We start from the raw sequence: 72089 nt of genomic DNA, 5'->3' as shown, positions 1-72089 counted from the left end.
TAAAGGAATTTATTCCAACTAGCCAATAAACATAAAGAAAAAACTTTGGCTCGATATACATTAAACTTTGACCCACAAATAATAAATTGAAAAAGCATTATATAGGGAAGGTTTCATCTATATATCTAAATAAATGTTTACATATTATATGGGGAATAAGGCATCTGATCATCATCAAGTTATGCGACGCCATGTTTGGTGCAGGCCCTTGGCCTAGTATATCACGTGAAACCATTCCAAAATGATAATACCTTTAGAGAAAAGACATAATATTCTCTAACTTCATCATCATTTTATATAATGAAATGAACGAATATGATCGTTATGAATATAGCAAATTAAGAATTAACGTATATGATTTTGTTTCGAGGGATATAAATTTGAATTTATAAAGACCATTTTAATGGTTGAATTATATTTATGTCTAATCAACAAGTTGGAGTGAGTGATATGTATATATAACTTATTTTAGTCTACATGAACTCTTGAGTTTAATTATTTTTATTTTACATCATTTTAGTTATTGTTGTAATTTAATTTTATTTAATACAAAAGATATCTTTGAAAAGGTTAAAATTAAGAGGGAGAGAGAGATTGGAGAGATTAAAGAATAAGGCATGGTTCATGGAAATGGAAATATTATATACTTAACAATTAGGGTATAAAGAAGAGTGCATGCAACCTTTGCAAAATATTAATAATATAATAAATAAATATAAATAAAACATGCAATGGACTAGTATGCTAGTTTCTCATGCATATTTTATATTTACATGCATTAATAATTCTGACTTTAGAGTTCTAAACAATATATAAAAACAATACTTGTTACATCCTCTTCATCTCATTCAATTGTTCGATGAATCATAGTTTGTCATATAAAAATTTTATCAAATATTTTTTTTTTACTATTATTATTATTATTATTATTATTATGTGTGCGCATATAATTAGAATGGGATGCACAAAATTTAGTACATTTTTTAACGATTTACACCCACTAATCATCTGTAAGTAGGAAAAAAGCCTAAAGCAAACGATATTTTGCAGTGGAATGGGTTTCATTTAACAAAATTTAGTAGGTTAATATGTCAAAGTTATAAAACCATAAATGTACCAAATTTAAAATTGACACGAATAATTCATTTTTGTTGTTTTGCTTGATTATTACTCAATAAGAAATGAATCATGGCTTTGGTTAGAAAGTTTTATCATTTTGTACTATACTAATAAAAAAGGAAATTAAAGGGAGAAAAAAAAAACAAAAGCAAACCATTTAATATTTGAGTGAGATTGCTTCTAGTTTCATGTAAAATGTGTAATTACCATAAAAAGAGTTTACTCGGAACTTTAAAAAGTATCGGATACTAAATACTAAAGAGGTCCTTGGACCTATTGGAAGGTTTTTAAAGATTCATAGATCTATTAGATAAAATAATTGAAGTTTACGAATGTTTTTCTTGACAAAAAAATTAATTGTGATGTATATATTTAACACTCTATTTGGTAATTATGTAGGTCTCGTTTGGTAATCATTTTATTTTTTATTTTTCTTTTTAAAAATTAAGTCTATGGATACTATTTTCACGTCCAAATTTCTTTATTTATTATCTACTTTTCACCAATGGTTTAGTCAAATTTGAGAACTACAAAAAATAGCTTTCAAAGTTGTTTTTATTTTTAGAATTTAGCTAAAAATTCAATCATTGTACTTAAGAAAATATTGTAAAAAATGTAAATGAAATAGACTTAATTTTAAAAAACAAATGGTTACCAAATGGGGTCTTAGTTTTTTGTTTATGAAAGTTAAGCTTATTTTTCCTTTCATTGTTTACATATATTTCTTAAGTAAATAGGTTGAATTCTTTATTAAATTCAAAAAACAAAAAAACAAGGTTTTAAAGGTGCGGTCATATCAGCACTAATGCATCAGATCCCATCAAAACTCCACAATTGAACATGCTTGGGTGAGAGTAGTACCAAGTTGAGTGGTCACTTAGGAAGTTCTCATGTTGCACCCTTTAAAAAAAAGTTTTAAAAAGTATATATATATTAACTTTCAAAACTTGAAGATGGTATTTTAAAAAATATTGATAAAAAATAGATAATAAAACAAAAAATTTAGAAGTCGTCGAAGGAGTATTTAACCAAATGAGGCCTAAGAGGTAAAAGATCTATTAGATTTGAAATTAAAAGTTCAAAGACGACATATTAGATATTTTTAAAATTCAACCATTTATTAGATCCAAAATTTAAAATATGTAGTTCAACCATCATCATAGATAAAAGGGTCACTCTCATTTGACTTAAAAAAAAAGAAAGGGAGAAAGAAAAAAAAGAAAAATGGCCCACTTGCAAGACTTTTTGGGAACTATAAAAACCCTCCAAAGGGTAAGCCTCCAAAAACTTGCATCATTTCCAAATTCAAACTTGAACCAAATTAGCAAACAACCCTTAGTCTCTTAAAACAACTTCTTGAAGGTGAGATGTTTAGTTAAATTTTACTTAATAATAATATAATGTATCCTTTGTTATTGTTTTAGTTTGCATATCTATATTAATTTGTAACTAAAATGGTTTTGTTTTTGATATTTTAGGAAGAAGAAGAAGAGAAGAGAGGATGAATATGAATTGGTCAGGGGGTGATTGGATGTGTGGTGTTTGTGAACATGTAAACTTCAAGAAAAGAGAAGCTTGTCAAAGATGTGGATACCCAAAATATGGTGGCCCTGACCCATCAGCATATGATCAATACATTCATTCTAAAACAGATGAAGTTTTGGCTGGTGATTGGTATTGCAATTGTGGAGCTCATAATTATGCTAGTAGATCAACTTGTTATAGATGTAATGCTTATAAGACTCTTGATGTTGGTGCTTTGCCTGGTTGGAAATCTGGGGATTGGATTTGCACTAGGTATCCACTCTTTCTTTCGACTACGTTTCAATTTTCGTTTTAGACTTTAAACTATCTCACTTTTATCGTTTACTACATCTCTCGACTATTTTTTCCAACACATATAAATTCGTTGAAAAAAACATCTCTTCCATTGGTTGTTCAACCACATCAGGAGATCTAGACATTCCTAACGCCATTTTTGAAAGGCGGCGGGAAGGTACTTTATCCTAACATTGGTTTCATTTGAGATTGAGCTAAGTTTTAGGGAAAAAAAAAAATGTCAGGGTTTTTTTGAAAAGTTATTGCAAAAATTATTTGTCTCTCTAGCCTTTTTTTAAGAAAAATTTTGAATTGGGGTTTGTCAATGCTAGTCTAACCTAATGTTGGGGAAGAGACCCTCTTCCAACACCAACATGCAAGCATCGGGAAAAATTGTTTGCAAAAAAGTTGTTTCGAAAAGTTCTGTTTTTCGTTAAAATTGTTGTGACAAGCTAAATGTGTAAAAATTAATTAGATAGTGTGATACGTGCAAGTTATTAAACAATTTATTATTAAAAAAATAACAAAAAAAACTTTTTGAGGGTATATTTGTATTTGGAACAAGTTTTGAAGTTCAATGAATAAAAGTTTCTTATGAGATATTTTGTATAATTTAACTGACTTGGTCTGAGATGAGAATATGTTGAAATTTGTGCAGAATAGGATGTGAAACTCACAATTATGCTAGCAGAATGGAATGCTATAAATGCAAAGCTCCAAGGGATTTTGGTAATTAAGAACATAATATTCATAAATTTCTAATTTTTGCTTCAACAGAGAGAGGGATTTCTTTGATATCTTGATCGAAATCATATAGATTAACTAGTTGACATATGCACGTTGAGATAAAATTTTGGTAATTAAGAACATAATATTCTTAAATTTCTAATTTTTGTTTCAACCAAAAGTGGAATATAATAGAGAGGAATTTCTTTGATATCTTAATCGAAGACATATAGATTAACTAGTTGAGATAAAATTTTGGAGCCTTCGCAATACCTCAATGGTAAATAATATATTTTATCGTTTAGTTAAGTAATTGAGCTCTGTTTAAACAAATTGTAAATTTTTTTTGTTTTCAGGAGGAGCTGTTTGAAATAACTAAGGAAGCTGATTTTGGAAGAATTGTTTGGTGATGCAAAATATTTGGCCAACTTACAAGCTTCTAGCATCTGATGCCCTCCAATTTGCTTCTTTGCTTTTTTTTGTTTTTTCTTTTCTTTAGATTGGGACTTAATGCATGAAAAGCTCAAGAATTCCCATTCTTAATTAATATCACTTTTAAACTAATTAATTAGAATTATACACTTTAATTTGTTGTCACTCTCTCTTTACTAAACTTCAAGAGGTCTTATTCTTGATTCTTGGGCCACCAACCAAGGGCTTTGAATTATGCCAAAGAGATAGAAGTGTAATAAGATAGAATAATATTATAGCTTTGAGATTCAAGAATCAACTTTCCAATAATGCACTCAAAAAGAATAGACCCACTTTCCCAATTCATCAATCATTTCTGTCTTATTTTGGCATCATAAATCTTCAATCAAACAAGAGAATTTCATTCACATGTTTCTTAATTTAAAAGACTTATAAAACTTAACGTAAAATGCATATAGTATTCTAAAATTTAGATATAGAAATTTGAATCTCTAAACTCAAAAAGGAAATACGTGTCAATTATTTATTATTATTATTATTTTTTACGTACTCTAAAGAATTAACTACTTTTAATGACAACAAAAATATGATTGACACATTTTTTTCATACTAATTAAGAATATAACCAAAATAGTTTTTCGATACATCCCAGCCTAGGCTCGATACCGAGACCAACATAAAAGGTTTACTTCTTTTTAATAACACATTCGAACCACCAACATTTTGGACTTTTGGTGGAATCCCAATCAGGATGACTACTAGGATTGAACACATCTAAGAAAAAAAGAAACGAGAGTTTTGACCAATTGTTGCATTTCTGTATGGTAGAAGAATAAGGAGGAGATAGTGGTGCACTCCTCCTCCTCCAAATTCGGTTTCTAATAGTTCACATTAGGTTCCTTAAATTTGGGGAAAAAAATTCACATGTTTACCTTTTGGCCAAAAAAAAACTTTCAAGTTTCACTAAGAAAATCAAAATGATAAAATCTCAAAAACTTCTATTCTATAAGACCTCATGCTAGTCCTTATCTTGGTCCTAATCGATTGGGATTTTCACCAAGCATAGATTGGTGGTTCAAATATGGCACGTTAAAAAGTTATGTTTCGGTCTCAGTATCGATCCTGGTCGAGATAACACCAAAATGAGTCATTAAAATAATTGGCCAAAAAGGTATTATTTGTGATGGAAAGTTTGAGTGCTTGTCTAATCATTACTCATCCAAATGGTAGTAGACGAAATCAAGGACATGAGACAAATATTCAATACTGGGGCAATTAAGTATAACTCAATAAATAAGATATTAATATGGTCTTTCTCAAAGATTGATGATTCGATCTCAGCTTGTTATTGTTGAAAAAAAATAAAATAAAATAAACTCACTCGCCAAAGCTATGAGGCAAGGTGAATTTTTCATTGTGTGTTGTGATGGATTGAAGAGTATCCCACTTTGGTTTGACAAGCAACTAAAAGAACAATAGAGGGTATTTGCTAATCTAAGCATATCTCAACTAGTTAGGTTATTATATTAGTAGAATAAAAGTACTAATAATAATTACAATCTCAAATGTTGATTGTTTGATCTCGTGTCTTTATAATTATAGAACTAAAAAAGATAAAGATATTATATCTTTGGCTAAAAGGTCCGTTGTTCGAATAAAAAAATATGTTTAAGGGCATTCTCGGAATTTAATTCAAAGGGTTAGAAAAGAAATTGGGTTGGGGGACTGTATGATCTGGCCATTTTCCGTTGGGCTAGGGTTGGCCCAAAGTGGTTGGGCTTATATGTAATAACAAAGTTTTCAATGGAGAGAAGGGGAATTTTGAGGAATAAAATGGTAAAACATGAAAAATGCCAAACAATAAAAAAACATATTACTTGCGGGAAAAAGAGGGGAAAAAAAAAATTTACCTTGAACTTGGTAAGCTGAACAAATTTATACTAAATTTAATTGCGTGAAATTGCATCTTAAATTCGATGAGTGTTGTAATATTTATTTTCGATTTGAAAATGTGTATTGCAATTTTTATCTTTCAATAAGTTTTTGTTCAAAAGAACATTAGTCAAAGTATTAGCACATGCATTCAATGAATTATAAATGATGTGGATCGCATAAAAGTATTGGAATTTCAAAAACAAATGATATTATCTTTCGTTGAAATCTATAAATTTCAGAAAAATGATTCAGTCACTTTTGCTAATCATTTCAATTTTTTTTAATTAAGTGTATTTCTTTCTCATTTCTTATATTGATTTACATATTTCTTAAATATAATCATTGAATTTTTAATCGAATTTCAAAAATAAAAATAAATTTTTAAAAGCTACATTTTTTTAGTTTTTAAAATTTGACTTGGTTTTTTAAATTATTGATAAAAAGTAGATAACGACTAAAGAAATTTGGATGTGAAAGTAGTGTCTATATACTTAATTTTTAAAAATTAGAAAAAAAACCAAATAATTAAAAATGGAGTCTCAGCCTTTAATTTTGTATAAAACTTGATTTCATTGAAAGTAATGATTTGTTTTTAGACTTTTACATTGTTTGTGAATTAGGGAAAATTGAACCAATGGTAACAAGTATGTTCTAAAAATGATTTTTTTTTTTTCTTGGTACAAAGAGTTATAAATATTCCAACTCCTCATTTTAAGAAAATAGATTAATTCATTTTTTAGAAATAATTTATTTTCTTGCTCGATAATTATTTCGTTTTTTGTTTTTTAAAACTTATTTTTTTATTTTCTATCTTTAGAAAATAAATGTCATTTTATGTTTGGTTACCATTTTGGTTTTCTATTTTTCAAAAACAAAAATACAACTAACATGTATGGTAATTATTTTTTGTTTTCTATTCTTTTAAAAAATTAAAACAAACAATATGTTTGAAAATCATTATTTTAAAAAAAAAATTAAGTTTAATGACATTTCTAGTTATATATTTATAAAAACGAAATCAAACTATTTTTACAATAATTTTTCATTTGATTATACATAATTATAAAATGGGTTATTTTCAAATATAGAAAAATATATCAAAATATTTACAAAATATAGCAAAATTTTAGAACTGTCAATGATAGAGCTAACTTCTATCAGTGACATTGATAAACACTGATCATTTATTATTGATAGTTCTAAAATTTTGTTATATCTTTTAAATATTTTCAACAGTTTTACCATTTGAAATAATTTTTCTTATAAAATTATATTTTTATTTTTAAGTTTTTTAGTTTTTTTTAAATCCATGTTGATGAAAAAAAAAGAAAAAAAAAACATCATCAATATTTTATATGCACAGATTAATCACAAGTCAAATGAAAAAAAGTAAATTAAAGTAATATATCGTAAAAAAAAAAAATTAATAGTTTTATTTTGAATTTGCAACATTGAAAACAATTAACCTAAATCTAGTGAATTTAGATTGTTTACTTAAGACAATTTTATTTGTCTATGATACTCACAACACGTCATGAACAATTGTCTCTCAAAAATAAGAGAAAATAAATAACATGTGATTGAACATTTTAATCACATGATTCGATAAACATATCGCCTGAAAATAATAAGTATATATATAGAAGATGAGAATTGCGTAACATTTATTTATGTTTTTATGTATTACTAAATTGATAAGAAATTTAAAAAAAAATAAAAATTATTAGGAGTAATTAAAATAATCACTTTTTTTTTTTAGAAAATACATATTCTTCCATTAAGATGGTGTCACTTACAACCAAAAAAACACACAGAGTTTCGGAATTATGGTTTCTAAATTTAATAATTATTATTATTATATAATAATTTAATTTATATTTTTCCCACCAAAATTTAAATTTTGAAATAGTTTTGAAAAAATATTTAAAATATTCTTGATAGAAAAACAAAATGAAAAATTGATGTGAGAAAATATGTTTTGATCGATATTTTTTTCTCATTTAAAGAATTGAATTACCTAAGATTTGAACCCAAAGTCTTAATAGACAAAAGGTTGTTGACTAACTACATGAGGTTTAAAATTTTGATCGAAATCTCGAAATTTCAAAATTTAAAGGCTTGAATTTTTTATTGTGAGAAATTTCACTTTTCCCCTAATTTTGACAAATTTTCGAAATAATTTCGAGAAAATTCCAATTCCCCCTTTTCAATGAAATTTAAAAATTTTAAGAAATTTTAACCTTTCGAGAAAACTTCGATTTTTTTTTATAATTAATTATGTTAGCTCAATTCAAGTTTTTCAATTTTATGGTCATGATTATACACAAATCTGTAATTTCATACAACAATTTCATTTTCAACAAAGGATTAAGTCTTTTTATATACTACTTTTTCTAATTTTCAACTTTTCTCAATTTTTAGCTTTATTTTTTATTTAAAATTTTATGAAGAAATTGAATTTGAAATAACCACAAAACATAACCTATATTTATTTTTCTTTTACCATCCAAAACTTTCATAATTTTCATATCATTTCACCTCAAAATATTCATATACTTTATATTATTTTGTAACTATTTATTCATTTCTTTTTTAAATTTCTATTCTCGTATGAATATTTACAAATACATTTACAATAGATATCTAAATGTTGTCATACTTTATAGAAATTGTGATTAAAATAGTCAATTATAGTCTAACTAAGTCACAATAAAAGTTTTATTAACTAATTATAACAATTTCTATCAATTTTCATAATTTTTTCTCAAAATTTTATCGATATTAATATTTTCATAAAATCAGGACTTCGATATTTATATAGATATTTCGAATTTTACTAAAAAAAAAAAATAGTAAAATGTACAAACAGCGTTATTAAATAGTAGTAAAAAAAATAAGTATATAAGTATTGCACAACCTAGGGATGCACTATTCGGAGGTGACAGAGCAGTTCACCACCAGTGTAGCAGCCCTTGTTTATAACTGGAAATTAAAACAAAATTTTAAAAACCTTTTTTAATTCCATTTCAAACGTGTTTTATAAATTGAACAAACAAGAAATTCAATTTGATACCAAATATACCCATTTTTCAAAAACTAAAAAAGAAAACGAAATGCCTTAAATTTTGGTGTTCGCCTATCCTTTGTCTTGAAATTTTACAATTTTTTTCTTATTCAAATACTTACGCATACATCATTTTTTTTTTTTTTTTTTTTTAAGTTTTCCAGAGAAAGGACGTCCTTTTGATTTTAATGGCATGAAGTATGCTTAAATTTTGTAATTAAGTACTTTTTATGGTTTTTTTTTTTTTTGGATTTTTTTTGTATGATGACCTCTTTTCAATGGTCACAATGGAAAATGGCCACCTATTGAAAATCAAATGAAAATTGGTCTTCTGCCATGTGAGTGTTTACCGTTTCGACCTTGAAATCTGCTCAATATCTTGCACGCTAAGAGGCCACTCGATGCACGACACATGATTACTCTCTCCATGATGCTCGATAAACGATAGCCTTAGCTTGATGTTTGCCACATCATCCTCGTTCCACCATACACGATCCTTGACACTCATGTACGATCCTCAATCCTCAATGCATGTGCAAGCACGCATTCACTCTGATTTGTAATTAATGCAACTATACGAATATATACAAATTGGGGAAAAAATCCTAACAATTTTCACAATCCTTTCCAATCAATTTAATGAAAAGTGAATTAATTTTTCTCTTAACAAAGAAGAAACACAAGAAATACAACACATCATTTGAAAATCACTCCCAAAGAATTGAAACACACTTTTATTCCTTCCAAAAAACCACACCTACAATATTGTGAAGAAATCAACAAATAGGAAGACATTTGGAAAATTGTAGACTATCAATCTTGCACCTCAAGTAAGCAAATGTTTCATGCAAGCTTCTTCTTCTTCTTCTTCTTCTTCTTTTTCGAAATTGTGTGAGACGTTTAAATGTAGTTAAATGAGCGAGTGTGTGCTTGTGTAGGGGTATTTTGATCATCAACAAGTAACTATTACACGTTTGAGAGTGGAAAGAAATAGTGTAAAGCCTCATAACATATTGAATAGCATGCAAATAGTATCCTACATCATGCATTGTGAATCGTGCATCGGGTATTGTGTAACGTGTAGCATGTGATGAATAGCAAGAATTTTGAGAAACCTATATTTTCTTCTAAACTGCTATCTTTCTGCATGCTTTTTTTTTTCTTAAAGCATGAACAAGAAGTATTTATTCCTACGATATGGTGGTACATGGGACAACGTGAAGCAATGCTAAGATGGAGGTTACTTGAAGGATATGCTAGTCTCGAGCATATTGACGTTCACAAAATTGAATAACATGGCACATAGACTTACGAAGGTTAGTTCGTCGGAGTTTAACATTATGATGAGGGTGAAATACAAGTTGGATGTTGACTTTCCTCCAGTATACATAATGGAGACCGATGTCCAATTTTTCCTTTTGGAGTATGGGCATATTAGACCTCAGATTTTCGTAAGTGTTAATAAGATCCATCAGAAAACAACTCTCGATAACACGAAGAGAGAACAACAACTCATGTGTGGAGTCGATGTTAATGAGTCGGACATTTTTCCATCAGCAATCTCACTGGAAAACAACAACAACAATGCATGGGAGAGATGTGTTGTCGATCATCTGTATGAGACAGTAGAATAAGTTGTGAATGACAGGTGTGTCGACACATGTATGGATGATAACATAGTGAACGTGTTGAGTTCAACCCCAGTTGTTCCTTCTATTGTAAATGAGTCATGTTCAACCTCGATTGTTGTAGAGAATGGACCTTCTGTTATGAATGAAGAACATACGACCCTGATTCTGTCAAATGATTTTGGTCATTTTGTTGGGAACTTTCCTTGCCAAAATCAGACAACGAATCAGACAGGCAATGTACCATTCAGTAGTAATGCTAGGATTGAGTACTTGATCATACAACCACAGTTAAGGACAGATTTGAATGTTGAGGTGGGTCAAATTTTCTTTTCAAAAAATGATGTGTAGATGAGGCTATCCATGTTGGCCATTAAGCATAATTTTGAGTACGGGTAAGAAAATCGAACAAGAAACTATACAGTGTGTTATGTATTCACCCGACATGTAAGTGGACAGTGCGTGCGATTAAAATGGATGGATGTGATATATTCAAGATCATAAATTGTACGGCAGAGCACACATGCTCAATTAAAGTTCTAAATCACAACGAAAGACAAGCCAATGCATTCATAATTGATCAGTTAATCAAAGGCAAGTTCGAAGTTAGTCGTGGTGAAAAACAACGGAACATCAGGCGGAGTATTGTCGGATGTGGTGGCGGAGTGATATGGGATGAGAAGGAGATTTGTGGGCTTTGTGCAATTATGTGTGTGATTCTTGGATTATTTAATTCATTGAATGCTTTGATTGTGATTATGATCGTTTTTTTTGTGTTTGTTCAAGCTGCATGTGGACGTACTTTTGGCGTTGTTCCTTTCGTCTCTCGAAGGCACACAATCCACGATCCTTTCTTCTTCTTTCTCATCGTCCCTCTCTTGAATGGTGAAAGTCGGTTCAATCTTGTCAGTTTTAAAGTCAATGAGAATCAGACCGAATCGATTGCCTTTTTTAAGGAGATCCAAATGAATGTCTAGAAGAAAAAAGAAATCAATGGAGTGCTTTCTATTCAATTCAGTTTATTATCGGTTTGGTGATTTTTTTTTTTTTCTTTTCTTCTTTTTCTTCCAAATGGGAAAAACAAGTTATCAAACTAGAAGCTATTGCAGTTGCCGACAGAGATTTCTTCATTGACGATATACTTCAAGAGTAGGGTGTTAATATCAGTTACGACAAGGCATAGCATGTGAGAGAAACCGCTTTTGCTCTTGCAAGAGGGACTCCAAAGGGATCATACGCCTTGTTGCATGCCTACGAAGAAACAACAAAGATCGAAAACCTTAGGTCTGTATTTGAGATTGAGTTTCAAGATGCCCAATACTTCAAATATATGCTTATGGCATTGGGACCGAGTTTAAGAGCTTTAAGATTTGTCATCCTGTGGTCATCGTAGATGGTACTCATTTGAAGATTAAGTACAAAGGAACATTATTGGTCGATGTTGCCAGGGACGGTAACAACCAATTATACCCACTGGCATATGCAATTGTTGATAATGAGAATGACCAGTCATGTAAGTGGTTCATGACAAATCTGAAGACTGCAATTGGTGAATGCCTCAACCTCACATTCGTTTCAGATTCACACCAATCTATAACTAATGCGACTAATGTTTTATTTCTGACATCGTATCTGTTGTAAATTGTGCCCTAAATCTTGTGGTTTGTAATGCATAAACGAAATTCATTTATTTAATAAAATAAGGAGTTATTTTACTCGACATTTATAATCGTGTAACTCAATCCAATAAACTAATATTTGAGGTCATTTTATGTTACTTAAACATATATGTGATTGACATACAGGTGGATCATGTTTAAGTAATAACCTAAATGGTCTATAATATATGGATAAGATTGAATGTCTTATCTTGGTGACATTACAGATATGGCCTACTTTATAATTGTTACAATAGTTGTAAATTGTTACCAATGATGTAATTCTAATCGTTCACGTGGAGACATGTGAGTGAAGCTATCCTATATAAAGAGTTTGTATAAGATCGAACCACGAAATGCTTAATCTCTCTTTATAACGCCGTTGCTTGAAGAGATTAACATTTCAATAGGATGACCATAGATGACTCGACCTTAATTCTGAGTGGGTTATGAACTTCTATCTATGAGGACAATCCTTTGACTTGTATGGGTAAGAGTGGCCAAATTCGTCGACTCAATATGCCTACTATTTTGGGGATTTGTCCGAGGAGGAAGCTAGAAACATAGCTACACAAGATGGAATTCGCTCCTTTCCAATTTTAGGGTAAGTAGATGAATTACTCTCTTAAGGGTTGATTCTGGGTCTTTAATTAAATGATTGATTAATTAATTAATCAAAATATTTATTAATTAATATCTATCATTGGAGCTTCTAATTTGTAGTTCCATTAAGTCCCCTCGCTAGCTCACCAAGGATAAACACAAGGGATAAATAGTTTTATAATAATTTGAATTATTCTAATTATCTGAGGAAAATTTTATATTAATGTGATTGATATAATGTATAATGTATATTGATACATTATAATATATAGTTAATTATAAATATGATTTGTAATTAATAATATGTATAAGGGAGATAAATTTTTGAATAAGATTCAAATAGAAATAATATATATTGATACATTATAGTTAATTATAAATATGATTTATAACTAATGAAAGGAGTAAATATTTGAATGAGATTCAAATTATTATGTACACTGATACGTTATCATACATTTAATCACATGCTAATTCCATCAACCTCTGCCCTATCGCAATCCTCATCACCGTAAGAACATCTGCAGTCAACTACTTCTACCACCAGCGAAGTCAGGCGACGAGACGAACAAGAAGTCTATAGGGACATTTTGAAAAATCTAAAACTGCGCGAATCCTTGGATGGAGTAGTAAAGCAACCAAGTAGTCAAAAGGGTGGGGCTAAAGTATCTTCATATGGCCCTGCCCATGCGATGAAAAAGGGGAAACAAGGGGGCATTGAGTTGACTGACGTCAAAGAGGAGCCCTGTCGAGGAAAAATATAAAAGAAGGAAGAAGAAAAAGCGATGTTATCGGTATCCTTGCCTCTTCTGCAGAGGTGATGGCAAAAGAATTCTAAAAGAAGGCCAAGAAGGTTAAGGAAGGCCTTGAGAAATAAGAAAAGAAGTTGAATACCTAATCGCAGCAACTGAGCTATTTCGTGAGATTCGCGATGAAGAACTTGAACGTACGAGAAGTACATCGCATCCTCAGCTTGAGAAATCTCTAGATAGTATGGAGCGCGCTACGCTGAAATTTGAAAAGGGGATGCACGAAGAAAGTGATGAAGAGAAGAGAGACAGACAGGAAAAGGTTAAGCGCATCAAGCTCAATTTGCAAAAGATTAGAAAGAAAAATGAGTGATTAGGGAAAAATATGCGAGAAAAAATAAAGGAGATAAGTTTGGGATGGAAGAGAAGAGAAGAGAAGGGGCATGGTTAGTGGCGTTTCAAAGAAGGAAAAAGCGCCAAAGCAAGCGGTAGTACAAAAAAAAAAAAAAAAAGGGGAAGGCGCCTGTAGCAGAAGAAGAAAAAGTTCCCAAAAAGAGGCCCCTTATTCTAATTGAGATGGGCTTCTTCCCGGAAAGTACACCTCTACCATATTTCATCACAAATACGATCTACACATTAGAGTGGAGAGAGTTCTACGAAGGGGCAAGAACGGTCAAACCATTTGTGGTGACCGTGTTCTACGAAGGAAAGCCTCATATTAGGCACTACCGAGAAAATGTTGGGGAAGTAACCATAGGATTCGACGTCAAGAAAATCAATCATTTGTACAATCTAGAAGACATTCCTGATGCTGAAGGAAATCACATAATTGAAAGCCGTTTGAGGAACAAAAAGAAGCGTTGAAGGTGGTAGTGTTGCCTGGGACCAAATGGAGTGTCTCAGCAAAAGGGGTCAAGACGTTGTCACGGCACAATCTAACTCTTGAAGCCAACGTGTGGTTATACTTCGTCAAAAGAAAAATACTCCCTACAATGCATGATTATTCGGTCTCGAGAGAGAGGGTAATGGCCATTTTCTGCTTCATGCGATTAATCCCTATAAATGTTGGTCGCTTGATCACAGACCAAATTTGTTCATTCTTCTCATGGCCAAGGGGGCAGCTATTCTTCCCATCGCTCATTACAAACCCTGTGTAGCGCAGGTTTGAAGAAGAGGAAGATGTGGCGGTAAGAAGCATGCTTACGAGCAATTCCCTTCGTTGCCTAATGAGATTGCCAGCTCAAGCCGAGAATCAACCAAAGCAGCAAATAAAGTAATAACCTCATACCAAATTTGGTCATTCTTCTCATGGTCAAGGGGGCAACTATTCTTCCCATCGCTCATTACAAACCCTGTGTAGCACAGGGATGGTTTGAAGAAGAGGAAGATGTGACGGTAAGAAGTATGCTCATGAGCAATTCCCTCCGTCGCCTAATGAGATTGCCAGCTCAAGTCGAGAATCAACCAAAGCAGCAAATAAGGCAGTAACCTCAGAGCCAAATGACCCAAAAACCTCACAGCAAAAGAAGAGGAAAGTAACCATCACATCTGAGGTTGAAGAAAGGGCGATGCCTTCACCCCAAGTAGAAAAGACATTTAGATATCATCTTTCTTCTTCTGTATCGTCGCTTCATTGATTTAATGTAAATTCCATAGAATTTTGTCTATCTTTCATTGCCTTTTCTTTTTGTTTGTATCGTGCCTATACTTTTGATCGTTTAATTTTTCTGTTGCTTTATTGCTTGCCAAAGATGACCTCAATAATGAAACCATGTGCTAACACTAAATGCCGAAACTAGCATCAATATTAAGTTTTAGGAATTGTGCTTTTGAAAATATTTTCAGGATTTAGCAAGTCTGCAAGCTTTACTTCAAACCTCTTTTACAATAATTTTCTAATTCCATCGCATAATTCATTTTCTCAACAATGAGGTTCTTGCTGCCCTCTAAATTTGGGGGTGAGAAAAGGGGGGTTTTGAACGTAAAGGCTTTCAAAAATTTTAAGCTCCTTAAATACATCATTATTCCCAAAAAAATAAAGAGAGAGAAAGCATTGAGATCGAAACTTGCTCGTTTGGATGTCCGCATGACACCCGTGGGGGCAAGCCAAAACAAAAGCAAGAATCGTGATCAATGCAAGAAATAATTGATCGTAACTCTACTGCCATAACAAGTCATAAGGCATGAGTTAAGACTGAAAAGAGTGTCTTGCTCGTAGTTGGATGTCTGCATGACACCCGTGGGGGCAAGCCAAAATGAAGGCTAGACATTTGGATCAACGCAAGATCACAGCAAAAATAACAAGGAGAAATTTTACTTTGTATTATACAAAACCCCATTTCTGAAAACGAAATATGAGATTGATTTGGAAATGAGTAAGGGATTTTTTAAGATTAAGCTTGTGGCTTCTCAAGTTTGGAAATAATTTCAAAAGGAAAAGGAATAAAACTCACGAAGATTCTAGTCTAGCAATTTGAGTAAAGCACTTTGAGGGGTCTAGGCGACTAAGCAAGGAGATCGAAACTTTAAGAAATCCTAAGTATATGCTTGAGGACAAGCATTGTTTTAAATTTGGGGGTGTAATAACTTGTAGAAATACAAGTTATTTTATCTTTCTCATCTAAAATAATAAGAAAAAAACTCTGAAAGTGCAAAATTTTTGCTAAATAATTTATAAAGTAATCACAGTATGCGATCATACATCTCCAACGCCTAATCTATCTGAATTTTGAGCTAATGTCGCTTAATGCAGAACGTCTACTGATGCGGTTAAACAAGAAATATCATAAACAAAACCATGATCGCATAACCAATTAATGCGACAACTTTAGGCGATGAAGCATATTGGAAGTCAAATCTCAGAATGAGTTGGTGGCTGATTAAAGAACTTCGTTGAAGATTCAATGAATTTCTGATGCATTGCAGGTGGCGCATCAGGGTATGAAATTTAAAGCACTTGTTAGCACAATCATGAGTGAGAGAAGAGAAGTCATCCTTAGACGCCTATAAATACCCATGCAATCTCCATGAAAAATATATGAGGGTTATAAAACTTCTGAGAAGAAAACTCTGTCAAGAATCCTTCTTGTTCAATCATAAAAATACCCTAGTGAGAGCTTAGGTCTCTTATGGAAGAAAAGAAGCTCCATTGTTCAATATTTGAGTGAAGCAGTCAGCATTAGAGCTTGAGGGAGCAAGACATTGCACACCATGACTTGATTCTCTATCCCTTCCTTTATCTTACAGTGTATTTGTGTTGTATCGTTAATATTGAAGAGTTCAAGTCTGCAATATGAATACATATTTATCTTATTCTTTGCTCATTTCCTCCATCATTATCATGAGTAGCTAAATTAATTTATGTGTTAAGAAGCATATAACCAACATGAACTAAGCAACAAAAGAATTGTGTGACCACTTGATTTATGTATGCCTACTCGCATCACTTGAATAAATCGAAAGATTATTCTAAGTAAATTCTAGGTGTGAAAGAACTCAGATTTAGAACTCATAAAACAAGAGGAGATGCTCTCTAGAAATAAGTACATCTTTTATATATTGCACTCACTGCATGCATCCTAGAGATAGGGTAGTGTGGCTAGATACACTGAAAGGTGTTGGTCGTATGTCGAGTGCACTGCTTGAATGCATAACTCATATAGTTGCTAAGGAAGTGTTGGTGAAAATTCTTCTCAACCCTATCATCGTATGCTAGTATCCAACAACCACCACTCACATTGTTTCACTTAAAGCACAACCCTCAACACATAAAATTTAGCTTTAGAATAATACCAAAAATCAACCATTTGTATGAACATTTCATTTGCATTATCTAAGTATTAGTTCATCGCACACTTGAAAGCAATCCCTGAGTTCGACCCTGTACTTACCAGGACCCTGGTTGGACTTACACTTGGGTTCTACCAGGAAAAACAAAAGCGTTATAACCTCATAATCATTATTTTTCTCATTGCATGGTAGGAATGCATCATATGCGATGGCAAATATTGTTTCGATCTTGACGCGAGTTGTTTACTAAATATGTGATTTACCCTATTCTATTATTAAAATAAAGTGATGAATGCAATGGAAATCACACTTGAGAGTGAAACAGTCTATGTGAGAAGTACAAGATTCAAAGGAATGAAGGTAGGGTTGAGAAAAATATTCACTAACATTTCTAAGTAAAAGCATAAATCATGTGTTCAAACAAACTACTAAAAAATTACAGCCTACACTTCTCAGTGTATTTGGCCATAATATCCTATCTCTAGAATGCATGCGATGAGTATTTGATGCAAAAGATATTTCTTTATTTCTAAAGATGATCTCTTCTTGTTTTATGAGGTATGAATCCTTGGTCCTTTCAAACCTAGAGTTAATCTACTTAGAATAATCTTTCGATTTATTCAAATAGTTTATAAAGCATGCATAAAACAAGTTGAACGCATAATTAAGCCTCACTTAGTTCATGTTGCAATGTTTCTCAACCCATAAAGAAATTAGTTGCTCATGGTAAAAGTTGGGGAGATGAATAAAAGATAAACTATAAATGCATTTATATTGAGAAAAAGAAGTCTTTCAACATTTACACAATACAAATAACAGTTGTAGAAGAAAAGAGATAGAGATAGAAAGTCAAGTTGTGGAATGCAATTCTTTGCTTCCTCTAACTCTGTGAATGACTGCTTCACAAAGAGTGTGTTGACAGTGAGGTCCCCTTCTTACTTCCATAGAGGAATCCTAAGCTTTCACTTTAGATTTCATGAGGGTTCGAAGGGAAAGTAAGAATTTGGGCTAAGTTTTTCTCCAATGCCTTGGGCTCTTGTTACATGGAAATCTCGTTGGGTATTTATAGGCATCAAAGAGCAATTTTTTCTTCTCTTACTAATGATTATGCTAATAAGGTACATTAAATTCCATACCTTCATGCGTTGTTTGCTCCACGTCAGAAGTTCATTGGCTCCGTCGTGAAGCTTTCTTGTCAGCTACCAACTTGGTCTCTGATTTTACTTCTACCACCCATGTGTCATGTCATCCTTTATCGCATACAGTTACCAACTTGTTCAACTATGCAATTCCAATGTTGGTGTTGAAAATTCCTTGTGATCGCATAAGTAAATTTCCTACACCCAAAAAGCACAATTTTTATAACTTTCATAGATAGAGAGACTTTGTGTGTGTATGATCTCATGAAATAATTATTTTTATAGATTCCTTATCAAGCTACCACATTTTCAGAGCTTTTTTCCTAATTTTTTAGATGAAATATGTAAAATAACTTATATTTCTACAAGTTATCAATAGGATACCCAGCTCACATGTCTCCACATAAATTATCATAATTAGATCACTTCTAACATTTTACAAAAATTGTAATAATTAGAAAGGTGGTCATATCCGTAGTCTCACAAGAATAAGGTACTCAACTTTATCCATCTATTACATGAAGGAACTCGATTTATAGAGAACCTTTGAGCAGAAGCGGATCGTCCAATTTCTATTGTGATTGAAAACAAACATTTACAGTAAACAATACAGATTATGCATAAAACATAAATTACAACATGCTTTTGAATAAGAAACAAGGGTTTAGAGATTATACCTTTTAAGAAATTTTCTTCAAGTAAATCCCTCGTACTTCCACGAACACTTCGTACAACACGAACACTCCAAACAACAGGAAGAACTCGAACCAAAAGGAGAGGACACTACCATTTAGTTACCTTGGTATTCTCGAGGTGAGAACCCAGGAGTGGTGGACTCTGGCAATTTTGGTTAGGAAGGTGTTTTGGAGTTTGGAGGAGGAAGATGATTAAAGGATGAAACTCTCTATCACATAGAAAAAGGCTTCGATCGTTTAGGCAATCAAGTCTATCGCATAGACGATCGTTTAGGCGATCAAGTCTATCGCATAGACTCTCTAAGTTGATCATATGGTCTCTCAATCGTGTAACACTAAGATTCTTTAAAATAATAATGTCAAATTTTATTTTATTCCATTTTGCCATAAAAATTTCTTAACTTCCCACTAACATGGTTAAAGAGAAAAAGGGAATTAATTATCAAATAATTAATAATTATAAATAAATATGATAATCAACTTATCATATTATATTTATAACATATAGTTTTAATATTACATCACATACAATATAAACTATAGTTCTTTTTCTCTATTTTATGACATTTAATATAAATCATATTTATATTAAATTTAACAACTATTTGAATCTCATTCAAATATTTATTCCTTCAATTAAACAATAATGTATATACATTATATCAATTATATCATATCATGTATAATTAAATTCCCTTTTATTAATTTAAACATTTCAAATTAACCCAAAAATTGATTCCCAACTAAATCATTTTGAGCTACTAAGGGGACCTTATGGACCTGTAGCTTGAAGTACAAACGGTACGTGAATAGTAATTAAACTTTTTAATTACTTTATCCACCATCCGTTAACTGTCAGGCACTCCATTAAAGACCGATAACTGCACTCTTTGCACTACAGATATATTTCTGTATCCATTGGATATAACCAATCAACAATACAATGATCCTGCACAAATTGTTCGTAAGTACAGTTGGGCCAAATTACCGTTTTGCCCCTGTAGTTACATCTAACTCCTTAAGTACCACTAATTCCTCTAATGAACAATAGATCATAGTCCCACTATGACTAAACTCCTCTCTAGCCAAGAGAAGGTGTGGCGCCACATTGTTTAATAACTGAAATCAGCTCTTAAGGGAACAATTTATTTACTTACCCCTGCTTTAGAGAATGAGTGAATTTCATCTCGTGTAACTGAGTTTCCAGCTCCTCATTCAGATGAATTCCAAAAATGGTAGGCTTGTTGAGTCGGCGATTTGGCCACTCTCACCCATGCAAATCAAAGGATCGCCCTCATAGGTAAGAGTTCACAACTTATTCAGGATTAGGGTCATGTTATCTATGGTCATCCTAGTGAAATGAAAGTCTCTATTATGAACGGTGTTATATAATGAGGCTAAATATTTCGTAGTCTGGTCTTATACAAACTTTTTTGTATAGAATATCCCCGCTCGCATGTCTAATACATGAATGATCAGAATCAGATCACTTATAGTACTTTACAACATTTGTAACACCTACAAAACGGGCCATACTCGTAGTGTCACTAGGATAAGGTATTCAGCCTTATCCATATACTACAGACCATTTAGGTTATCACTTAAACATGATCCACCTGTATGTCTCCACATACATGTTTAAGTTACAATGATAAACGTGGATGTTAGTTTATTGGTTTGTGGTTAATGCAACTAAAATATCATATATTTCATAGAAAAAGTGAATAAAATATAAAATATTATTAATCAATCAAATATTATTCATACAGGGTTTACAAACTATAAGACCCTACGAGATTTAGGGCATTAACCCTAACACTACAAACCTTTTAGGTTATCACTTAAATATGATCCACTTGTAAGTCATCACATACATGTTTAAGCTACATTAAATAACCTAAGATATTAGCTTATTGATTTTGGGTTAATGTAACTAAATGTCAAATGAAATAACACTTTATTTTATTAAATAAATAATCTGTTTGTACAAATAAATTACAAACTACGAAACCACAAGATTTAGGGCATCAACCCCAATAAGTTTATGTTATATATGATATAATATGAATTATATGTTATATTATATGAGATATAATATAAGGTTTTTTTAATTATATTATTTTAATATAATTAAAATGTAAAATGGAGTTATTTTACGTGATGAAGGGAGTTGTTTTTATAATTTCCCTCGTCTCTCTCATATACAGGATTACAAACGTAGTTAAAAAAGGATAGACGTGATACTCAATTGAACTCTCTCTACAAGAATTCTCGTTCTTGGTCTCTGTGAAGTTCTCTCAAAAGTTTTACTCTTATCCCTTACCAAAATTATCAAGACAAGCTCACAACTCTTTCTTGATTCTCACCTTAAGAATGTTGAGGAAGTATTTTGTGGTGGTGTCCAAGAGGTCCAGTATTCTTGTTGTGTTTATGAGAGAAGTGTTCGTGATGAAGAGGAAGTTCTATGTTTGTGATTCAAGGAGAGGAACTCGCGAAGAATATTTTCTTTAAAGTTAAGTTTTTTTTTTTTTTTTTAATCTTCCTTTCCTCTCAATAATTTAGTTAGAAAGCATGCTTAGACTATATGTTACTGTTTATCCTTTCTGTAATGTGCTTTTTCTATTTTAAGTTTTGTTCCAAAAATGAATTCATTGGCACAAAGACGACCAATCGCTTCTGCATATGCAATTCGATTCCTACAATGATCAAATGAGGCAGCGAGTTTTAAATGGGTACTTAAGAATTCAAAAAGTCAGAAGGATATCGAGGTAAAGGAAATTTTTGAAAAAAAAAATCCTTTTAGCGGAAGCAAAGATCGTTCCAAATTCCATTTTTATCGAATATAAAGTTTTACAGTAAAACAAACAAATAGATATGCATTTAAAATAAATTACAGCATGCTTTTACAAGAAATAAGTTTAAGAGATATCAACTTTGAAGAACCTTTCTTCGCGAATCCCTCAAACAGTCACGAACAAAACTCCTTCATTGTGGATCTCCTTCTTCACACACGGACACCACCACTCGAGAACCTTTTGTATGCTCTTTGAGATTAAAAGATTCAAGCAAGAGTTGTGGGCTTTGCTTGAATCCTTGGAATAGGGAAGGAAAATGAAAGGATGAGAATGATGTTTCTACAAAGTACTTTTCTCTTGGAGAGAACACTTCTTCTCTGTGAGAATTCTTAGAAAGAAGATGATTAATTCAACTTCTTTTATCACGTTAGTTTTTTTGAGAGAATATGGGGAGGAAGTTATAACTTCTTCCCCTTTTATTAATTTAAAATAAATTAATAAAGTAATTATATATATATATATATATATATAACTACTTTATTACATATNTACTTTATTACATATATACACTAGACTATATTATATGTTATATCAAATATAACATATAGACTATAGTTTTATATTGCATCAAATACAACATAAACTATAGATTTTATTCTCTCTCAACTATACATGGCATTTAATATAAATCATATTTATATTAAATCCACTTATATGAATCTCATCCATATGATATTTGGATCATATCCAACTATTTTATTCCTCTCAATATAAATCATATTTATATTTAATTACATGAATCTTATTCATGTAATTGGTATTTGAATCATATTCAAATTCATCTCATATATAATATATCAAATACACTATAATTAATGATATCATATATAATTAATTCCCTTAATTAATTTGAACACTTAAAATTAATCCAAAGATTAAATCCCTATTGAGTTACAGTGGGGGACCTTATGGACCTGTAAATTGAAGCTCCAACGGTGGGATAATTAATTAAACTCTTTAATTAAATTACTCAACATCTGTTAACTACCGGTCACTCCACTAAAGATCGACAGTTGCATTCTTCGCACTACAAATAAATTTCTGTGTCTATTGGGTATAATCAATCAACGATGACCCTTCATAAATTGCTCATAAATACAGTTGGGCCAAAATACCGCTTTGCCCCTATAGTTACATCTAACTCCTTAAGTACTACTGATTCCTCCAATGAACAATAAGTCATAGTCCCACTATGATCAAGTCCTCTCGGTCCAGGAGAAGGTGTGACTACTATGTTCAAGACTCGGAATTAACCCTTAAGAGAGCAATTTATCTACTTGCCCATGCATCAGGGAATGAGTGAATTTTGTCTTGTATAGCTGAGTTCCCATCTCTCCAGTCAAACGAATCCCCAAAATAGTAGGCTTGTTGAGTTAGCAATCTGGCCACTCTCACCCATACAAATCAAAGGACCACCTTCATGAGCAGGAGTTCACAACTAACTTAGGATTCAGGTTATGTCACCTATGATCATCCTAGTGAAATGCAAGTCTCTATTATTAACGACATTATATAAAGAGACTAATCATTTCATGGTCCGATCTTATACAAACTCTTTGTATAGGATACCCCCGCCCGCATGTCTCCACATGAATGATCAAGATCGGATCATTTGTAACACTTTACAATACTTGTAACACCTACAAAGTGGTCGTATCTGTAGTGTTACTAGGATAAGGTACCCAGTCTTATCCATCTACTACAAACTATTTAGTTTATTATTTAAACAATATCCACTTGTATTTCTCTATATACTTGTTTAAATTACATGAAATAACCTCGGATCTTAGTTTATTGGATTGAGTATATGTTGATAAAATAACACTTATTTTATTAATAATAATATATTTATATAGAGTTTACAAACTACAAGATTACAAGGAGATTTAGGACACCATTCCCAATAATCTCCCACTTGTCCTAAATCTTAGGGAGACTAATGTACAATACGAATAAAGTGCAAAAATACAATAAACTAAGGTATACACTATACCCTAGTAACATCTCTCACTTGCCCTAGACAATGTGTTGCATATCCCATAGACCCAGACTTTATAGATGACCCTCGAACACTTTAGCCGTGAGAGCCTTAGTAAACGGATTAGCAAGGTTGTGCTCCGAAGAAATTTTCATGACAATCACATCCTCGATGCACAATCTCCCGAATCAAATGATATTTTTGTTCTATGTGCTTTCCTCTTCGGTGACTCCTAGGTTCTTTAGAATTTGCCACAGCACCATTGTTACCACAATATAGTGTGATGGGCAAAGACATATTACGAACAACTTACAAATCAATAAGGAACTTCTTAAGCCAAACAGCCTCTGTAGTAGCTTAACAAGCAGCTACGTATTCGACTTCCATAGTGGAGTCCGCGATGCATCCTTACTTGATGCTTCGCCATACTATAGCTCCTCCATTCAGATTGAACATTGACCCTGATGTGGATTTTCGAGAATCCCGATCAGTCTGAAAGTCAGAGTTTGTGTATCTTGTAAGGATCAAATCCTTATCTCTATACACGAGCATATAGTTCCTCGTTCTCCAAAGATACTTGAGGATCTTTTTGTGTCGTTCAGTGATCTAATCCTGGATTTGACTGATATCGACTGACAATTTCTACTGCATTGCAAATGTCAGGTCTAGTACATAACGTTGCATACGTAAGGCTACCAATTGTCGATGCATAAGGAATCTATCTCATTTTCTCAACATCTTGAGGATTCTTAAGACACTGTTCCTTAGACAATACAATTTCATTCCTGTAAGATAATAAACCCTTATTGGAATTGTGCATCGAATATCTGACAAGCATCTTGTCAATATACGAGGCCTGAGACAAGACCAACCTTTTGTTCTTACGATCTCTTATAATTTGGATCCCTATGAAAAACTATGCCTCTCGCAAATCTTTCATTTGGAATTAGGTGGCTAGCCATTTCTTTACATCAGTCAGAAAACCTACATCATTCTTAATTAGTAGGATTTCATCTACATACAACACGAGGAAAGCTACTGAGTTGTTGATGATTTTCTTGTAAACACGAGGCTCGTCAGCATTCTGATCAAAGCCATAAGATTTGATCGCAGTATCAAATCTTATATTCTAAGATCGACATGCTTGTTTCAATCCATAAATGGACCGATTAAGCTTGCAAACCTTTTGCTTTTGATCTTGTTCAATGAATCTTCTAATTGAATCATGTAGATTGTCACTTCAAGAATACCATTCAAAAAGGCAGTCTCAACGTCCATTTGTCATATCTCATAGTCATAATATATGGCTATGGACAAGAAAATCCTGATAGAACATGACAACATGTGAGAAAGTTTCTTCATAGTCCACTCTCTCAATCTGGGTATAACCCTTTGCCACAAGTCTAGCTTTAAAGGTCTATACCTTTCCATTTGCACCTCTTTTCCCTTTTAGATCCATTTATAACCTATAGGTTTTACCCTCCATTAGGTTTATCTACAAGCTCCCAAACAGAATTGAAGTGCATGGACTTCATTTCTTGATTCATGAGTTTAATATATTCATCCTTGTTAACATCTTCCATTGTTTGCTTATAAGACAATGGATCCTCAATACCATTATCAGATATGATGTCTAGGGCTTCTGTTAAACCCATGTAGCGTACAGGTGGGTTCATAACCCTCCCACTACGTCAAGGCAATATCAACTCTTGAGATGAATGACTAGATGAACTGACATCAACAATCCTTGTTGATCTATCAGCCTGTTCAGCAACTTTTGTTGAAGTCTCAACAATCTTATTAGAAATCTCATTTAGAACAAGTTTACTTCGTGGTTTATGATCCCTCATATGGTCTTCTTCTAAGAAGGTAATGTTTGTCAATACAAACACTTTATTCTCACTTGGATTATAGAAGTATTCACTTCTCGTTTCCTTGGGGTAATCTACAAATAGACACACTTTTGAACGAGGTTCAAACTTTTTGGGGTATGCCATAAGCACATAGGCTGGACATCCCCAAATCCTGAAGTGGCATAAACTACCTTTACGACCTCTCCATAACTCAAAAGGTATTTCAGAAACACTCTTTGAAGGAATGTTGTTTAAATATAAACTGCAGTCTCTATTGCATATTCCCAAAATGAGTCTGGAAGATGAGCATAACTCATCGTAGACCGAACCATGTCCAACAGGGTTCTGTTTCTCCTTTTTGATACACCATTTTGCTGAGGTGTACCTGGGGCTGAGAGTTGGGACATGATTCCATATTTTATCATATAGTTGGAATCTTAAGTCCATAAACTCTCCACAATGATTAGATCGTAGTATTTTTATCTTCTTACCTAACAAGTTTTCAACTTCAATCTTATACTCCTTGAACTTTTCAAGAGCTTCAGACTTATATTGCATTAGTTATAGATATCCAAATCTAGAATAATCATCTATGATAGAGATGAAATATTCATACCCACCTTGTGCTTTTACATTCATTGGACCACAGAGGTTAGAATGTATAAGCTCCAAGGTTCGGCTCTATAACCTTTTCCAATAAAAGGTTGTTTGGTTATTTTGCCTTTAAGGTATGACTCACATACTGGTAAAGAGTTTTCTTCTAAACCATTTAGAAGTCCACTTTTCACCAACTTCTAAATCCTATTGAGATTGATGTGACCTAACCTTAGATGCCAAAGATTGACATTTTCTTTAGGAGAAATTCTTGGTCTTTTTACAATTGTTGTTGTTTTGAACATTTCAGTATTGAACACAACTTTTATAACTACGACCTTAGTGAATAAAAGTTATTTTCCTTTGAACCAAAATCTAACTCCATTCCATTCTTAAAAATAAAAACTTTATTCTCAGAGAATGATATTGAATAATTTTGTTCAATCAGGCAGGACATAGAAATTAGGTTCCTCTTGATATGAGAAACTACATATACGTTATCTAATAACATATATCGTTTCTTGTCCAAAACTAACTTAAGCCTACCTACAACAATAGCTGAAACGGCCTCACCAATACCGACTTTAAGAGTCATCTCTCTGGCTTCCAATTATTTCTAGGAACTAAACCCTTGATGGGAAGAATACACGTGGTTAGTAGCCCCTGAATCAATTATCCAAGAAGAATCATCATTCTCTACTAAGTACGTCTCCAAGACAAATAAATCACATTTATTATCTTTGGAGTTCTTCCTTTTCTAAAGAGTAGTAGGATCAGTATCATAACCCAAATTATAAACTCCAAGTTTCATTTCAGAGGACAATCCTCGTCGATGAACTTCATCAGAGTTAGCAACAATTGCTTTTTCTGTTAGTCTCTTGACATTCAATGTGGATTGGAGATTATCTTGGGAACTGACACCACTGGTTTCATTGTCATCAATCCTATTTTGCTTGAATAGTGAGAACTTATGTTCAAACAATTCTCGCATTGATTCCATGATCTCATATGCAATGATCATGTTCTCAAACCTTTTGGCCAACGCATCAGGTATGCTTGCCAAAATGTGAACTCAAGTTTTCAAATTAACCTTCATTCACACCTCATATGCATTGCGAACATTTTGTGGTGCATCAGAGGTTGGGACTTAAGGATAATCCTCATTCATGACAACTTCAAGGTTGTTTACCACAAAAAACATTTTAATGGATTCTTTCCACGTCATGTAAAAACCGATCAAACTAGAAAAGGCAACTAACTTAAAATCACTATTTGACATATTTGCTGAAAAAACAAACATATCGATCTACATTAGATTTTAGCATAACTCTTTAAAAAAAATCCAATCATTTTTAGTAAAATCTAAATGAACCCCATTTAACATCTAATTTTGCAATGATGCTTCAGTGATTTAGAACAAAAGCCACCGAAGGGTAGTCAATTTCTCCTTTCACTGAATTGAGACACTCTCAATTAATCATTACACCAGAATAACTCTTATTCCTATAATGATCGGTCATCATTTATTTGATCAATAAATTATTAATTTTCTTAATAATTTCCCATAAGTGTGATCATTCATTTTAGATCCTAGAGTTCCGCCCCAATGAGCCAACCAAAGGAAAAAATCGATTGGGGCAAAAACTAAAGCGACCCTATCCATTTCTTGAGTTCACCTTGATATTGACCAACTACACAAACCATCCGAAAGGGGATGCTCCCAGGGCGCCTCGAGGCCGTGCAAGAAGGTCTCACGATGCAAACCAATGAAAGAAACCGTAGGACATGTTGACACACATCCCTCTCCCACTTACTATAAATACTCTCTTCATTCACTTTGATATTGACCCATGCCAATACTATCCGAAGGAGGACGCTCTCAAGACGCCTTAAAGCCAAGCATGAGTCTCACGATGTGAATATTAAGGGAGAAACATGAGTGCAAAAATAACATATCATATACATCTTTTCCTCTCATTGAGTATTTTAACAACCTAGGGTTTAATTTACTTAAAAAAAATACGGCTAATTATTTTTACTAAGTGATAGTTTAAGTTTTTCCAAAAGTAATACTTACTTTAGAAAGTTAAATAACTTTGATTAACATTCATTAAACACTTTAACAAATATTAATCAACAATTACATACTTGTAGCAAATCTATCTAATCTTTCCAGGTAGGTTCCTAGGTAGGGGTGTTTCGTTTTCGTCAGCTTAAATAGCCCAACCTAGCCAGAACCCGCCTTAGACAAAAGGTCCCTTATAGATATATTTGCTACAAATTTAATCTTTTATTGAAATCAATTTAATCCTATTAAACCGATTTAAAAGATTAATCTAAATTCTAATCTCATTAGAAATTTTTGAACTTAGGTCTATCTCAATCATATTTTAAAAAATGATTTTACCTAAGTTTGCATGCAACTCTTGGTTATTGATTTTAATTTCTAATTTAATTTATTTATAACTCTTGTAAAGTAAATGAAATAAATTAAAACGGGCATTGCAAGCATTGACATACTTTATAAAATTATAACGTTTATAAGATTACCTAAAGTAATGTCATGCATCATGCAATGTTCATTCATTAACATTTATATAACTAAGTAATGAACCATGTTATAGCATACATTCCATACAACCATTTAATATTATATTATAATACTTATAATATAAATGATGCATGGATATGCTATAATGCATACATACATATATTATAACTCTTATATTATATGATGCATGAGCATGCTTTATGTAATTTAAATCATGTATACAAGTATATTATAACACTTATAATATAAAATGATGTATGCAAATAAATGCATAACCTATGGTGGGTTTAAAAACTATAAGACATACATTATGATATATAATAAAAACATACATCACATGTTTATTTATAATAAAAGTAGATGGACAAGGATAGAAACTCTCCATACAAGAAAATAAAAGGCTAACTGTTACAAAAATGAGTCCATCGGTTCGGAACAAGTGAACCAAGTCTTGAACCGCTCGACCCAAACCACTCCTCAAAGAACCCTTACAACTGATCGTATAGCAAACGCCTATGCGTCGAGCAGTCATGCGATGTGCGTGCAACACTATGCGATCACATAGTTAACGTCTATGCAATGAGCATGAAATTCTACGCGATCATGTAGTAACCATTCATGCGTCGAGTAAGCAACTCTATGTGATCGTGCAAGCAATACTATGTGATCGTGTAGCTAATGACTATGCAATGAGCAGGATAATCTACACGATAATATAGCTAGCAATCATGCGTCGAGTATCTAATACCACGCAATCGTCCAGCAAGCAAGTGCCTATGCGATCATGCAGCCAATGTAACTCGATCGTGTAGCAAACTCAACACGATCGCGTAGCATTAGCTATGCAATCGTTTAGCAAATGCTGCACGATCGTGTAGCAAACTCTACATGAACGCATAACAAAAGCTATCCGGTTGTTTAGCTCTAGCTACACGATGCAGTAGCCTCTGTTTCATCTTTTCCATCGAAACTCCGATCTGCAACCCTTCTTTGAAGCTTCACGAGCAACTTAAAATTAAACAAATTTACAAGCTCAATTGCAATGTTTAATGCCCAAAAATGCAAGGGCCCTTTACAAACCAACTTTATAAATTTAAAGAAAGCCTTAAAATGAAATTTCTATCCCGTAAACATCCATCAACAATTCATCCACAAACATTTACCACATAAACACAATGCAGATTATGAAACTCACCATTACTATAAATCAATTCAATAAAATGAATGGAATTTGGAATAAAAAACCTACAACCTGGCTCTGATACCAATTGAAGAAAATTTTTGAGAAAAAAAATCCTTTGAGCGAAAGCCAAGATCGTTCAAAATTCCATTTTTATTGAACATAAAGTTTTACAGTAAAACAAACAAATAGATATGCATTTAAAATAGATTATAGTATGCTTTTACAAGAGATAAGTTCAAAGATATCACCTTTGAAGAAAATTTCTTCACAAATCCCTTAAAGAGTCATGAACGGAACTCCTTCCTTACGGATCTACTTCTTCACGCATGGACACCACCACTTGAGAACTCTCTGTATTCTTTTTGGGATTAAAGGATTCAAGCAGGAATTGTGGGTTTTGCTTGAATCCTTCAAAGAAGGAAGGAGAAGGAGAGGATGAGAAAGATGTTTCTACAGAGAACTTTTCTCTTATAGAGAACATTTCCTCTCTGTGAGAATTCTTAGGAAGAAGATGATTCATTCAACTTCTTTTATCACATTAGTTTTCCTGAGAGAATATGGGGAGAGAGTTATAACTCTTTCCCCTTTTATTAATTTTAAATAAATTAATAAAATAAATAAATAAATAAATATATATATATAGTAACTCTTTATTACATATATACACATATGTTATATCAAATAACATATAGTCTATAATTTTATATTGCATCAAATATAACATAAACTATAGATTTTATTCTCTCTCAATTATACATGACATTTAATATAAATCATATTTATATTAAATCCACTTATATGAATCTCATCCATATGATATTTGGATCATATCCAAATATTTTATTCCTCTCAATATAAATCATATTTCTATTTAATTACATGAATCTCATTCATATAATTGATATTTGAATCATATTCAAATTCCTCTCATATATAATGTATCAAATACATTATAATTAATTCCCTCAATTAATTTGAATACTTCAAATTAATCCAAAGATTAAATCCCTATTGAGCTACAGTGAGGACCTTATAGACCTGTAAATTGAAGCTCCAACGGTACTCAGATAATTAATTAAACTCTTTAATTAAATTACTCAACATCCGTTAACTGTCGGTCACTCCACTAAAGACCGACAGCTGCACTCTTCGCACTACAGATAAATCTTGTGTCCATTGGATATAATCAATTAACAGTGCAATGACTCTTCAACAAATTGCTCGTAAGTACAATTGGGCCAAAATACCGTTTTGCCCCTGTAGTTACTTCTAACTCCTTAAGTATCACCGGTTCCTCTAATGAACAATAAGTCATGGTATCACTATGACCAAGTCCTCTCGGACCCGGAAAGGGTTGTAGTCACTATGTTCAAGACCCGAAATCAAACCCTTAATCGAGCAGTTTGTCTACTTGCCCTGCATCAGGGAAGGAGAGAATTCCCATCTTGTGGAGCTGAATTCCCAGCTCCCCAGTCAGATGAATCCCAAAAATGGTAGGCTTGTTGAGTTGATAATCTGGCCACTCTCACCCATACAAATCAAAGGACCGCCTTCATGAGCAGGAGTTCATAACTCACTCATGATTCAGGTCATGTTACTTATGGTCATCCTAGTGAAATGTAAGTCTATATTATTAACGGTGTTATATAAAGAGACTAATTATTTCGTGGTTCGGTCTTATACAAACTCTTTGTATAGGATACCCCGTACGCATGTCTCCACATGAATGATCAGAATCAGATCAATTGTAGCACTTTACAACACTTGTAACACCTACAAAGTGAGTCATATCCATAGTGTTACTAGGATAAGGTACCGGCCTTATCCATATACTATAGACCATTTAGGTTATGATTTAAACAAGATCCACTTGTATGTCTCTACATACTTGTAAATTACATGAAAATAACCTTGGATCTTAGTTTATTGGATTGAGCATATGCTAATAAATAACACTTTATTTATTACAAACAATATGTTATATAGAGTTTACAAACTACGAGATTACAAGGGATTTAGGACACCACTCACAACACGAGGAACGTGCTTGGGGATCAAGGATGATGTGTCGAACATCGAAAAAGCAAAAATGTGCGCCTACACATGCATCGAGGAGCGGGGATCGTACATCGAGTGATCGAGGATCGTGTATGGTAGATCAAGGATGATGAGGCGAACATCGAGTGAAGGCCATCGTTTATCGAGCATCGTGGAGCAAATAATTTGTGTGTCGTGCATCGAGTGACCTCTTAGCATGCAGGTTATCGAGTGGATTTAAGGTAAACTCACATGGTGCCGATGCAGGCAAAAGGCCAATTTTCGTTTGATTTCCAACGGGGCACCTGAAAAATGGGTAATCCATACAAAAAAAAAAAAAAAAAAACTTTTTTTTATTAGACTAGACCATATTTTCACTTTTTTTTTTTTTTTAAAAAAAATAGACTAGGCAAATCTCTTTTTCCTTCACTATTTTTTTTTTTTTTTTTCAACCAGTTTAGATGTAATGAAGAAAATCGTAAAATATCAGTTGTAAACATTTACTTAATAAATAAGTGTTAATGGAGAAAACCTTCCAAATAAAAAGATTAAAAAAAAGAAAAAGAAAAGAATAATTGACTGAGATTTTAATATGAAAAAATAGAATTAAAATTTTTTAAGTTTTAAACATAATAAGAAATAAACTTCTCTTTTTGCTTAAAAAAAAAAAAGCAAAGAAAATTCTCTTTAAAAAAATTAAATAAATAAGAAATATAAGTATATATTAAATTTAAGAAATGAGTGAACTCAAAAAAGAAAGGAGCGACACGTGTAAGAGACTTAAAAATGGGACCCACAGAAAATCCGGTGCCATGTCATCTCCAGTTAGTTCTTTTCTTTTTAACTTCCCTTAAAATTAGGTCTTTCTTAGCGCATTAGGGTTTAGGGCTTTAGGTTTTTATATTTTCCTTTTTGCTCTTTTGACCAACTCGCTTACAAAATTCCATTGTGGCGATTCAGAAGATTCCATGGTTTTGGCCTTCCTCAATCTCTGATTTCCATTAGGGTTTTTATTTCTCCTTGGCGGCTAGGGTTTTTGATTCTTCATTCACTTTGTTTTCCTTCAGTTTGTTTTTTTCTTTCTAACCTCATATTATATAAATATATGACTATAACTCCTTCACTTTCGCCATTGTTTTGATTCCTTCTTCCATTGATCTTGATTTCCGCTGTTTTGATTATTATTTCAAACACACCCTTTTGTTTCTTTAGCGAATTGAACTCAATTCGCTTCAGTATTCTCTATTCTGTTGCGGTTTTTGATATTGATTTCTCTACTTTTGTTGTTCTTCTGATTAAAATTTCTCACTATACGTTGTTGATTCATTGTTCTGATTGATTAAAGCGAACTGGGTTTTATTTTAGAAGATGAGTTTCAATGATATGAGAGCCTCTGTTTTATCGCCGCCTCTGCATTCTTATGGTGCTGCTAATGGCGATGTTTCTGGTTGCTGGTCTCAGTTTCCTAGGAATGATCCATTTGATCCACACTCACAATTTGAAGTACAACAGCCTCCATTTAAAAGAGCTAGAAATTCTGAAGAAAACCAATCTAGTCCTATTCCTTATTCAAGTCCATCCTTGAATTCCAGGGTGCACCCACCAAATGCTCCAGTGAATAAAGGAATAAGTAATATCTTTTTTAAGACAAGGATGTGTGCAAAATTTAAGCTTGGTTTGTGTAGGAATGGTGCTAGTTGTAACTTTGCTCATGGTGTTGAAGACATGAGACAACCACCACCAAATTGGCAAGAAATTGTTGGTATAAGGGAGGATGATCAATCGGTAAGCAATTGGAATGATGATCAAAAGATAATCCAGAAATTGAAGCTGTGTAGGAAGTTTTATAATGGGGAGGAATGTCCTTATGGAGATAGGTGTAATTTTCTTCATGAAGATCCTGCTAAGTTTAGAGATGATTTAGGTAGGTTTAGGGAGAGTTCAGCTATAAGTATTGGAACTACAGGAACTCCATTAATGAATGGAAGTGATTCTAGTTATCCTGAACCTAGCAGGGCAACTTCTTCTTCTGTTTCTGATGCTCTTCGAGCTAATGGAAATGCTAGGCCTTCATTCTGGAAGACGAAGTTATGCACCAAATGGGAGATTACAGGCCATTGCCCCTTTGGTGATAAGTGCCATTTTGCTCATGGACAATCTGGTATTGATAGCTCTCTTGCTTCTCTTTTTATCTGAATGGACCCAATAGTTGGTTATAACATGTGGAATAGAATTCTGATTAGCCATTTGATGAACTGAAAAAAATCATATGATATGCCTTGAATGATCTTCACTGTTAACCCAACAATGTTCAGTTTGGATCATTTGTTTAGTATTCATGTTTTGTGCTATGTGAAGCTTTTAATAACGTTGTGAATCTGTGATAAATGATTAATGCATACTACTTCGAGATATGCTGATTGTTATTATTGAATCAGAGTTACAACTATCTCTTGGACGTGAGGGGGAAGCATCTAGTGCTGCCCTCAATGTAAAGCCTCTAATTGTGACCATGGAAGCATCTTCGAGTTTGGCAACTAGTGTTCCATCCTCCGCCTTACTGGACGGCCAGGTGAAGCCGTGCTTGCTGAAATGGAAAGGACCCAAGAAGATAAATCGAATCTATGCTGATTGGCTCGATGATTTGCCTCTATCACCAAGCCCAACAAGCAAAATGGAGGGTTGAGTTTTTTGCAGTTGAAGTCGTTTATTCTAGTTAGTTTTTGAAGTTGGTTTGCTGAGATTCAATTGATTAGTTTCAATATGGGAGTTGGGTTGGGTCTGGTTTTCTGAATTAGATGAAAGGAGTGTAAAAAAAAAAAAAAAAAAAAAGAGAGTTAAAGCAAGAAAAAGCAAGAAAAAGATGAAAATTGAAAAATTAGATAAAGATCAATGATAGAATTAACCTAGTTAATAAAGATTTCCCAAAAATCTCTCTCTATCAATAAAAAAAAAAAAAAAAAAAGAGAGAGTTTTGCTGAGTATTCATTGGGAATATGGATAGAAGATAGAGTGAGATATATCATATTGTTTGTTTTATTTTGTTATTTCATATTTGTTCATATCCCATAGAAAACTAGTTTGGATTTTTAATGTAATTCAATATATTTCAGCATCTTTTTTCATACAAACTGTAGACTACGTTTTTTATTTATTTTCTTTACCCATGATAACTAGAAATTAAGAAGGGAGGAAGAGGAGAGTCATTCATAGTTACTGGCTGGCTACAAGCAAGGTTAAAATGTTGATTTTGAAGGAAGTATTAAAGTTCTACTTTTATGAAAATTTCGATAGAAACATCAATAAAATATTGAATATTACAATGGATATTTTTGAAAATTATAAAAACAGACAAGTTAATAAAATATTAATTAATAAATAAACATTTTATGATTTTTAAAAAGTAACCAGTTTATTATTTATATTATATTTATATTAATGAAATTTTGTTATTTATTTTTGCTAAATTATAAGAATTGCTCCACTTTCGTCCTTTGGATAAAAAAAATATTCTTGATCTTTCAAAAATTTCAAAAATATCTATAAACTTTCAAAACGAATTTTTCAGATGTTGTAAATAAGTTGATTATTTGTTAGTCACTTGTGTGTCATGTGATTTTAGTTCCACTTATATATATTTGTATTTGAAGAAAATTCTTTTGATGAATGAGAAATTATAGATAGTATTTTCTCTCTCTCTTCAATATGAACAAGTAGTCCATGAAGGTTCAAGCTCTTGCTGTGTTGCCTTCAACTAATTAATTTTCAATAATTAATTAATAATTTTCAATCGTTTGTTTTTCTTCATATTTCAAGCCCACAAGTGAGGGGAGTGTTAAATGATAGGATTCCTCTTTCAAGCCCATAAGTGAGGATAAGATTCTTTTATTTCAAGTCCACAAGTGAGAGGAGTATTAAATGATAGAAATAATTAGGTATATAACAAAATTACACTATCATTTGAAAAAATAGCAAAAAGCAAGATTCTTTTAAATTATAACAAAATGCAAGAACGTCAACATCTCTATTATCCCAAACTTTCAACGTCAACTAAGATCATCATTTCAAGTGGATAATTTTTCATAAATCTCGCCATTTAATAGTTGTTTTGAATTTTCGAATCAGATTTAGTAGTTGTTTTGAATTTACAAATCTTGTACATGAACTAATTTTAAAATCTTGTTTTGAAATTTAAAATATCATACTATATTAATTATTCTAACTAAGATTTGTTATTTTTATTATATTTTCTATAAATCTTAATCAAGATTCACGGGTTTTAAATTATTTTGAACGTTATATTTATTGTACTTTTGTTTCAAACATAAAATATTAGAATATAACACGTAGCCTTAGCTTTCAACAATTAAGAGTTTTGTTCAAGGGTGAGTGGGATGAAAATGACCACTATCATGACTTCCGATTTATTGAAATTTCTGTTACTTCGAACACATCTTTTTCAATTTTTATCTTTTTTTACTGATTTTATTTTTTGTTCTCAATCGATGATAAGTTTACTTTGGAAGATTGACTTAATCGATCAAATCCATGGGTGCATAGATTAAATACCCAAGTTAATCAATAATCGACCAAGAGTTCAAGTCGCAAAGTCTCTTTTTTCCAAAGTGATTCCTATCGTGTCATTGTGAAAAGGTAGGCCATATGGACGGTGTTGGTATTAACTAGTTTGTCTTGAGGTCTTAAACCCATCTTGACAAATTCGATCAAGGAAGGATGCACCATCGTCAAATATTGTTTGTTTCTCTTTTGTTCATGAGATCTCCACGATTGACATTACCACCATATCATAATTGGTTAGCAATTTCAATTGATGATTTTCATCAATTTTTAATTGGGATTTACATATTCGAATCTAAATCGTTTCTTTCTTCATGAATGCAATTATTTACATAAAGCTTTTATCAGTCCAACTTTCACTTTCTAAACTGATATTTTGGTTCTAGAACAAGAAAAAGTATTGTTACACAATTTTGAGTAAGTTCAAAAGCGATTTAGTTGGATTGGTTAATTGATTTTCAATTGTAGTGTATTTGTTTTTAAGTTAAATGTATTTGTTGGGCGTAGTTTGGAGATTAATTATAGTGGATTTGTAGGTCATGTAAAGATCTCATCGGAAGTATGGCTAAAAACTTTCAAAAAGACCTATTATGACTACATAACCCTCATTCAAATTAAAGTGCAACTAATTTTTTCCTTTGCAAGTTTTTTTTATCATACATCTTTATTTTCTCCTAAAATATCTCCCTTGTTTTAATTCATAAAATCATATTGTTTCTTTTTTTTCAAATATCAAAACTAAACTATTTTTTTCAAATCATTTTATTTATTTGTTTTGATTTTTTAATCTTTTTTCAACTTATTTTATGTTTTTGCATTTTGATTTTTTAATTAGTTTGAAAACTTTATACAATCAAATATCATGATTTTAAATTAATTTGAAAAATTCAAAACAAATAATGAAAACAGACCAATCGTATTTAAAATAGTAAGGTGGAGGAAATTATGACTATGATGATAGATTTAGAGACAGTGATTCTATTCGTGATAACACCATTGTTAGGAGTTGAGTTTAGCGATGGAACGTGTATGGAGGAGTTGAAATAAAAGAAGATGGAATTGGACTAGTCATTAATGGCTCCAAAGGAGCAATAAATGAAGCCGGTGGAGAAGGAGCCGAAGTCGAAGCTAAATGTGAAGTATTGGTGGAAGGAGAGGGAGCCACGCCCGACGGAGCATTGGATTGAGACAAAATTCAAGTCGGAGGTATCACTATTGTTGGTGGAGAAGCCGATTTCGGAGAGTAAAATGATGGCAACTTGGTTGAAGAAGGGGTCAGTGCTATGTTCAAACCGATAGTCTCTAGGTGTTACGAATATTTCTTAATAAGTCAATTACAATTTCATTTGTACGGTTAGGGGTAGTTTAGACTTTTATTAATTCGTTTATTTTTTTATTTTTAATTCATTTGATCATTTTTACAAATGAAATGTTAATTTTCTATTTTTATACCTGAAAAGTTAAAATTTATCATTCTTTTTGTAGTCCTAAATGATATATAATTAAATTTATCTTTACTCACTAGCTTAACTTTTGGACCAATAAGTGATTTAATAGAGTTAAAAAAAAATACCCTTACCATTAATTTTGTATGGAAATCATTAAAGTTTTATTTCAAAAATAGCCCTAAGCTTTTATCCATTTCGAAACTGCCTTTTAAACTTTAAAATGTTAAAAAATACCTTCACCAATAGTATATAAATAGAAATCATTGATACCTCATTGCATAAATAATTCTATATTAAAAAAAAGTTTAAAATGTTTGTACTTTGTAACATTAGTATGGTGATAAATTTGTTTAAAATTTTCTTAAATACAATTTTATTTAAATATTTAAGTCTTAAATCAAAATCGCACAAAATTCTAAAATCAAGATCTCCTTTTAACTACTAATCTACAACTTTGTTAAAGTATTTAAGTAATAAAGTTATTGATGCTTACTTTTGTGTGCAACTTTATTTATTTATTTTAGATAAACAAAATTTAAATGAGGGAATATGATGGTATTGAATAAGAGGAGGAAGAAAAAGATAAAATATAGAGAAGTAAAACAATATTAACAATTTCCGTTCATTATAATAGTAATGCAAATTTTGAATTTTTTTAAGGGTATTTTTGAAACTTTTGAAAGTTTAGGAGTATTTTTATCACAATTCATCCAAAACTAACGATAAAAGTATTTTTTTAACCAATTTTAGAAGTTTAAGGATATTTTTGAAACATTGAAAGTTCAAAGATATTTTGATATAAAATACAGAGTTTAGGGGTAGTTATTGTATACATTAGTCCTTATTTTATATATTTGATTTTTCTACAATACAATGGAAATATTGGTCCACCACTTATGTTGATTGTTGAACTCATGAAAATGTGGTAATATCGATGGAAATATCGACATGTTAATGAAAATTTAATATTATGGCTACAAGTATAAGGGGAGGTATTATACTCTTTTGTGAATGACCTAATAACATTTTTAAAACTTTTTCTTTCAAAGATTAATAGTACTAATGTAACTTTTGAAAGTTAAGAATTATTTTTGAAATTAAGTACTAATAGTAAAGGTAAGTAAGGGTTCTTGAATATATATAGAGAGAGGATGTTATTGAAACTATTAACTAAGTAAAGTATGAAAATTTGAAATTTAGGTTATTTTTATCGATTTTAAGGTCTAAAATGATGGAGGGGAATTTGAAGAGACAATAGAAATACATAAAAATAATAATAAAAAAAAGTTCGAGAAAGGAATCAGAATATGATTGACCATTATTTAAAAGAATAAAGAACGAGAATGAAATTGCTAAATTTACATTAAGTTATTTATTTTGTTCTTATTCTTAATTTTGATAAACACCATAATCAGAATAAATCAATAAATTGACTATGATTTTTTATTATTATTATTATTCTCATTACTTAATGAACATCATCGATTAAGATTAAACGTGCACTTGACTTAAATTTGCTTGGTTTAGTTGTCATGCGCAAAAAGAAAGTTGTAAAGGTTTATTAGTTTATTAAAATTTAAATTCTGTTGTTTGATCTGCTTTAAAATTTCTATAATTTAAAATTTACTTTTCAAAGAATTTTCTTAATTATGTATTATAATTATTTTTATTGTATTAGTTTAAACCTTTTTCAATACCAAAATTGAATCACAAAATTGTGAGAAATTAACATTTTAGGCCAAACATTAAAACAAAGGGGAAAAATAGAAAATTTGAAGAAAAAAAAAAACCTTTTTGGTCATAAGTTTCTCTTTATTCCTTAGATTTTAAAATATTAAGTTTATAACCCTTCAATTTTGAATTTAGTTTTAATTTAATCCATTTGTTTCAAAATATTGTAATTCTACACTTGAAATTTGAGTTTTGTATCAATTTGATCTCTAGATTTTGAGATTTGTATTTTTCATCTCGATTCACATTCACTTTCTATTGTTAATATTTATTAATTGATTTAAATATTCATGTAATTAATTATAATTCTTGCCATTATTTTAAATTAGTTAATAGACATTAACTCTTAAGATAGAAAATGAATATTTAGTGAAAATTTGAGGTTAAAAGAGTAAATCTTGAAATCTAGAGACCATATTAAAACAAAACTCAAATTTGAATGATATAATTCTAACATTTTGAAACATAGAGACTAAATTGAAATTTGAAATCAGATTCAAAATTTAAAGACTAAAAGTGTAACATTTTAAAACCTAAGGACCAATTAGAAATTAAAGTCACATTTGCCCATTCATAATAAAAATTGATGTAATCTTAATGGGATTTCATTGATACATCAACATAATGGACCACAATTGAAAACGTAATTGGATTGTTTTTGTTCATATTAACTTAAAATTATGAATTTGTCACATATACTGTTACCGTTATCGTTAATGTTACCTTTTCGAGTCAAACAGTAATGGTAATGGTAAAGATAACATAATTTTGATAGATTTTGTGGCTCTCTTGTTGTAATAGTGTCATAACAGTAACGATAATGTTAACGGTAACGTAATTTCCAAACATATTCGGATTGATCATCCTCTACTTTTCAAATAGATTGCACTTTTTGATTATATATTTAGAAGTGGGGTCCAAATATCAGTACGAACACAAAACACAAATAAACAAGACAAAAAAAATTCAAATGGAGTCAATTTTTCAGATTATATTTGATTTATTACGTTTCACACAGGATAAAGGTGACTTAATTTCAAAACTTATGGGGGAAAAGCAAAGTATATTTCCTTGAAATTTTGATTTTTTTTTTAAAATAAAGCAACCGCGACACGTGTTACTAATGGTACCAACCAACCGTTGGCGCGCTCTCTGGGTGTGTGCTTCCCCCAATTCCATGGGTGAAATTTAGAGATCCAAACAAATGAGATCAATTTCAGTTTCCCCTCTCATTTCCACAGCTCCTTTCCATTACAACTCTCACAAATCCTTCGATTCCCACAATCCCTTCAATCCATCATCACCATCCGTCTCTACTTCCACTTCAATTCTTACAATGTCCATCAATTTACACTCTCATGCCTTCGCCGGCAACCCCATCAAGTTGAAAACCCTTAAACCAGAACACCCATTTTCCTCTTCTTCAGCTCTCGAATCCCTCAATTCCCAACTTTTGAACAACACCCAGTTGCCATCTTCCATCAATTTTAAGGTCTTGCCCTTCAGGAACGGCAGACCATTGGCCACCTCCACTGCGCGACCTAATGATTCCCCCTCGACCTGGCATCTGGCTTGGATCGGTTTGGCTGATTTCAAGGCTCTGTTTTCCAATTCGACGGTTGAATTGACTGGGGATTTATTCGTCTATTTGGGTTCTTTGGATCAAGAGAATTCTGTTTATTGGGCTATTGATGTTTCGAGTGAGGACGGTTTGGTTTCTGAATTTGCGAGCAAGTTACTCTGCTTTGTGGAGGTTAGAACTCTCATGGTGGCTGCAGATTGGGCGGATGCTCGTGCAATGGGAGAATTGGCTATTGCTGGTCATGTGAGTGCTTCTTCTTGTTGTTACTTGTCATCTCTGTATTGAAGCTGTTTTAGTTTCATATGATTCTAGTTCAACTCTTCATTTACATTGTGGACTTTATTTTCTTTATCTGAATGGAGTTTTAATTCAGTTGTGGTGGAAATGCTGAGAATTAATGGAGGTGACTGTATTAGCCTTAGCTGTGCATTTTCAGGTGTTGAAGTATCATATAATTGAATTTACTGTAATTCATGAGCTTAAGCTTTTGGATTGATTGGTAATTTAAAATGGTAACAAAGCAGGAGGTTATATGTTAGAACTCCTATAATGTAATTTCCTTCCCAATCAATATTTATTTCCATTTTTTAGACGTTCTTCAAAAATTCAAACTCACAGGGAAGAGGAGAGATGGTTGAAGTATTAACAATATTAAATTTTCTGTAACCCATAAGTATAAGTTGGATTGGTTGGTGATTTAACATCAAGTTTGAAGATTTATATGGTCTGTATTTGTTGACATTGCAATGATGTTTAGTTTTTGTTTCTGTTCTAAGTCTTCATTAATAGTGAGGATATGTTGGTCGGGTTGGTGGTTATTGAAGTAAGCTAGTGTTGATTTGGATAATGTCAAAATTTCAATAGTCGATCTGGAACCTATGAACATTTGCTATGTTTTGCCAACTTTCCTTCTGGTTGAGTTTCATTTCCGTATATAAAAAAAATGATTCAGAATTCAGTAAATCAATTCATATGCATACACTTTGGGAACTAATTGATTTCTTCAAGTTGTCCTTTTACACTCTTTCTTAAGTTATTTAAACTTTGATCAGGCTAGGGCGTTGCTAGGATGGCACAATGTGTCCAAATTTTGTGGACACTGTGGAGGAAAAACAGTACCCGTGGAAGCAGGAAAACGGAAGCAATGTTCTAATCCCTCGTGCAAGAAGAAGGTTTATCCTCGTGTTGATCCAGTAAGATTATTATTACACTTCCCCACTCCACCCCTCAAAGAATTTATCAAATTTGATAGATTTTTTGAGAGAGTCATTTTCTACTTCTGATCATCAATGGTCTATGACAGGTAGTCATTATGCTAGTCATTGATAGAGAAAATGATCGTGCACTCTTGAGTAAACAATCAAGATTTGTTCCACGGATGTGGAGTTGCCTAGCTGGTTTTATAGAGGTACTTTACTGATTAATCATTGAACAATCTTATAGAAGGACAATCTTATGGTAGTAAAAATTAATAGTTGATTCTGATGTTTGGGGATTTAGCCTGGAGAAAGCTTAGAAGAAGCAGTAAAAAGAGAAACATGGGAGGAGACGGGCATTGAATTAGGGGAAGTTGTCTACCATAGTTCTCAGCCTTGGCCTGGTACAACTTAAGAAATGTTGTTTTTCTTTATGTTGCTTCTCTCACTGTTTTGTTATATCATGTATCCATGCTTTAGCCTCTGCACAGAAGTTTCCATAAAGATCAAACATTATTCATTTATTTCTATGTATTGTTTTTTGTTTAGTTTAAGCTTTTTAGCTTTTGGGTTGATTGGAATCAACAATTTCAACAGCTTTAGTGTTCTTAAGATCAATTGTACAAGTAGTTTTCTTGAGAAGATTGTCTAGCTTGTTTTGCTTTCTGTCTCTTTCGGTTTGCAAATAACGGAACAGCTAAGAAATTGAAGGGAACCTTCTCTTCTGAACATCCGGAAACAATAGAGAAATTAAGAGCCGAGCCAACTTGCTTAATATCATAGGCAAGTTTTGGGTGATAGAGCTCAGGACTTAGTCGTCAAACCCCACCCACAAAAAGGTCAATTCTTTTTTGTGTGAACTATGAATTTCAACTCTTGGAGAGGCTAAGCAGAAACGAAAAAATCAATCATCTTCACAACTGAAGGAAAAATCTCTTTTATGATTTTGGTTGTTATTAGTACTTAGTATTTTCATGGTTATTTGAAATTCCTACAACGCCATCCTTTCAAACACCATCGGACACTTTAAGACAACGATGGAGTAGGATGACTAGTGGATGTTTGTTACTCTCTCCAAGATTTTTGTTACTTTAATACTTTATTGCAATCTGAATTTTGGAGTAGTTTCTTGTAACTCCCTTGTCCTCGAGCAGGTTGATATATCATCTTTGTCTCCTCTTTATAAGAAGTTATTTATCTTATAAAAGAAGGTATCACATCTTCCAAGCATATATTGTACTGCACTCTACATTAACATTGATTATTATTGTTATTATTATTTTTTTTTTGGGTAGGAATGCTCATATTAGTTGTTCATTTTCTTGCATTGCTACTCATTTTATCTGTTCAGAGAACTTCATATATTTATATGTTTTTTTTTTGTTGTCAGTTGGTCCAAGTAATATGCCATGTCAGTTGATGATCGGTTTCTTTGCATATGCAAAATCATTTGATATAAATGTGGACAAGGGAGAGTTAGAAGGTATGTAGAATTTTGGGTATTTTCTTGTTTCCTCTGAGTATGATTAGTCTGCAGCATATTGTGACTTGACAGAAAAGTATAGAGAGAGTGAAATCATTGATTATGGATTTCTGACCTTTTCTTGAGCTTGGTTCAGATGCTCAATGGCACAGTAGAGAAGATGTGAGGAATGCTTTGACGTTTGCGGAATACGAGAAGGCTCAAAGAACTGCAGCAGCAAAGGTTGAGCAAATGTGTAAAGGGGTCGAGCGACAACAGAGCTTATCTTCAGATTTTAATGTCGAAAGTGGTGAACTCGCCCCAATGTTTGTTCCCGGGCCATTCGCAATAGCTCATCATCTCATCTCTTCGTGGGTCTATAATGAAGGATCAGAATTGAACAAAGGTAGAAGTTCTTTGTCCAACTTGTAGTTTCAAGGTTATAATTGTTTTTTTGATTAGTTTGCTTAGTCATTCAACGTTAAAAGCATCCGTTGTACGTAGTTTTAGCAACTTTTAGTTTCTGAATGTGGAAATAAGAAAGAAAGAGATGAAGAATGAGAGAATCAAGAGGATTGAGATTTAGCTTATATCATATTTGTTAGCATTTGGTTTAAGAAACTCTTGCGTTTTATTGAAGGATGAGTTGTGCTGTGGTATAAGGTATTGAAGGATGAGTTGTGCTGTGGTATGGTATTTTTTTGGAGCAATATTTGGATGCGGTCTCTTGTTTATCTTTGTGGACTTCACTCCAATCACAAGACTAGAAATTGTTTAAATTTTTTTTAAAAGAAGAAAAAAAAGAATATTGTAGTTAAACCATTGAATAAACTATATAAAGATAGGTGTAGTCTTCCTATTTTATTTTTGTAGTATTTTGATTTCATCGATTAAAACATTAGAGAAGTAAAAACTCTAAGGAGTTGTTTGGTAGAGAATTTAAAAACAGAAATTTGAAAATAAGGGATTAAATGAAAACAAAGTTGTATTTCATGTTTTAAGATATGTGTTTAGTAGCAGAATTCAGAAATTGAATTATAATTTAAACAATTGCAAACTATATAGTAGTTACCCACTAAATATTAGTTGACAATATATTATTATTAATTTTATTTATGAACATGGTTTTATTAAAACAAATTGTATAATTATTATTATGTAATATTATATAATTTATAGGATAAATTAAAATTTTTGTTCCAAATCATTGGAAGAAGTTAACATTTAGTTCTTATAGTTTATAATTAGAATTTACCATCAATGGTTTGATAAAAGCCTCATAAATAGTTTTATGTAGGGACTATTTAAGAGGATTTAACAAATAAGGGGACTCTATATGAAATTATTATCAAACAATAGAAACTAAATTCTAAATTTTAAAACTATATGGACTAAATTTTAATTTTAATCAAAATCATAGGGACCAAATTTGGAATTTAACCTAATTTATAATATAGTACGTAATATTTATTTTAACCTTTAAAAGATTGAATTGAGTTTATAACATGATATAGTATAGTTTTAAATACTTTTATCTTTATTTAATATAATTCTGCATTTTAAATTTCAAAATTCAAATTCCGGATACAATGAAAACATTAAAATGTTATTTTCAAAATTTAAACTGTTTGGATCACAGAATCCGAAAATACTTTTCAGAAACAGAATTTTGATTGTCTAGCAAACAAATATTCGCTGAATTCAGTGAATCTGAAAACAAGATTCGGATTACGAACCAAACGTGCCCTAAGTAACTTAAATTCAAGGCTATAAAATTTATCTTTCATTCTACATGCTAATTTTTATGTAATATAATTTGGCTTGAAAATATTCTTGATCTTTGAACTTTTAGAGACCTAATAATTTAGTTCTTGAACTTTAATTTGTATTGATTTAGTTTTTGCACTTTTAAATTTACAAAAATTTAGATAATGGACTTAATTAGTCCCTACTTATATCATATCTCACCATAGATTAAAATATTTGTCAATTCATCGATATATCTGTTAATCGAAGAGTTCAACATCGATATAGAGTATTTAATCAATATCTCTATTATCTCATTATATTCAAGTTAAATGCATAACAATTTTAAAAAAGAATGATCCACGTTAAACACAAAAGATTTTTTTCATTATATCTAATAATTTTGAGATTTGATTTAAGATTAAATCAAATTATATTTTGAATCTAAAGTTTCTCTATAAATGAACTAAATTGTGAAATATCTTCATCAATCTAATCCCATAGACTTCTTTTTTTTTTTTTTTTTTAATATTTCATTAACGACTTTGTTTTCTTCTTTTTCTACCTCGATAGTTAGACATTTCCTCCAACGTTTTATATATATATTTATGGTGCACCTGTTCTATGCTATGTTTATGTTTTACATTCTCTAGCCACCCTGTTAAACTATTTTTTCTTTTATCGTTCACTATAACTTCTTATCTTATATGTTTTGTTTTCTTTTAACTAGTGTAGTCATAAACTAGCTAAGGAAAGGAGATTTATATTGAACAATCTTTTTTCTTTTTTTATTAAAAAAATAGTGAACTCCAATAGTAGTTATTGATATCATAGAAATATCTTTTATTCTAAAGATTTCTCATTATAAATGCAAATGTTTTTTTTAAAGAAGTTTGTTTGTTATCTTAATATCAAATATATAAACTGATTTTTTTTAAAAAAAAGTTGTTTTGGGGGAAAACATCATTCGATAATTTTCTCGATTTTTTCTCTCATCAAATACTCAAGTTTACTTTATTACATTTTATATCTATAAGACTCTTATTTCAATTTATACAATAAATATTTCATATTCAATATTATGAAATACGTACAACACATGTAGTTTCTGTCCATAAAATATTAAAAAAACCTTATATTAATACACTAATACAAAAATATATAACTTAGTTTGGAAGTAAAGAAAAACTTAATTATTAATTTAAATAATTTTTTGTAATTACAAAAATACTCATCCATATATCCATAAAATCAAAATCTTGATATTGATGTCTCGTCTATACTTCAATCATTGTATGTCGTACACATGGTGTTAAATTTTTATTAACATGTCAATATTTTCATAGATATTTCTATATTTCTATGAGTTCAATATCGACATAAGGAGTGAACCGATATTTTAATTATATCGTAAAAAATCATTAAAGAAACACAAGCAATAAAATGTCACTAACATGAATATAATATAAATAGTAAATATTTTAACTTGTTTTCGAAAACATAAAAATATTTAGTAATTTAAATAATTTAAATTATTGTTTTTATATTTTTTTTACGAGAATATTCATGGACAATTTTGTAAAATTGAGATTTCAAACATTTTATCCCCTATAAAATGGGAAAGGAAAAAAGAATCCCTCTTTTATCTCTTCTGTTCTATCTGGTTCGCGCCAAGCTCCGCCACCCGACTCTCTCAACGCTCTCTTTCACCAGAAATGATACCGAAGCAATTGCGAACAGTCTTCACCGGCGCCGCCGTCATCCTCGGCGGAATTTGCACTCTCAACTTCGCTTCTTTTCTCACTATTCAAACGCTTCGTCTCACCGCTGAAGCCAAACGGGTAATTCATTTTTCTTTAGGATTACATCTTTTCTAAACTAAAGGTATATGTTGGGGTTGAAAGAAGATTCGTTAATTCTAAAATAGTTCTTTAATACTATTCTATTGGGATTTTCAATTTCTCTGCAGAGAAAGATTGCTTTGCCCTGCAAGGCTTGTAGAGGAAAAGGATTCTATATATGCAAATTATGCCAAGGAAATGCTGTCATTCAGTGGTCGCCATTGTCTGATCCTATTGCCATGAACCCCTGTGTGTGCCCGACTTGTGAGGGAAACAGGTTATAGTTTTACCCCTTTTGATTTCCCCAGCTGCTGTTAGTTAAAATTTTCCAGGGTTAAATTAATGGCATTTGCATTCTTTGTGATTTACTCTGTAGACTCTATGTTTATGTCAATTCTTATCCAGATTCTCATGCGGATTATGAAAAATATGCTGAACCCTAGAGATATTTGTGTGTGTAGTTTGTTGGCAAAGAGTGAAGAAGGAATAACTTTTCTTAAGTTAAAACAAAACAATCGCTTCAAAAAGTTGAGATTCTAAAGCTTTCTCTCTAATTTTTCCTGTATTGAAATTAACAGATTATAAACACAAAAGGGTAATAGGTAAAGTTTTGCCCATTTCTATGAAAATTTCTTGCTGGGTGGAAATTCCTTTGGTTTATGTTTTCTGGTGGTGATGTGTTTCCTCACTACTGTTGTTTATTTACTTTATCATTTGATATTGCAGGGTACAACGTTGCCTAAACTGCCTAGGTAAAGGATATGAAGTATGATTGATTTATGACATTGACAACAAGTGTGAATTGGCCTATATGATTCTCAGAAAGTAAGTGATTTATCTTTGCATTGAATTGGTACTTATTGAGATTTTTCATTCGATAATAGTAATCCATTGAATGATTTAGATTTTTATTTAATTGTATTCGGTTATCATTTTAGCAAGAGCACTCTATAATTGATGCTTTTAATCGTCAGGGTACACTTAGCAATGTAGGAAGGGACTTTAGTGAGAGCACTCTAATTTATGCTTTTGTAGAATTGTATATGGCCATCGTTTTAGCGAGAACACTCTATAGCTTGTTGGCAAAGTTGGTTAAAAACTCGTACTTGTCACGTTACTGAGATACTAAGCATCAGAAAGTTGTCTTGGTTGTAAAAACTCATTAAGGGGTCAGAAGATGTTGAGAACTTTGTATGTAGAAAAGAAAACATCAAGGAGTTGAGTGAACTCTGCTGCACATTGATAGAGCACCCTTGAAACTGCTACTGGACATGTTCTGAGAATATGGCTGTTATCTAAAACTAACATGATTAGTTGATCTTAATTAATTAACTATTCTTTGACTAGTACAATCATTTAATCAGCTATGATTTTTACACACATATAATCTTATAACCTTATGTAATAGATTTTAGTCTTTCTTTATCAAGGCTCTTGGATGAGATCTTACTTTGGCTGCCTGGTTGTTTCCACTTAGCAACATAGCCGCTAATTCATTAGGTCAACCATCATGAGTTAGCCAATTAGTCAATAAGGGCCATGGATTTAATAAAGGATGTAGAAAAAATTAGTTCAATCTATAGTGGCCAACTACTTAGGATTTAATATCTTACGAGTTTTTTTGACATCCAAATGTTGTAGAGTCAGAAGAATTGTCTTGTAAGATTGGTCGAGGTGTACACAAGCTGGTCCGGACACTCACTGATGTAAAAAAAAGAAGGATAGAGAAAAATAAAAAACCTTCCTGTCTTTTTTGTGATTATAAACGACTGTTATTATACATTTTTCTTCATTGTTTTTTCATTATTTGGAAATTGTAGGTTCGTTTCTAGTTTGTGAAACTTTGGAATTATAGATATAATTGTTGGTGTGGGTCGTGGCCTTGTGGGTGAACTATGCATGCATAGTATTGCATACAACTGGGATATCTTTGTATACGTTTCTGATTCTCCTTTTATTTTTGTTTGGTGTTTTCAGTTTATTTCTACCAATTGATTGATGTTTCTTAGCTTTTGGAATTGGCTTGTAACCTTAGAAGTCTCGGCATGCCAAAGGAGAGGAGACCGTGCATCTCATCATAGAATAAAATTGTATTCATTTACATGCAGCTTGGTTGTTTAGGTGGTAGCATTAATCCGCAATGACTTTAGAAGCCAAAGTAACTGTAATAGAATGGAAAGAACCCAGATACCCCGACTGCCTTTTTCATGAATGCAGAAATAAGAAGTTGCTCCCATAAGCAACAACGGAAATTTTCTGGGTCCTGATACTCTTTTTGAGGATGGGGACATTGATATCATTTTACCTGTTGGCGATGGTTTATCCACTTTCATATCATTTTACCTGTTGGCGATGGTTTATCCACTTTCAGTTTTAGTTCTTTTAAGTTCTTCGACGTAAAATTGATCTCAAGTCTAGCAGGTAGTTTAGAACACCTCTGGATTCAAAGGAGTAAAGGACAATTGAACTCTAGAAGATAATAGACTTTGAGGTGGAAGATCCAATGATTTGGAAACTGGATTTTCCTTCACAGGGAATGAAATGGTTACATATATCCACAGACAATGCCAGACGACACTCTTTAATTTTCGAAGTTTGTGGAATCAGCTTGATCACTTCTTACATTGACAATGGAAGAAAACATTTTATTTTGCTGCTTTGGTACCTTTAAGGTGGGAGGGAGATCGAAATGGAGACCGTTCTGCTGATGCTACCAATAGCTACTTTACAGAGTTTGGCCTGCCTGCTTTAAATATTGAACATGTAGAGCCGGTTTAAGTTGTTCAGGAACCTTTAGATCCATTCTCTTTTTGGTATGTAATTCTTTTATGTTTTAGCTGGAAAGATACATTTTTAACTTTAACATATTGTATGTTTTGAAATAACACCAGTAGGTTAGTTTTGAGAATACTGCAAAAGCATGTACGAACGATCAGATGGTGTCTCTTTCAGCTGAAGGAAGGTTATTTCATTGCTTCAACTGCCATACTTCGCTATTTGCACGTAAGGTTGCCTATGATTGTTAATACTTGAGATATTTCATTTTCTCGTGATTAAAGTATCTATTGGCAGAACATTCACACTTCCTTTGCTTTATTATTATTATTATTATTTTGTTTGTTTTTAATTTGTTTTGTGGGTAAAAAATTAGTCTGACAAACTAGAATCATGTGATGGAAGGGAAGGCAGGTTGTTTCTTGTTGTTGTTTTGTAGAAAAGAAGAAGGCAGGTTGTTGAAGGTAGAAAAACATGTAAAATGATTTGTCTATTTCATTCTCAATTTTCTGATATCAGATTTTTAATTTTTTTAAAAAAAATAAATAAAAAAATAAAAAAGACATTGAAGCAAAATATTGAGATTGATGAGAGGATACTTTAAGGCAATAATATCATTATTATTCTTTTTATTTAGTACTAACTGTGAAAGTGGGAGATCAAAAAATCAGCTCAATTATCGTTGAGCTAAATACTTTGGCAGACAATAATATTAATTGTTTTTTTAAAAACAAAAAAGATTTCTTTGAGTTTTTTACAATGTTTGTATTTTGTCTCCTAAAGTTTTAAAATGTAGTATCTAAGGGTGCGTTTGGGGCAAGGACTATCTTAAGATTATAATAACCATCTCTTGCTACAGTAAATACTATTTTGTATTTTCTAATTAGCTACAATACTATTTCAAAACTCCCATTTGCTATAGTTTTTATTATTTTACATTCATAATTTTTTTTTCCTTTGCTATAGTGTTTACTATATCCTTCTCAAATTAAAATAGTTTATTTCTCAAACACACATTATTATAACTCAAATTAAAATAATCTACAATTCAAACACAAACCATTATAACCCGTAACTTAGAATTATAATAATCAACTCCTTATCCCAAATACCCCCTTAATTTTTAAAAATAAGTTTAAAAGTTTCCCATCTTCATGTAACAATTTAAATTTATATATATTCTCTCTCTTCTCGCTTCTCTCTTCTCATTCTACCATCCTTCACTCTTCTTCTTTAATTATTATTTTGAATTTCAAATGTCATGTTAGCATTTAAAATAATAATAATAAATTACACATAGACTTTTTAAAGCCATTTTGAAAAATTTGATGACTAAAAAGGGTAGATTTGAAAATCTTAAAGACTAAATGCAACTATTTTTCAAAATGAAGAAGTAAAAATATTCATTTTCTTAAAATAAAATTTAAAGAAAAAACAAAAGGGCTGGCAAAAGTGATGTGTGAACTTCTAAGATAGGAGATGCTTTCTTGTACATGTAAATTTTTTTGGTTATGTTAGGATCCAAAAAGAAATATACCCCAAAGATCATTGCTTCAAGCTTCATTTTGCTACAATAATCTTTAATCTTGCTTTATTCCTTTTCTATCCAACTACCTTGTTAGGTTTTTGTCTAATGTCAACTTTCCAACTGTAGAATAAGCTAGACAAAGATGGTCTAGGAGTATAAGAGGGCTAAATTACTATTAATTTAAATTGATTCCGGAACAAATTGCTAAAATCATTCTTAAAGTATTATATTAGTCGCAATTACACCTTTAAACTTTCAATCGTAAAATTGAACTCTCAAACTTATACAAATCTTAAAATTGCACCCTCAAACTTACAATAGTAGTAGAAATTGGACCACTAAATGATAAAAATTGAACCCTCAAACTTATATAATTATTACAATTTCTATAATTATGTAAGTTTGAGGATCCAATTTTTTTATAAGTTTGAGGATTGAATTTTTGCAATTAAAAGTTTGCCCTTGATTCTAAGTTGAATTAGAATGATTGGATTTTCATCTAGATGTTGGATCAACATATTGACTAATATATGGGATGGTTCAAGATAACCCAATATTAAAATAGCTGAATAATGTTTATTTTTTAGTTTATTGAAATCTAGCAACATGTTAATTAATACTTTGTCAAAGAAATTTAAAAACAAATTTTCCATTAAAATATGAAAAGTTAACAGTTAAGAATTTCAATTTGTGTAGAATGATTCTTTAATTGAAAATGACACCAACCAACATGTAAAAGCAATTTGTATATCCTTTCACAAATGATTAAGATGATGTATATTAAATTCTTATCAACAACTATATTGTCAAATTGTATTATATTCAAAGTTATTCCTACAAAACGTGAAATCTTAAAAAGTTCAATGATAGTGACCCTATTTGCACATTATAATATTAGATGTATAGTGAAAATCAAATTTTATTAAATAATATATTTTTTTTTTTATAAATACTCAAAATGTCGTTTATAATCTGTTGTTGATGTCACAAACTGCTTGTCAATAGTATTTTTTTTTTCCAGAATGGTGAGCTCGTGAAATCTTAGAATATGTATGTTTTTTCAATATACGCGAACCAACTAATACTTTTTATAAAATTTAGGGTAAACATTGTCTCGAACGTAAAGTTTGAGTTTTATATACAAAATTCTGGATTCCTTTTGTGAATTCTTATAAAAGTATCTAAAAGAAATTGGTAATTAGTTTTTTCATTTAAATTATGATTAAAAAAATATGTATATTTTTTTACTTTCGTTGTCTTGTTTTTTTAAGAGTGGTTTTTCCTGTTGATTGTGATTTTAGTGGTCGCATTGATTTTTGTTTAACAATATCCAAATAAATTAAGGTTGAATTAGGGTGAGTTTGGCATGCCCTAACTGTTTTTAAGTATTTTTTTTTTTTAAAAAAAAAGAAAAGGTAGATTTGTTTCTTAAAATTCTTAGTATTAAAGTCACTTTTAGTATTGTTTTAATATAATAGAGAGTGACGATTTTAGCCACAAATTCTTAGAACGATATGCCAGTTGATTTATGTTCACTTGATTTTATTAGAGTTATTTTAATTTAAAAACTAGTGTTTCGAATTATATTTTAAAAGTAAATTTAATCCCAACTTTATTTAGCTACACAAAGTAATTATCGACCAACTTATTTATTTATTCTATTTTGCTGTAAAAAAATTTCAAGAGCATTTTTGGACTTTCCTAATCACTTACAAAGTTAGTCACATTTACCTTAGTAAAAACGTAATAAATCAATGGTAACGTGAAAAGTGGACCCCATTTGATTATTTATGATGTTATTTACTTGTGTTCCATATGACACATGAGATCCACTTTGTTGTAAATTGTAATTGAAAGATGCAAACTGATTGACAAACAAAGTGTGTTCAATCCAATTGTGTCTGGAAATTACGTTGTATCATTACGATCATCGTGACGGTTACCATTCCATTATTATTATTGTTCCAGATAAAAGATTATGAATTTTTGTACTTTTATTGCTATAGTTATCGTTTGACCCTCATAGGTAACGGTAACAGTAAACGTGACAAAATTTACCATTCTAAGTAAATGTGATAAAAATCAATCCACTTATATTTAGATTTAGGCTCATTTCAATTGATCCATCAACAAAATTTTATTATAATTTGATAAATGTGACCTTAATTCAAACACATACATATTTATTAGGGTAATTATAGGTAAAACTTTTCGGAGATATTTAAAAGTCTTTTTGTGGTCAATTAATCCATTATTCATTTGCTTCTTTGCCACGTAGATTTTCAAATTAAGGTTGCTTTGACCTTTTTAGTCTCCTAATAAAGTTTGGTCAAACGTAACTCTATTCCATTTTAAAAGCTTTTGACTTTTTTGTAACAATTTAATTTAAATTTAGAAATTGCTTAGTTGTTTCTTTTTATTAGCGTTTTGGTTTCCTAATAAAGTTACTTTTTACTATTTCCTTGGTGGTAAATTGGAGTGAATTTCTTTCTTTCTTTCTTTCCCTTTTTCTCTTTTTTTACGATTCCATTTACCTTACGTGAATAAGGTATTAATTATCATTCTGAGTCCATTTACCTTACGTAAATAAGGTATTAATTATCATTCTAACGATTGATGGTATAATTTATAACCTTGGACATTATTGAACTAAAAAAATCTTTTTTTTTATTATTACAAATTTCTCTTATTTATTTCAAAACGATATTGATTGGTTGTTTTTCTATTAATTTTTTTAAGAAAAAATTTAAACTCCTATCGTGTTCAAAATCACTTTCAAATATGTTTTTATCATTCAAAATTACTTTAAGTTTTTGTTTTGCATTTTTAAACTTGTTTTTTTATACTATCAAACTTGATTTTGAGTGATTACCAACATGTTTCCTATTGAATTTAATTATAACAAAAGTGGTTGTAATTATTTCAAAATCACTTAGGGGACATTCTGGGATGCTGAGTTGGTTATTATAGTCAATGAGTTATAATATTTAGTGTTTGGGGTGCAAACTATTTTATTCTTGATTATAATAGTTCGTGTTTGCGATATAAACTATTTTTGTTTGGATAGAAAATAGTAAACACTTTAGCAAAAAAGAAAATAAAAGATGAGTGAAAAATAGTAAATACTGTAGCAAGGGAGTTTTGAAATAGTATTTACTATACTTAATTGTATGTTATAAATAGTTGTACACACCACTATTATATTTGGTTCCCAAACATGGAGTAGACTATAATAAACCATTTCACCAACTTCTAGTTGGTGCCTTAAACGACCCCTCAAAATTTATTTGTACCATCATCATCTTAGGGGAAAAGGTATTTTCTACAATAACACAATGAATAGCGCATAGCAGAGCAACGCCCATTACACCCACAACTCCCATCATATGGAACAGATTTGATGTTTGTTTATGAATTCGTCGGGAAAAGAGGATGGATCAAAATTCAACTACTATATCAAAACTAGTCACAAAAAAACAAATCAAAATGGCTTAATGGATAAATCAAGAACGCATGAACAAAAAATGAATTGTATCTAAGAATGTGATTGCATTATTCTAAGGCCGCAAATGAATTGATCAAACACATTCAAATTGATATAACATGAAACCCATTAATCCGAATAGTATCGTGGAGAGCAAAAAAAGTTTATAGACTACTTAATTGACACCAACGAGTAAAATCTCTTAATGCTACATGAACACGTGCTTTAGATATACATTTTAAGTAACATTTTTTAATTAATTTTTCTTTTTAAATTTTAACTTATATTAATACCAAAGTTTTTAAAACTATCTTTTCTTTTCTTTAGCCATGGAGGAAGGCAAAGATAACCTTGGTTAATGTATCAAACCTTATCAAACTTTAGATTTACAAGGACTTGAACATCAACTAAAGTTGATAAACACTACATTCGAGGTTTTGTTTTATACCTCATGAGTGATTCTGATCTTACATTTCATTAATTCTAATATTACTAACTTATTTTGATTAAGTTAACTTGTACACAACCAATCGACTTATGTCAAAATTTAGTGACATTCAACTAGATAATATTTATTTTGAATTTTGTAAAAAATGTTTAATAAATAAAAGTTTATATTTTTAGTTTTTTTCTATTATGTATTAAATCTCCTTTTTTATAAAAATAATTATATCATATATTTTTAGTGTGGGAACATAAGCGTACGATGAAAGAACAGTGAAAGCCCATCTTAACAAGCTATTCTTGGGTCCTTTGCAACTTGAAACCGTAATTTATTAGGATTTTTTAAAAAAGATAATTTCGTTAAGCTCGATTTTTGTTTTCTTGGGAAATTTATCAATGAATTTTTTAAAAAAGATTTAATGGGTTTTTGTAGAATCAAACAGAAAATTACAATCCTCACACTTAAATATCAAAATATAAACAAAAAATAAGAAAGGCAGAGGCAAATTACAGAACAGTGAAGAATTTTTGTGATAACAAATTTTCTCTCAAATCCCAAGGTCAGTGAAATCTCTTCCTCTTCGCTTCTTCGATTTTTTCATCGTTTTCTGGGTTCAATCTGTTTCCTTCTTTTACAAACCAGATCAAATTTGCAATGATCCTTAATGTTTATTATTTCCTTTTACAATTTCCGTTTCGTTTCTTGGTCAATCAAACTCTATTTTTCTGCTTCTTGGGTCAATTTCAATTTTCTGACTTGCTGTTTGGTTGCTCTGGAAACAGAAGAAACGTTCAGAAATATTGGGTATTGAATATATTTGTTGATTGTTCTTGTTGCACTAGAGACATTTTGAAATTGAAAGCTAAAACTATACTACTTTTACTTCTATCAAGTTTATTTTGAATGTGTACTTTCTGTTTTCATCGTCTTGTTATTGAGGAGGTTTTAAGATTTTGAGATTGGGTTTTCGTTTCCGTTTCAGCATTTTTCTTAGCAATCGAACATCGTATGAATGCGAATTAGAAGTCGGTTTGGTCCGATGCTAGTAATGGAGATAGTTTTGGTTAGTTGATGAACAAGCGATTGAAGAAGAAAATACCAAACGGGTTTCTAATTTTTTGTTGTATTCTCGTTAAGCAATCCAGATTTGATAGACGATTGTCTCTTAAAGCTAATTATGTTTATTCAAACGTTCAAGATTTCAATTTCCTTTCTACGTTCTTGAGTTTTGTCTTTTTTTTTTTTTTTTCCTTCCTTAATGCTTCATCACATATGAAATACTCTCGTGTATATTGTTCACCTTCATTCCTAGCGTTTCCTTTATTTTATATTTTCATATGGGATCTAATCTACTATATACATTATACATACAGAAGAACTTCTGAAAATCTGTTTTTATGACATTTGATCATTTTGTAATTTTATAGCATACTGAAAGCGTTGTTCTATATTGTTTGTTAGGTGGTGCTTTTATTTATTCAGGCAGTACTTTGTGTTGTAATTCTTAAGTTTTTGCTGGTTTTCCTTGAAATGAACAGATAGTTGGCTCTGGAAATCGGTTCACATACCAGCAAACATGCGATTCAGGAAAGGCAGTAAAGTGGAAGTGCTAAGCAAAAAGGAGGTGCCTTCAGGTTCCTGGCGTTCTGCTGAGATTATGTCTGGAAGTGGTCACTATTATACCGTCAGATATGACAAATTTGAGGGTGGCAGTAATCAAACTGTTGTGGAGAGGGTATCGCGGAAGGCAATTAGGCCTTGTCCACCTTCTCAGGAAGTTTTAGAGAATTGGATTCCTGGCGATGTTGTGGAGGTATTTAATGACCGTTCTTGGAAAATGGCTACGGTTTCAGAGGTTTTGGGGAAGAACAACTATGTGGTCAGGTTACTTGGATCTTCTTGTGAGTTTAAGGTCAGCAAGTTTGACATTCGAGCACGAAGATCTTGTCAAGATGACAAATGGGTTTTGATGCACAAGGTAGGTCGTATTCTCTCTACCACTTTTCAATTATAACTGTTTTTGTTGTTAAAATATCAAATGTTAAGAAGTGTAAAATTTCAGAGGCTAGAATTTATTATATATTATCTTGGTCTTACTTCTGAGCTTGAGTTTAATTGCTTTGCTGCTGATGAACTAGTAAGTCCCAGCTAGTGCTTAAGTTTGTTTTAGAAGAAGCTCTATAATATTTAGTGTAGTGTAGCTTCTCCTTTTTAAGGTTTGAGAATGATGTTTAGTTGAGTTTTGCTTTCAATTTTAAATTTTAGTAAAATGGAAGCATGTATATCAATGTTGTCAACTGAGGTTCCAAAATGGCTATAATGATACTATGAGAGAGATTAAAAATAGTATTTTTTTCGTCTCCTTCACGTGATTTCATCTCACAATTTTTTTCCATCATTGTTTGTGCATACAGAGGTCTGGCAATCATGGTGATGACAGCAAAGAGGATGAGAAGGCAAGCACCAGATTTTATGGTCTGAGCTCCCAAGTTCAGAAATGCCAAAATGTTCCTAATTTAGTAACCTGGAAAAGGGGACCAAACTATGAGTATTCTCAAGCTGAAACAATGGGTAGAGATGGCTTGAAATGTAGAATGTCGAAGAAAAAGCGAAGGTATCATAGTGTGGTTGCTGGCAATCCATCCATGTTGCACGAGCATGTAAAATCACTTGTTATCCAAAGAGGTATGCTGGGGGGAACATCTGGAGGTGCCTTTTTGGATAGAACCAAAATTTGTGAAATGAATGGGGACAGGAAGAAACAAATGGGTGTGGCTTACCATTCTTTTGAAGAGAACTTTAAACTAAATAATGCTGATAGAGCTACATGCTCAGTTGGTAGTTGCAGTATGACTGACAGTGACGACCGTGGGTTACCTTGTCATGTTACTATTGGCCGCAATGAAGATACCGATGGTTCTACAAGTGATGCTGAATCATTTTGTCATTTGGGATATGGAACAGGCAATTTTCTTCTATCCAGAGACAAGCCATTGGAAGCTGAAGTCCATAGGTTAGAGTTACATGCCTATCGATGCACTATGGAGGCATTATATGCTTCAGGTCCTTTAAGTTGGGAAAAAGAATTATTGCTTACTGATCTACGCCTGTCCCTCCATATATCAAACGACGAGCATTTGATGGAAATAAAAAATTTAGTTTCCACAAGCATTTCAAGTAGATGACAAGTAAAATGCACTTCTCCTCTTCAAGTTTTAAATTTTTTTCTGTAGAATACAATAATGATTCTTGTGAATGGTTCCTTCTAATTGTAAAAAGCAATATGAGAATGATCTTTCTTTCCTTTTATTTTATTTTACAATAGCTAGTGGTAAAATTGTACAAACAGCTTTATTGAAATTGAATTTATCTTAGTTCCTGAAGGTGTTGTGCTCTTCTTCTTGTTGCCCATGGATTCATCTATTGCGGATGTTTATTTTAATATATGCTCAACTTCAACAATGTTTTGGGCACAGTTCAAGGAAAACAGTATTGTAACAGAGCTTTGCCAGTTTTTTTGGATACTTTTTTGGATGGAATCGTTTCTTCACCTTTTTCATATGGCCTTTTGCAGAATCTATCCTGCGGTAGCTTTATCATCATTGTACCACTTGGAACTCTGAGAAATTTCACTTGTGAACATTGATGATGCATTTGTTCCAGTGTTGAAGTTGGGGGCTCTTGCGTGCCACACTTCTACATGTGTAAATAAGATTCTCCATTCTCTTTGCATATACAATATGAAATATTTGTCTAAATTTCTTGTGAAGATGCATTGATTTCAGTTTATATGGGTTATAGCATCAATTCAATTAAGGACATGCTTGAGCCTGACATCCTTCTGCCTGTGGAGGATTAGACTCTTCTTCATGTCTGGGGCTGTTCAAGCTCATTTCTCAGTGGTTGAAACTTGAAAGGTCGTACTTGGAACCTTTACATCATTTTGTTACATATGTCAATTTTTCCCATGAATCCAGACAATGATGTAACTTTCAATTGTTTCATATATTATACTTTTAATCCATTGAAGCTTGCTGCATGTTTCTATCTCAAGGAGATCCTCATGATAAAATCTAAGGGGGAGAGAGAGAGAGAGAGAGAGAGAAAGAAACATCCTAGTAGCATTTTTGAAAGGTCTTAATGTTTTATTTACATATTGTATTGTAGGAGATCTGTTACTTTGATGTAAAAGAACTGAACGTTTTGACCAATAGAAAAAGGGCATAGTTGTTACCCTCAGGAAATTTGTCGAACCTCTAGAGTATTAACATTTTTGTTAGTTTAGTGGTCCTGGGAAGTGGGAACTTCAATTTCCCTATAGCTGTTTCATTTTGGAATTGCCTATTTGGAAGATTTTTTTCAGCAGAAAAACACAATGTTCTGTACATCTTTTGTAGGTATTAAAACTCTTTTATCTTCTAGGTTTCTAGGATCTGCAGATAACGTTGTTTCACTGACCCTCTCTTGACATTGCCAACTGTCAATAGTTTACATAAGGGCCTCATGTACAGTATTAAGCAAGGCATTATGATTGTGCCTGATAAGGTAAACTTGTGAAATGCTGTCTTTTATCTTTTTACTACTCAGGTGGTTGTGGTTACTTAATGAACTCTGCAATTTTCAGTGGATTATACCTCTTCTTGATGTAGCATCAGTTTATATGTACACATAATGATTCAGGCATACATCTTCTAGAAACATCTGCTAAAGGAGAAAGAAACTGACAATGTTTATGTATATTTTATGATGACATCCTCAGGTTTTTTTGAGACAAATATCTCCACATCTATGTTCACTGTTATATGTACACCACTAGTTATGGAGCTATCAATTTGAAATTTCAATTACGATTATTGGATCTGTTTCTCTTCGATGAACACGTTGACTAAAATGTCAGCAACTCGGGAGAGTGAGTTTTCCACCATAGTAAAATTGTGTAGTGTAGAATTCAATAATGGCAGACAACCTGGCATAGGGTGCATGATCTAGGTAACATAAAGTAGAATCTATGAACTCTGTTTATTCCTCCTTATTCATTGCATGTTATGTTATTTTCAGTGTAAAACGAAGGTTAATTTGATAAAGTTTGATAGTATTCTTATTTGCATCCTGCAGACATATTAAACTAGGGATGTGTATAGTTCCAGCTCGGCGTTAAAGCCGGTGTAGAACTTGTCTCAAAGCTGTGGGTGGATATCCCCTCATGCTCCTCGATTGCTTGTAGTTGCATAAGAAGTGAGACTTGCTCTGTAACCATCATGCTTATTTTGAATATTTGAATCCAAACAAGCCTCATCTCATCATAGGCTTATTTGTTTTACTTTCTTAAATAGTCTTCATTTCGTTACGCTGACTCCTGTGCTGATCATGCCTACTTTAAATGAATTAGCAGAACCACTGTTTAGAAGGGAGTTTGAAAGTACAAATCACATTAATTTGTTTATACTTCTGTACAGATGCCATCAATCTCAATGATTTTCTTTTCTTTCTTCTTCTTATTCTTTCTCTCTCTTGGCTTTAATGTCCATAAAATTCTCCATTTTTTGTTGTTCATCATTACTTGAGTTGAAATATGGCATTAGCAAGGAAGTTTCAAAATCTCGGGTAGTTTTTTACTCCATTGTTATTCTTTTAGGAAGAGCATTGTAGTGCCTGTTTGCTGTTTTTGTTAGGTCTAGTACAAGAATACAGCATTTGTTTCTCAATTATTCTGCTCTATTTGAAAATTTGGCTGCATGAAAACAAAAAGGAAACAGGGTATTTTGGCGTTGATTGGTACTGATGGGGCAGAGCTTCCTGTTTTTCTTGCTATTATGTACTGAATTGATCTGATACAGTTCGTCGCAGTAATAGCTTGATAAATTATGGTTGAGGTAAAAGTTATACAAGTTACACTTTTCCATCTGGTTTATTGTTTGAACGAAATGTTCTGAAGTTTTCATGTGATCAGGTAGTTTGGAATCGAGAACTAAAAGATAAGTTCAATTATGGTTTTTGTTTCCGAATATTTCAAAATTTGATTTTGCTCCATAAATTTTGTCTCTCTTCTATTTTCATCCTTTTTTGCTTTTGAAACTAATTTGAAGTCCTTACCATAAAGTGAGAATCTAGATATGACATTTGAAAATTTTGGAGTAAAATTCAAGGACAATAACTAAATGTGCAGTTTAATGAAAGTTAAAGGACTGAACTTAGAATTCTAAAAGTTAGGGATAAGAAATAAAAAGAAAAAGACCAAAACAATATCTCAACCTATTAAAAACATTTTGATGGTATAAAAGATTTATGAAACATTTAATGTTTGAAGTAGGTGACATTAAGAAATTGAATATGAAGAACCACAATGCCTAACCATCCAACAAGATAGTAATAACCCCACTAAGTTTTGTTGGGTCAGCAGGTCTAGTCTAATCAATGCATTGTTTGTAACAGTCTCTATTGTGCCACTATAAGAAAGTCATACTTTTGAACTCAAAAGCTTTTGCTGTTTAATTTCTTATGTCCTCTCCTTCAAAAACAGCTTTTTAGTGTAAAGGCTCTTCAACCTCAATGATAAATGCTTCTCCATTAATGGTACAATTAATCCCCATTGCGTGGAGAGTTTTGTTTGTATTTTCTCTAACCTCTCCACCCCCAAAAGTTACTTCCATTATTAAAGAAGAGTAAACAGATGATTTATTTCACTCACTTGTGCAGTCTTTTACACTGCACTCTAATGTGGTATTTGTTGATGATCCAAAGTTCTTTCATTTTGAGGAATAAATGTGACATCTGATTTCAGGATCTTGAATATATGAAAATATGGTTAAGATAGATTTAAAAGAATCGAAAGTCTACCTATACCAACAAGGTGCAACTTTCTTTTTGGTGACTCAGTCATAAGAACTTCAAAATTAAGCTTGCTTAGTTTAGAGCAATTGTATGTTGCATGACCTTTTGGGAATTTTCCTACAAAGCATACTGAAAGAACCCGTGTTGGTTTGTGGAGATATTGTATGTTGCATGACCTTTTGGGAACTACTTCTACTCCACTCTTAGAAGTAGTTCAACACAAGTAAGAATGACGCAGCCAAGTCGCACAAAATGCAGGGGATGCCAAATCTGGATTTTGAATCCTAAACCTGGAGCATTACAATATACGAAGAAAATGTAAGTAAAAGTGTTAGTTCTCTAAACGGTGTATGAACTGTGATTAGTTAAAATGATCGTATTGATTACAGTTGGGGGGTTAAAGAGTAAAAGGGAGTAAGAATAATGATTGGCACATGGGAGTTTGGTATGTTATAGTTAAATCCACATCTTTTCATGTTTTATTGAGGAGGGGGAAAAAAGAAGTGATTGTGGTTGAAAAATGGTTTCTGTTTAAAAACAGGGGATTGGTGTTGCCAAGAGGCTTAGCTGTAGGCTATGCAGGTGGAATTGTCATCCACTTAACAAACAAAGCTCCAAGTTTTGGCAAAGAATGAGCAGTGCATTTATGTGGCTCCACGAAATCCTCTCTTATTGTCTCGTTTGCACTTCTTCATCATTGCTATTCCCATGTGGTTTTGCCTCCCCATACATCTTAGAGACAGAAACAGCTTTCTCTTCTATTCAATTCTATATCATCTTCATTTCTTTGATTTTGTTATGCGAATATATCCCCATTTTTTTTACCTTTTTTTATGATGTTGAATCCAGTTATTTGTTCGGAAAAAACGATTACCTTAAATATCATTTTGATTCGTATATTTTCAGTCTCATTTCAATTTAGTCTTTACACTTCATTTAGTCCCTATTAATTTAATATATCTCTAAAAACTGAGGTCAAAGTACAAGTAAACACTACAATAAACTAGGAAACGAACAAAAAAAAAAAAAAAAAAGGTTCCGAGACAAAGAGTCTTATTGAGTCCTCACAAGAGAAGTCCTAATCCACTTAGAAAGACAAATAAAAATCTTAGATCGAACAATCTGATTAATCATCCGGAAATATTTATTAAAAAAAAAAGGTTACTATTTAACAAATTTTGATAAAATTATATTATTTTATTATTTATTGAAAGTATATAAATTAAAATCAACACAATAAAGGGTTGTTTCAGTGAGTTATTATAGAAATTGATGTTTTAATTGGTGGGTCTTAAATGATATGTTGTTTTGTGAAAAAATAAATAAATAAATGTTAAAGCGTCATTAGTACAGCTAATTAAATTAGTTTGAGTAGTGATTTGTTATGAAAATTGACATTTTAATTGTTCATCTAAAATTAATTGATTTGTTGCGAGAAAATGATTGTTTTGATGGGCATAAATATGAGAGGATCTTGTGTGGTACAATTATATTATATACGATCTTAATTTTGAGGATTTGTTTTGGAAAATGATGTTTTAATTGATGATCTTAGATCTTGTTTTGCAAAAAAGAGAAATATCCTTTTAGTCCCTCGATTCTAAATCACGTTTTCATTTGATTCTTAAATTTTAAAATAATATCTTTAGTTTTTATTTAGATACTAGATTTTAAATGTTACCTTTAATTTGTGTTTTGGATGTTCTTTTCATTCACTTTCTAGGTTTTGAAATATCAGTTAATTAATTTGAAAGAATAAAATTAATCATGCTTCCATTAGTCTTTTTAATAATTTTTCATCGCTACTAAAATTAATTAAAAACTTTCACATTCTAATTATTTTTAACTCATTAACCGGAAGTTTGACAATAAAGACCAAAAATGAACATTAGTAAAACTTAATAGTAAAAGTGTAAAATATTAAAATTTATGGACCAAATGAAAACTAAATTTAAAATGCAAAAGCAAAATTTGTAATACTGAAACATGAGACCAAATGGAAATTAAACTCAAAACTCAACGTTAAAACATAAAATTTAAAATTGAGGGACCAAATAGAAATTAGAGTACTCTATATTCAAGGATAAAAATGCAAAATTTTAAATCTTAAGGATCAAATAAAAACTATATTCAAAATCGAAGGACAAAAAAATGTATCTATTCATAAAAATGGTTACTTTGATGGTTCTAAATGAAAGTTTCATAATAATAGCCTTAATAGGGGGTCAATTTGGTACAACCCATATTGTATACTATCTTATTTTAAGGATTTATTATAGAAAGTGACATTTTAATGGGAAGTTTTAGACCAAAAAAGTTTTTTTTGGGGGGAAATGATTGTCTTAAGGGCCTAAAATATTAATGTCTTTTTATGTATTAAAGGGTCATTTGGTACAACTATAACTAATATGTTCTTAATTTTAAGTGGGTTTGCTATGGAAAATGACATTTTTATCAATCATTTTAAATCAAGTGATCTGTTATATTAAAAGATGATTATTATTTTGATGGTCTTAAATATGAGTGTCCATTCATGCAAAAAGTAATTATTATTAGAGGTCATTTGGTCCAGTTGTGTTATGTATGATGAGATCTTAATTTCAATGATTTATTATGGAAATTGATGTTTTAATCAAATTGTTCCTAATCAAGTGATTTATATTATTGAAAGAAATCATTGTTGTGATGCTCTTAAATATGATTGTCCTATTTTGAAAAGTATTAAAGAACAACATAAGAATAAGAAATCTAAGGAAAAAAAACTAGAGGAAAAATTACCCAAAAAAAAAAAAAAAGAAAAGTAAAAAAATTCTTGAAATTTATTATTTGCCTTTTTCTTTTTTAAAAAAATACTACTATTGCTTCAAAATTATTTCAAAACTACTCTTAAAATAGAAATTTATCCGAATGTTGGATGAAAATTGGGCCAAAAACAAGTGTCAGTCATCTAAAATGATTGGACGATGTTTGGGTCTTAATTTCCGCTATAGATCAATTACCACACCGTTTTGGATCACATTGGTTTTGTCCTAACATTCTAATAGATTTCTATTTCAATAGGTAGTTTTGAAGCATTTATGAAAGATGAATGCTACTATAATAATTCAAAGAATAAAAAATATTTTCAAAAGACAAAGTTAAGTAATATTTGTTTATAATTTAGCTAGAAGTCTATGAATGGAAAACATAATCCACGAAAATGGATTGGGTGATAAATCTAAAAAAAAGGACTATGACACCTAAAAATAGGATGTAATTAGCATTAAGCTATCAACATAGTCGTTACAATAAATATAGTTTAAATGACATAAAATTTATACTATTAACCCCTTGAGGTGAGAGATTGTGTTTGAATTGTACAAATAAGAAACTAAGTAACAATCCCATGAACCTATGTTTGCATATCAAACAAACTTCAATCCCATGAACCCATGTCTACATATCAAAACAACTCTTAATAGTCATAAAGGCTTATGTCTTTTCTCTCTTTTCATGAGCAAAGACAACAATTTTGAGCTCACACTTCACACACACACCTATTCAATTGGGGACAGTGAACTTCATATATATATTACCACAAATTCAAATAATAATAATAATAATCATCGTTAAAATATCATTTTAGTCCCCATACTTTAAAATTTGTTTAATTTTAGTGCTTGACCTTTCAATTGTCCAATTTTAATTCATGTATTTTCAACAAATCTTAAACGTTATTCCCCAAAGTTATTACCAAATAATAATAATAATAATAATTTTGATGCAAATAAACATACAAATATTTTTTCAAATTATATAATGAAAAAATCGACAGTAAACTACGTTGCGGACTAAACTTAAGATTTATTGAAGCATGAAAATTAAAATTGGACAAATTTCAAAATATAGGGATCAAAACAGTATTTTTAACCTAGATGAGGGTGCTAAAGATGAAATCTCCTACTACTAATCTAGGGTATGGTGAGGTTACTAAAGATATGTCAACATAATTGAGATATTCAAATATATGTAAAGATCTCTCTTTGTTATAGTATCTTGTTAAAAAAATAATTTATAAGTGAAATTGAATTAGGTTCCATAAAAATGAGTGAGATTTGCATTAATTTTCAAGTAAATGGAGCTGTCTTTCTCTAATCAAGGCCAGGCATCAACCAGCTCATTTCCTTTGGTTTCAAGTGTAAAATTAAAAATAAACAGAGAAAAAAATGGTAAATTAGCCAATAAAATATGGAATATTAGAATGTTGAATTTGTCTTATAGTGAAGAAGGAGGAGACAAAGGCTTTGATATTAATGTGGAAGCATGCCAATTGAGACAAACCCATGAGTGAGGGAGAAGAGTTTGTAATAATTAATTAATTAAAAAAAATCAAAGTACATCAAATTTATAATTGATAATTTATTAATTAATTAAAAAAAAGTCTTATAAGGTTATAAAGACATGAAAAAAAATGATATTAATTTACTTGATAATATCATCCAAATATAAGAAGTATGAAGGGGAAAAAAATTATGAAAGTGTATGAATTATTATTATCCAAATCACTTGCATGTGATAATAATGGTTTTTGTTCCTTTTTTAGCACAAATTTCAAAATCAATATATATAGTGATATGATAAGGGAGAATAATAATCTTTCTAGAATGGCTTAGGGGGAATGAAAATAATTAAGGCCACAAGGAGTTTACTATATTGATTATTAGAGAGTCACATGCTATTGATTCCTTTTGAACCAAACTTAGCCTTTAAATTAAGAAAATATTAATGGGAATATAAATTTTTCTCTTTTTCTTTAGATTTTTTTTTTTTAAAAAAAAAATTGTTTTTAATTTCACTAAGCACACCTTCATTTGGGGAGTATAAAAAAGAGCCTAAAGATTAGAGCTTTTCTCTTCAAGACAGCATAGAAGATCACAAAAGGTAATATACAAGAAGAAAGGATGTTTCTAAGAAATCTAACTTCTAATATTATATATATTATAACTTTAAAATAAATCCCCAAAACTCCAAAAAAAAAAAAAAAAAAAAAGGTGCATTAGCATGCTGATTTTTTTTTTACAACCATATTCATTGCTGTCATTGCCTTGGCCATTATTGAATCTTCTCTTCTCTTTGTTTTTAGAATCACTTCTCACATGAAAGCTGGTTTTATTTTGGGTTTTTTTTTCTTTTAATAAAAATATCAACAAATAATAATAATAAAGAAAAAAAAAATCGATATATAGATGTACGTATTTACTTACAGTATATTAACTACGTCTATGAATATTGAGTACTTTATTATCTGAATGTTTGATTATTTTTTTTCTTTTAAGTTAAATCCAATTCTTTATTTTTCTCACTTGTAATTATCTACTAGGTATTATACTATTAAGGAATCTATTTTCAAGAATAATTGAAGTTGTTCTTCTTTTAAAGCTAAAAGTGACATGTAGGTGTAAAAAGTAATACAATATATAACCTTATACTTCTATAAGCTGCTATCAAATGTCTTTTGTTTCCTTCCAAAAGGAAATATTTTTTTTTTGAAACAAGTGTGAAAGAAACTAAGTTGTATTTTGCACACCAGCAATGCCTCTTGATTTGGTGACAAAAAGTACAAAACCACAAGAAAGCAAAGTGCTTTTATAATATTATCAATGGGGACTGTGCCATTATCATTGGAGATTGTAAAATTTTTGCCAAGAAAAATTCCAAACACTAGGATGTGATTTTGCAAAGTAGATTTTAGAAAAAAAAGAAAATCATACCCATTTCCCAAAGTGCCTTTCTTTTCTTTCTTTAATCCTCATTGGTGAATGGCATTGAAATTAGAGCTTGGCTTCATTTGTGGTCGCCCAAAGCAAGAGCCAATCATGAACAATTCCATTGCTTTTAAACTTCCCTTTTTTTCTTTCATGGGGTTTCTCAAATCTTAACTGGAAGCCATGCATCAAACCTCTCTGTTTGTTTATATTCAATTCTTAACCATAAAAATAAGCAACCCCACATCTTTGCATTGGTAAATGGGAAGATTTTGTTATATGCTAGTAACAAATTTAATTTAAAATAGAAAAGGGTTCTACTTTGAATTCTTTTTAAAGTTCAACCATCATCAAGATATAAAAACCGATTTTGAATTAACTTCTTAAGGTAAAAAGGTTTCTAATTTAACAAGTTTCTTCTGTATTTAGGTGAAGTAGTGAAGGAGATATGTATATGTTGAAACTAGATTAAAAAAGATCAGGATCATAGAAGAAAAGAAGTGTAGAAATGGGTGAAAAAAATATACAATACATACACATGAGAGAGAAAGGGGACACAAGGAATCTGCCTTTACCCTAAGTTGTTAGTCTCTCTAAATTCCTAATTCAAAACACAAGTTTAGATGGCAATAGAGGGGAAAAGGGAGTGATTGGGTAAAATCCATAGAATAACAATGAAGAAGGTTAGGGCAATATTTTGTTGGTTCTTTTGAAGTTTTGCATGAGGTTAGTTTGGGGTGGGTTGGAAAATATGTGTAGAGGGTTGCTTGAGGGTAGTTTGGACATTTCACACTAGGTAGGATAGGGGTATTTTTGACGTGGCATGATCAAGACCGTTGATCTTGATGGAGTAATGGAGTGGATAATTTGTGAAAGATAATAGGTGCACCATGTCGTGGATAAAGTAGCATTTGAACTGCTGGTGAGTGTTGATAAGAGGGACCCAATCGAAAAGAGAATCTTTGAAGTATGAGTGCAAGAGCCAACTTTGCTTGCAAAATGGCTAAGTTTTGGCCAATACAGGTTCGAGCTCCTAACCCGAATGGAATGAACCCGACTCGATGGTTGGCTGCCTTTGCAACACCTTCAGCAAATCGCCCAGGATTGAACTCATTCACATCATTCCCCCATATCGTTTGATCATGGTGAACTGCTAAAATTGGGATCAATAACTCAGTGCCACGTGGGATCATGTAGCCACCAAGCTCCACATCAACTTTTGCTTGTCGAATAGTTGCCACTGTCGGTGGATATAACCGTAACGATTCGTTGATGATCATACTCAACTGCACGTCAAGCGTATCACAACATCAAATAAGCCACATAATCTAATTTACTCGAATACACTTATCATGTATAATTTCCTAAAGGTGTCAATACAGCTAAAATCAAAGGAGAAAAAAATTAAAAAGAAGAAGAAGAAGAAGAAGAAGAAGAAGAGAAGAAAACCGGAGGGATAGAAAGTAGAAAGAAAAAAGGGAAACAAAGAGGGGTCTAAGAGATGGAGACATAATATTTTGTCCTATAATATGAAAAGATGTATAAATAAAAGCATACCATTTTAAGCTTTGTAACATCATCTTTGGAGGGTATGTCACGTGCTCCACACACCCTTAGTACCTCATCACGTGCTTGTACCTGCCATTGTGGGTGCATTGCCATGAGGATCATTGTCCACGTCAGCAAATTGGATGTGGTCTGTTTGCCAGCAAAGAAAAACCCTTTGCACTCTTCAACAATGTCATTAACAGTGATTGTAGATGATGGAGAAGACTTTGATGCCCTAATCATTAACCCTAGTAAATCCTTTGAGCTCGTCTCGATCGAATTCTCCCGTCGTCGGTCGATCAATTTCATCAACGATTTCCTTATTTCTCTATCTAATCTCCACGAATTCACGTTCGTTCTCGTAGGTAAGAATCTAATTTGCCAAATCGATAAAATTAATGTTAGGTAATGTAAAACATTCTCTCGAATTCTAAATGACAACATTGTTGTTGATTGATCGAATAAGTAGTAGTAGTAGTACCTATAGCCGGGGATGAAAACTTTTTCAAAGGCTTGAGAAGCAAGGATCATTTGTTGGGCTTGTAAGCGAAAAATGGCTTTTCCATCTTCATAGCTAGAGCCAAATGCTGTCCTTGTGATGACATCTTCAGTTAGGGTTTGGAACCATTCAGAAACTTCAATTTCCACCTCACCGGAATCTGCTGACGTCATTAATGCTGACCATTTCTCCATCATGTCCACAACACTTTTTGCCATCACTGGAATCAACAACTAATCCAAAAAAAAAAAGATCTCATAAGAAAAATATATCATCTTTTTTCAAACTCCATTTGGGAATAAAAAAACAACAAAAACCCATCAGAAAAAAAAGGTTTTTGTTGATACCCCATGTGAAAAAAAAAAAAAGGAAACCCCATAAGAAAAAATTGATTTTTTTGAAACCCCATTTACAAAAAAAAGGAAAACCCATAAGAAAAAGTTGATTTTTTTTTAAACCCCATTTGAAAAAAAAATGAAAACCCATAAGAAAAAAAATCATTTTTAAAACCCCATTAGGGAAAAAAAAAAAAAAAGAAGAAGAAGAAGAAGAAGAAGAAGAAGAAAACCCATAAGAAAAAAAATAATTTTTTAAAACCCCCATTACCCAAAAGAAAAATTGAGTTTTTTGAGACCCCGATTGAAAAAAATGAAAACCCATAAGAAAAAATTGATTTTTCTAGACCCCATTTGAAAAGAAAGGAATTCCATAAGGAAAAAAAAATGATTTTTTTAAAAATCCCATTTGACAAAAATGTACAGAAAGAGGGAGAGAGAGAAAGAAGAATAAAAGAAGAGACATTTACTTTGAGATTGTCCATGTGGAAAGAAGGAGAGATAATTTTGCGATGAAGAGCCCATTTTTGGCCTTTGAGGCTGAGAAGTCCATCACCTTCAAGCTGTTTAACAAGCGGGTGAGGTTCATTTTTCTCACAAAATTCTGATTTTGATGTGAAAATTTCTCGAATCAAGTCTGGATCAGACACTGACAATCTCACCGTTGGCCCAAACCACACTAGAAATTTTGACCCTTTTTCACAAGATACACAAACAAAATTATCACAAATTAGTAACTTCTTTTTTCCATCATCCAAAAAAAAAAAAAAAAAAAAAAAAACATACGTTCATTAAACTCAAAAGAACAATCTGGGTGGTAAGAGAATCATTGGATATACTAAATTTTCATGATAAAAAAAAAAAAGTTTGAATTTCAAATCTCCACGTCAATTTCAACTCAAAAAGATGT

The 72089-nt window shown here is 31.4% G+C and overlaps 6 protein-coding genes and 1 pseudogene across 20 annotated transcripts in view; 6 read left to right on the top strand and 1 right to left on the bottom strand.

The window, feature by feature from the left end:
* Positions 1–1902: 1902 nt before the first annotated feature.
* On the top strand, positions 1903–2021 carry LOC120080618 (annotated as a pseudogene).
* Positions 2022–2409: 388 nt separating this feature from the next.
* LOC120080193 (zinc finger Ran-binding domain-containing protein 2-like) lies at positions 2410–4419 on the top strand. Its single transcript, XM_039034765.1, has 4 exons — positions 2410–2481; positions 2598–2916; positions 3596–3666; positions 4020–4419. Exons 2-4 carry the CDS (start codon positions 2621–2623, stop codon positions 4031–4033), a joined length of 381 nt encoding a protein of 126 aa, XP_038890693.1. The 5' UTR covers positions 2410–2481; positions 2598–2620; the 3' UTR covers positions 4034–4419.
* A 28871-nt stretch (positions 4420–33290) lies between these two features.
* LOC120079987 (zinc finger CCCH domain-containing protein 39) lies at positions 33291–35236 on the top strand. Its single transcript, XM_039034496.1, has 2 exons — positions 33291–34567; positions 34845–35236. The coding sequence occupies exons 1-2, from the start codon at positions 33775–33777 to the stop codon at positions 35090–35092; spliced, it is 1041 nt and encodes a 346-aa protein (XP_038890424.1). The 5' UTR covers positions 33291–33774; the 3' UTR covers positions 35093–35236.
* Positions 35237–41303: 6067 nt separating this feature from the next.
* LOC120079006 (nudix hydrolase 19, chloroplastic) lies at positions 41304–45113 on the top strand. The gene is made up of 6 exons (XM_039033167.1): positions 41304–41988; positions 42798–42938; positions 43049–43153; positions 43246–43345; positions 44332–44424; positions 44561–45113. The coding sequence occupies exons 1-6, from the start codon at positions 41368–41370 to the stop codon at positions 44833–44835; spliced, it is 1335 nt and encodes a 444-aa protein (XP_038889095.1). The 5' UTR covers positions 41304–41367; the 3' UTR covers positions 44836–45113.
* Positions 45114–47792: 2679 nt separating this feature from the next.
* On the top strand, positions 47793–49961 carry LOC120079492. The gene is made up of 4 exons (XM_039033695.1): positions 47793–47990; positions 48119–48267; positions 48717–48815; positions 49632–49961. Exons 1-3 carry the CDS (start codon positions 47865–47867, stop codon positions 48760–48762), a joined length of 321 nt encoding a protein of 106 aa, XP_038889623.1. The 5' UTR covers positions 47793–47864; the 3' UTR covers positions 48763–48815; positions 49632–49961.
* A 6623-nt stretch (positions 49962–56584) lies between these two features.
* LOC120080569 lies at positions 56585–62277 on the top strand. 15 transcript variants are annotated; one of them, XR_005482562.1, is made up of 6 exons: positions 56585–56781; positions 57761–58200; positions 58637–59235; positions 59797–59926; positions 60024–60139; positions 60645–61715. XR_005482562.1 is itself a non-coding variant. In XM_039035278.1 (4 exons), exons 2-4 carry the CDS (start codon positions 57799–57801, stop codon positions 59843–59845), a joined length of 1050 nt encoding a protein of 349 aa, XP_038891206.1. In that variant the 5' UTR covers positions 56585–56781; positions 57761–57798; the 3' UTR covers positions 59846–62277. The 15 variants fall into 15 exon arrangements, 6 of the variants coding, with proteins under 6 accessions (XP_038891206.1, XP_038891200.1, XP_038891205.1 ...); XR_005482563.1 differs by having other exon boundaries at positions 60008–60139; XR_005482559.1 differs by having other exon boundaries at positions 56587–56781; positions 58637–59410; positions 60645–61714.
* Positions 62278–69232: 6955 nt separating this feature from the next.
* LOC120079370 (cytochrome P450 734A1) overlaps positions 69233–72089 on the bottom strand; it is a 3330-nt gene continuing 473 nt past the window's right edge. Inside the window, exons 2-5 of the mRNA XM_039033531.1 lie at positions 71650–71873; positions 70827–71077; positions 70355–70718; positions 69233–70083 (exon numbers count right to left, since the gene is read on the bottom strand). Of these exons, the coding sequence (XP_038889459.1) occupies positions 69625–70083; positions 70355–70718; positions 70827–71077; positions 71650–71873 (1298 nt within the window). The 3' untranslated portion in view covers positions 69233–69624. The remainder of the gene's footprint in view (positions 70084–70354; positions 70719–70826; positions 71078–71649; positions 71874–72089) is intronic.

Source organism: Benincasa hispida, chromosome 6, assembly GCF_009727055.1.
Source record: "Benincasa hispida cultivar B227 chromosome 6, ASM972705v1, whole genome shotgun sequence".
Classification (NCBI taxonomy): Eukaryota; Viridiplantae; Streptophyta; class Magnoliopsida; order Cucurbitales; family Cucurbitaceae; genus Benincasa; species Benincasa hispida.
This window is presented reverse-complemented; position numbering and strand designations above follow the sequence as displayed.

Coding starts and splice junctions, on each gene's coding strand:
- LOC120079006 (XM_039033167.1), top strand. CDS start 41,368: ATGAGATCAATTTCAGTTTCCCCTCTCATTTCCACAGCTCCTTTCCAT. Junction 41,989..42,797: donor AATTGGCTATTGCTGGTCAT/GTGAGTGCTTCT, acceptor AACTTTGATCAG/GCTAGGGCGTTGCTAGGATG. Junction 44,425..44,560: donor GGACAAGGGAGAGTTAGAAG/GTATGTAGAATT, acceptor AGCTTGGTTCAG/ATGCTCAATGGCACAGTAGA.
- LOC120080569 (XM_039035275.1), top strand. CDS start 57,799: ATGCGATTCAGGAAAGGCAGTAAAGTGGAAGTGCTAAGCAAAAAGGAG. Junction 58,201..58,636: donor AATGGGTTTTGATGCACAAG/GTAGGTCGTATT, acceptor TTGTGCATACAG/AGGTCTGGCAATCATGGTGA.
- LOC120079492 (XM_039033695.1), top strand. CDS start 47,865: ATGATACCGAAGCAATTGCGAACAGTCTTCACCGGCGCCGCCGTCATC. Junction 47,991..48,118: donor TCACCGCTGAAGCCAAACGG/GTAATTCATTTT, acceptor ATTTCTCTGCAG/AGAAAGATTGCTTTGCCCTG. Junction 48,268..48,716: donor CCGACTTGTGAGGGAAACAG/GTTATAGTTTTA, acceptor TTGATATTGCAG/GGTACAACGTTGCCTAAACT.
- LOC120080193 (XM_039034765.1), top strand. CDS start 2,621: ATGAATATGAATTGGTCAGGGGGTGATTGGATGTGTGGTGTTTGTGAA. Junction 2,917..3,595: donor GGGGATTGGATTTGCACTAG/GTATCCACTCTT, acceptor AAATTTGTGCAG/AATAGGATGTGAAACTCACA.
- LOC120079987 (XM_039034496.1), top strand. CDS start 33,775: ATGAGTTTCAATGATATGAGAGCCTCTGTTTTATCGCCGCCTCTGCAT. Junction 34,568..34,844: donor TTTTGCTCATGGACAATCTG/GTATTGATAGCT, acceptor TTATTGAATCAG/AGTTACAACTATCTCTTGGA.